We start from the raw sequence: 72,089 nt of genomic DNA on the forward strand, positions 1-72,089 counted from the left end.
GAAGTTGTAAACGTCATCCCGCTGGAAGTATAGGCTTAGACTGGATATTCGTCAACTCAGAGGATAGGTACAAACGAGCCAGGGAATATTTAATCCTGTAAAATGAAATCTTATTTTCGCATATGAGGGTAATACAAGGTGTATAAGTTTGCATAGACCACATTAAGCAATGAGCTCCATAATCAGCGCAACTTCTCCCATCAGAAGTTACTAAGTGGACCTCAAGGACTATCTCTCCATCCCTGTTTCTCCAGCTCATGCTCCTGGGCAAAGCACTACAGGTGCCACTTATTACTTAGTCTAACTGTCTTATTGCTAGCTGGATTCTATGCAATTCTATGTTTTCTGTTTATACTGTGTTAAGTTGTCGCTGACTCGTCATTGTATAATTTTGTATTGTGTAATTATCTAGTGTTCGCAGCTTTCTGTGTATTGTGTAATTCTGTTAAATATGGCACTGTGGCACCTTATAAATAAAATATAATAATAATAATAATAATAATAATAATAATAATAATATTGACCTTACCTACAGATGCCACCATCTTGGCACCAAGGCTTATTCTCTTCCTGTAAGATTACTGCGCAAAAATGAATGCATGACATCACAAAGGATCACTAGCGCTGCGGGCCTGCATGTTTCCATAAATAACCTTCAATGACCATTTAAAATACACGACTATCACACAGGCTATTTTACATTAATACATTTGAATTTTAGGCTTATGAATTATCAATATGAATTTATATTCACATCATCATCATCAGCAGCATTTATTTATATAGCGCCAACAAATTCCGTAGCACTTTACAATTGGGATTTACAATATTCACAGCAATATTGCAAATAACTAATGCTTCTGTTCCCTGTAATACATATTTTATATTATTCTAATCTTCATATTCTTGCAGCTTGCCCATAACTTATTATGTATTTTTCTGTTTTCATTCACCTTTGCCATTTTAAGCAACGGAGAATGAATGTTTCAGTTTGTGTTTTACAAACGTCGACGTATTAAATAAAAATGTGTACGACACACTGGGGAGACGGCCACAAATAATCTTTACTACACATGCTAAAGAGCAATCAAGAAAATGATACACATTGAATTAGTTTTATGAACATGTGCGTCACTACTGATTGTAATTAAATGATGTCCCATAGCACCAATATACCATTTAATGAGTTTCTCCTGAGCAGAATGTGTGGTATGAGGTCTGTATGAGAAGTGATCGCAGTGTTTAGGATATATAGTACTGGAGGTTGATAAAGACACAAGTCCATCAAAGTAAATTGTAGCTGTGTTGATCCAGAAGAAAGCAAAACAAAACCCCCACAGAGGCAGATGCCAAATTAACCTTACAGTAGGAGAAAAAAGACATCCTGATCTGATCTCATAAGAATTGTGCATGTAAACCTATGAATGCATATCTTACCAAGTAAGAGTAAAAATATATTTAACATTGGAAAACAAAGGCTGTGGTACACATATCATAAATATGCACATTTAAATGCACTATGGGGCTCATGTTAACTTGAACAAATTTCGCTCTTGGCGTATAATAAGTTTTTTTTTTACTTCTGGGCAAGCTCATAAAGCACTACTTCTGAAATTACTTGCTCAGATATAAAAAAACAAGGTATACGCCAAGAACACAATCAGCATTCAACTTATCATGAGCCCTGATATGAGTAGTGCATACTGAGTTCAGTCCACAGTGATACATTATTATTTGGATATCACGGTCTGACTCCATAAGTATACTACTATATAACTGATTTAAAAACATTTTTTGGACCATATCCTTTCATCTACCCAAATTATAGTGTAAATTGTAATTTTAATGATTCATGCTAGACCCTGGATCCATTTTGAAATGTGATTTTTTAAAAATATAATTATAATAATAATAATAATAATAATAATAATAATAATTAATATTATTATTATTAAAAATGTTTGCACTTAGGAACTTATTTTATAAAATAAGTTCCTAAGTGCAAACATTTTTAATAATAATAATAATAATAATAATAATTATTATTATTATTATTATTATTATTAAAAATGTTTGCACTTAGGAATTTATTTTATATATTTCTTTTGCATAATTCTAATAACAATGTAGCTATTATAAACAGTATTTTTTGTTAGTGTTAAACTATAACTTTATATTTGGTGTATTTATAAGGTAAGAGTGACTAGGAATGATGCCACCCCAGATGTACATCCGGTACCAGGTCTTTTCCAAACTTAGCAACGTACCTGGAATAAGCTCTTTTGCATACCATATCAAAACCAATTGAAGAATTACAATGAAGGCAGTAGGAGAAGTGGCGGTATGGAATACCAATGTATACTTCATCCACTGTATTTATAGTGGATGAAGTGGATCTTCATTGGAGTCTGTTACAGGAACTCAGCCCTGAGTCCCTGCAATGCCCAGTACGCAGCTATACTTTTTTTTACATTAAATGTGATTAACATTCTTATACACTAGTGCTGGTCTGTTCTATGTAGAGGCTTATCCATATTATGGACCCTGCACAGTGGAATTTTTGCTTTGGAATTGTGTTTGCATTGCGTGCTTTCTCCTCCAGGATTATATATATATATATATATATATATATATATATATACTCACCAATTTATTGGCACAATTTCATCACAACAGATGATTGAAGGGGTTAATATTTAGGTTGCTATTTTGTAACAATTGCAATGAAGTGTTATATTACAAACTTCCAAAAACATACAACGACTCATTTGATGGCACACAGAAAAATTGCCCGTAAGACTTTATCATTTTTTTTTAAGTATCTCATAAAATTGTTTCACTTCAAAAAAAATATATTATACTGCTCCTCTGTATTTCACTTTTGCCCTTAGAGGGCAATTAAGGAAACAAACGATTTGTAGAGATTAACTGACTATGGGCTTTGCATACTAATATAATGGCATTTGGCTACAACTGGCGCACTTTCTAATTAATGGAGCTTCGCTCTTTCAGTCTGAAATGTCTGCTTTTGGAGGATTAGACCCCTGTGGATTAAAGTTTGCATGAAGCAGCAGCAAGAGAAAAAAGGCGTGATCCACATATCCCATGTGCAGTGTAAGCTGAATGCAGCTCCTTATTTACATTGGTGCTCTAGAACTGGTTACAGAATTGACATTCACATTATGGAGAAGGAACAATAACTGGGATGGAGAGGACATTTGCAGTGGATTTCTTGCAGGCTGCAAACGGAGAGATGTAACTGAGCCTGCATAGCTCCATCAACATACTGTAGGTTCCGTCTTCTTGCTTTCTCTCTCTCTCTCTCTCTCTCTCTGAACCTCTGTCTCTTGCTTGCTTTTTGTCCCATTGTGCACAGCATGTGTAGTTCTTGTGATGTGATTGCATATGCAAAATGTGACTCAGGAGGCTGGGCTTATCATGCTCTGTGTGAGATGTTCTCCCTCTCTCTGCTGTTGATTCTAGTTTTTAATGATGTGTTCATTTACACCTGGAAAAAAAAAAGAAAAAAGCGTAATAAAGTGCCTATTAAGTCTACCATCTTTGGTTTACTGCAACAAGAACCCTGTTTATGCTTTTCAATATGAACACCGGGAGTAAAACGACATAGTTACAAACCTCTCTTTCCTTTACATGTGGGAACTAAGAAGTGGCAGATGGTTTTATAATAGCAGTAATCCATAAAGAGAAATGGCATTTTCAAGATAGCTGTGGTACTTTAACCCTTTGGCAGACATTTTAGGGAGTAACTGGTACACAATGGGTTAAAAAAAATAGAATAAAATGAATAAATGGATTAGTTAGCATGAGGTATTAAATGCCTTTGACAACAGTACATGTCATATGTTTTATTTGCAATATGCCTCATAGAAAACAATGCCATTGATCCGTCACATTTTAGGTAAACTGAACAGACATTTTTATTTTTGATCAAATTTAAATTTTTAATCTTTATCAAACTTACTTATATCACCCCAAAATACAAAACAGCTACATATGCAAAAAACTTGGGAGTCAATTTTTATTACCATCTCATTATTAATATATATATATATATATATATATATATATATATATATACATATATATATATATATATATATATATATATATATATATATATATATATATATATATATATATATTTATTTATTTATTTAATTAATACATATATCCATGTGTATATTTAGGGACCCCTTCAATTGCATATATCATTTGTCAGGTTTAATTTATTTAAATTAAATTGTGAACATATATATTTAATGAAACAATATTTAAAAATTCAGTCAGTTTTTTTTTATATTTATGTAAAATGTATATTTCTGTTGCATTTATAAATATTACAACATGGGCAAAAAGTTTACTATAATAATAATTCTTGAAACCTTGCTTAAAATATATTACATTTATTTAAGAAAGTTTTTTAAAAATATAAAAAGCAATTAATTATAGATTTTTTGCATAAATAAAAAAAATTATCAGAGAGTTGCTTTAAATTTTAAAAAGAGCTTACAACCTTGTTACCATTGTTAGATACATTTTTGGCACTAAGAACTGCATGCAAAGGTTGACTTTTGAATTTATTTTGAAAATTTTAAAAAAGCTGATTTTTAGAAATGTTTTATTGGTATTATAGTGTTAGCAAATTTACTGGTATTAATTTAAAACTTTTGGATGGCAAGTTGATGTTACAATACATTAAAAACATTTTGTTAGCATAGTCTGTGCAAGAGATAATAAAACACAGAAAATATCAATATATTTATTGATTGAAATAGATTTTTCTCTTTGACTATAATTGAGTTATTTCACTGAATTATAGGCAAAAATCCCTAAGAAAATGAAATATGCAGAATTTATGTACCCAAACCTTCAACCTCTATGTAGAGTGCTTTTAAAATATGTGTTTTATTTTTAGATCAATAAAAAGTTACTAGTTAGTTTGTGTTATTCTAATATCAATGGCCTATTATTAATCTCTACATAAGCATTGTATTATTCTATGCACAACCCCTCTGTATCTATGCACTCTAAGAATATAATTTTAACTTTATTTTGCCAAACTTTAATTTAAAAGCACCAACTTATTGCATATAATAGACATTAGGTTAAATATTACATGTAATAATGCCACACAGAAGTAAAGCCCAAGAGTTTTTATAAATATCTATGCAGCATTTTCTGCTAGGATTTGTATAAATACCAAGATGACAATTTTAATATTAAAATATTATATAAATGTTACAAATGATGTTACATAAAAAAAATCAAAGTAGCACAATATATGTAACTGCCACGGACTACTTAATCCCTTAAATTATTATGTTTTATGTTGGTTACTTAAAAAAGATATGAATCCTTTTTAATAAGCATTTTTGTTATCAAGGATATTGGAAGTTGGCAAAAACAGTTTTTAGTTATAAGCTAACCCATTTTAAAAAATAAAAGTTTAAATGTACTTTTAAATAATTGGTTAGGCACGTTTAACAGTGAGCAGTCCATTTGGCTTGGTCAATTTTTGTGATGACACATGAGTAGGCATGACATATATGAAACATAAAAATGGACAAACACAGCAGAAGGGCATAAAAGGCTTTAGTACTGTAGATACTTCATTCTTATAAAGTCTTTTACTAAACATGGAGTATTTAATGAATCTAAATGCTTCACTATCTATTCCTATCCCTATTGACAAATCTAGAGGGGTTCACCAATCACACTTCTCTGCTCTATTTGTTTAATATATAACATTATCCAGCTCATTTGCAATTATTGTATATGGGAACAGTAAAACTATAAAAAACAAATAAAAAACCATACCATAAAATATTTATGTAACGCTTACATGACAACATAACATTTTTTTAATCATTATTAGCATCATATAATAATAATAATAATAATAATAATAATAATAATAATAATCTTCATAATAATAATATTAATAATAATAATTAATTAAAGGGTATAGATATTTAAACCTCAAGACATACCCTGTAGCAGAATTAGTGGAGCAATTATGATTGTACCGTGTGATATTATGCAGTGTGGTCTCTGAATATTTAATTCACCAAGGAAAACAATTATGGACAGCTACCTGAGGAGAGAGCTACCCTAAGCAGATGGGAAATTGTAGGCACCAAAGAGACTCCTCCTGTTATAATACTGCTCTTAAATGTCTTCCTGGTTTTATCTATCCACCTGTAGGGAAGAGACAGTTGTTTTCCCTAGGTATTTGGGCGCATTGCCCTCCCACAATCTTCCTCTATTTGTTGTCGCTGTGAACACCTTTAATAGGACATTCAGTAGAGCTGATATACATGCACCTGCCAGGTTTCAGAAAATGGAGGCTGTTATCAGGTGATTGCCACCCCACTGCCATTACACTGGCAGCCAGATACATGTGTAGTATACCCTACAGTGGCATAAAGCCATAAGCACTATTATTACCCTAGTAACCAGTGATTGGCTTCTATAAATAACACTGGAAGCCAGAAGATTGACACTATACTACATTGGTCCCCAGGGAAATGGGTACTATATATTATAATGGCCACATAGGAAATAGGCATACATTATAGGTATAAGGTATAGGCCCTATACTTTACGTTGGTCCTCAGGGACTGGGAACTATATATTACACTGACCACCAGTGAATGGCGTCTGTGTATTACCCTGGTCACAAATGGCCGGGCTCTATATATTATCCTGGCCACCAGGGAATGAACATTATATATGACACTGATAACTAGGGAATGCACTTTTTACAAGACAATGACCACCATGTCTAAGCTCTTTAAATTACACTGGCTAATAAAGACTGATCTCTGTATAATACAATGGCCACTAGGACATAAATTCTCTATATTAAACATGTCACCAGGGTATAATGTCTATATATTACTGAGGCCACCAGGGAATGGTTTGTATATAATGTACTGAACAATACACTATACTGGCCTGCAGAAACTGGGCTCTATTTATTATATTGACCACCAGGGAACGGGCTATATATAATACACTGGCTACCATGGAAGAAGCATTTTATATTACAATGGCCACTAGGGAATGGACACAAATAATACACTCACCACCAGGAACTGGACTCAGTATACTAACATGACCAAGATGGGGTAGGCTCACGAATGTAGACATAGCATATGGTGATTATTTTATGTGGGGTCAGTACTCTGGTATCATGTATGATGATGACTTCTGATATCACTGCTAAGTCTTGTGTGTGGGGACAAGGTAAAAAGTAAAGAGGTTATCCAACAGCTGACAGACCCTTTATGGGAAACTGAAAGGTACTAGGGTGGTGTATACAGCTATATTTAATGTGGAGAGACCTTACCATCAAATGAAAAAACAAGCAAGGAAGCACATAGTGGATTATCTGCATGACAAAATAAATGATGACCATGTCATAATATTATTCATAGTAAACAGTGATGTATAATGTATCAAATTGCATCTTGGGCTCCTAATTGGTCAAACCGAACCATACAACACTGAAGCACAGGTCCCAAACACGTGGAACAGTTCATTGGATCACTCAGGAAGGAAGAGTAGTGGCAGGGATGACCATCACAGCCATGAATCACATATATGGAACAACTGTGTGACCATAACATATAAAAACAGTTTATTGTGTGAACAGCCTTACAGAGCAATGAGACAGAGCATCCCATGAAAAAACAAACAAAAAAGAAGTGTTTTAAAGCATATTATGATGGACACCCTACTACTTTATACAGTATACTCTGACGATCCTTAAATAAGGACTCTTTCATGACTCCTCAATGTAGTGTTGGAGTGCCTAGCATCTACTGCTGGGGTATACCATTCACATAAAATTAGCAAGTACATGAAAAAATAGAAAAGTCACTCTGCACTTATATGTCTACCTGCTATCTTCACAATCTCTTATAATAAAATCTTTAATGAACATAAATTAAAAACTGTCTGAAACCTCAGGAATAGACTACACTAATTGAGGTGTAAACCCTAGTAGTTTTGCACACCTTACATGCTATCTCAAGGGTTCTCCTCAGGATATGTAAGAAACGGTAGGGTTTATTCCTGACTTAGCATCTTCTGTTCCTGATGCTTCAGCACATTTTAATAAGCATTCATAAAAGACCGGATTTTAAGAGACTGTGCCTTTGTGCGAGTGTACAAAGGGATAATTTTATTAATTATTACTGCCATCTATGTACACACATATATGGATGCAGTTATAAAAAATGGTGGTAATATAGTGCAGAATGGCATAGAACATGTTTTAGTGGTATGCAATTGATGCAACACCTACAATAGCCATAACAAATTATAAGTAAATATTCACCCTGATGAAGTTCCATTGAATTAATGTAACCACCGTTAAAATGGCTTTTTTATGATATACTGGGTAGCACGATGGCTAAGTGGTTAGCACTTCTGCCTTACAGCGCTGGAGTCATGAGTTCAATTCCCGACCATGGCTTTATCTGTGTGGAGTTTGTATGTTCTCCCCGTGTTTGCGTGGGCTTCCTCTGGGTGCTCAGGTTTCCTCCCACACTCCAAAAAACATAGGTTAATTGGCTGCTATCAAAATTGACCCTAGTCTCTCTCTGTCTGTGTGTGTATGTTAGGGAATTTAGACTGTAAGCTCCAATGGGGGCAGGGACTGAAGTGAATGAGTTCTCCGTACAGCGCTGCAGAATCAATGGCGCTATATAAATAAATGGTGATGATGATATACTTTAACTATTCATATGTATGTGATTGATTTATACATATTGGATACAGTAGTATGACACACCGCCACTTCTCCTACTGCCTTCATTGTAAAACTATCAAATTCCATTCATTTACATTCCCATTACGTTTTTTTATACCGTAAGTTCTAAATTTCCTCTTCGACCCCAGGGTATGCACTATTATTTGTGAGCTATACAAAAAGGGCTGGTTCACATGAATTCACCATAATGTGTACTTCTAGCTTTACACTTAGAATTATAAGAAACATAGTTTTCAATCTACAAATCCTTCACTTTCTCATTGGCACATTGTTTTAAAACAGCCTTTTTTTATGACATTGGCATTGCACAATTTCTAAACATTAACAGAAAATTCATCAGCATTATGTGACAGGTATGTATCTAGTAAGGCTGTAATATGTTCATCACTGTACTATAATTTTCCTGTTTTCAGAGAAACTGTCTTTCAGATAGCGTTTTTAGCGGCCACAAGCAGATCAGCTCCTGTATGTAAGATATAAAAGTTGAAAACATGCTTTGATCGGAAATATCCATTGGCTGTATAAGAAGGGAAACGTTTAAGTCTACTGTTAACGTGTGTAGCAACCAGTGTGGGGTTGAATCATGATCCCTGAAGGGTTTTTAATGAAATAATGCAATTTTGTGAACAAATCTTAAACAGAAAGCAAGAATATTTTTATTGAGAGATTTTCGAGAAATAACTGAAACAGAAGAGGGTGCATTAGCCGTTATGAAGGAATTCAAAGAAACTATATTCTAGTTTTTAATAAATTTAATGTTGTTTTTGTCTTGGTACAGCGTTATACTTGATGAGATATGATGCTACTCTCCTAGTTTACTATGTTTATAAGCAATCACATATTATCATATTTAAAGCTTCCAGGCCATACAGAGGGCTCAGTCTTTTACTGTATGTTCTATGGAGATTCATTGGTTAAATTAAATTCATTCACAATGTAGATTAAGGAGGTGCTCAGACGGAGTCCACCTAGAAGACAATGAATGCTGCACTGCACAGAGATCTTCATTACACATAGACCCCCCTCCCAAATTGCACAGAGATTCTCCTATGGCACCGTGATCATCCCTTTCACAGAACATCTCCCATGCACAGAGAATCCACCATATCCTCCCTTTGTGACCACAGATTCTCCACATTGCACAGACTCTCCTTCCCAAACATTCTCCAGTAGCCAAAGTGCCAGCGGCAGCTGTGTATAATAGGTAGGGGCAATTGTGCCCAATATTTTTACTGTTAAAGTTGAGACGATTGCTGCATATGCACTGGGGGTTATGTTACTCTGCATTTGGTTGCAACCACTAAGATCAAGGCTGCTCTTCAGCAGGGTCCCAACAAGTTGGAAACTTGGATCCAAAGAAAGTCTCCTGGCACTGTTTACCAGATGGTCTCTGCACTGTGGCTGGTGAATTACCACCGCAATCCACCAATCAGTGCTGGTACCCAACTAGTGGGTATGACCAGGGCCGCCATAAGGGGGTACAGGGAGTACAGCAGTATGGGGCCCAACAGCAAAGTGGGAATTCAAGACTGATAAACATATTTATCAAATGGTGGAAAGCTAGCATTAGGGATTTTTTCCCCATTTTGCCCAATATACTGCCAGCGGTAACCCCTACTATCAGTAAGATTCACCGGCAATAATCTTTATATGGGAAAGCCTAATTAACAAGGTTTGTGGTGATAACATAAAAAAAAATCAATAAAAAAAAAAAATTGTTCAATTTTTATTATTTATATTTTTCTAATTTACTTATAATTATTTTTTAAATAATTTTTTAGTTATGTTCAGCTGCCTCAGCAAAACGTCCTTGACAAATTAAGGCGATAAGTGATTTATTATTGCTGGGATAAACAGCAATAAAAAAAAACAACTTTTTCGCCGTTATTCATAAATTGGCCCTTGGGATCCTTATTGCTATATTAGGGACATCAAATGTTGGCTTTAATTTATTGACTGTCAAAATTATGAATATGTGCACAGTGCCTGAAATGCTCTTGAATTGCCCAAAAGAAATGTTTCTTTTCCATTTAGAACAATGGCAGATCAATAAGTACAGATTTCTGCAAGCAGTGTTCTTTGTGCTTTGTACTATAACACAACTTGCAATGTGAGTGCACAGATGCAGCGATCATAGGGATTAATGATCCTGCAGTCACAACTCATGTGGTATGCATAACGTCAGTGTACCATGGTACATTGAATAAAAATAGTATGTGTAAGATCTTTAGGTCATGTTGTCAAGACCTGAACTATCATAAAAGTAGCCTCATATATATACTTTGCATCTGGGAGGAAGCGGAGTTGGAAAGAGAGCGGGGTCCACATGTGCGAGATTAAAGAGGTGGGGGAAGTGCAGAGAAGATAAAAGAGGGCAGAGTTCCTGATGGTGCTTGTTGAGACCCAGAGAGGAGAGATCGGTGTCTCTGGAGTAGTGAGACCCCTGTGCGTAAAAGCTGCTGCAAGCCTTATACCAGTAAGGGCTGCCGAGAGATATACACTTGTAAGAGCTGCTAAGAACTGTACACTTGTGAGAGCTGCTGAGAGCTATATACATGTGAGAGCTCTGAGAGCTATACACCTGTGAGAGATGCTGAGAGCTATACACCTGTGAGAGATCCTGAGAGCTATACACCTGTGAGAGCTGCTGAGAGCTATACACCTGTGAGAGCTGCTGAGAGCTATACACCTGTGGGAGCTGCTGAGAGCTATACACCTGTGAGAGCTGCTGAGAACTATACACATGTGAGAGCTGCTGAGAGCTATACACCTGTGAGAGCTGCTGAGAGCTATACACCTGTGAGAGCTGCTGAGAGCTATACACCTGTGAGAGCTCTGAAATCTATACACCTGTGAGAGATGCTGAGAGCTATACACCTGTGAGAGATCCTGAGAGCTATATACATGTGAGAGCTCTGAGATCTATACACCTGTGAGAGCTGCTGAGAACTATACACATGTGAGAGCTGCTGAGAGCTATACACCTGTGAGAGCTGCTGAGAGCTATACACCTGTGAGAGCTGCTGAGAGCTATACACCTGTGAGAGATGCTGAGAGCTATACACCTGTGAGAGCTCTGAGATCTATACACCTGTGAGAGCTCTGAGATCTATACACCTGTGAGAGATGCTGAGAGCTATACACCTGTGAGAGATCCTGAGAGCTATACACCTGTGAGAGCTGCTGAGAGCTATACACCTGTGAGAGATGCTGAGAGCTATACACCTGTGAGAGCTGCTGAGAGCTATACACCTGTGAGAGCTGCTGAGAGCTATACACCTGTGAGAGCTCTGAGATCTATACACCTGTGAGAGCTCTGAGATCTATATACCTGTGAGAGATGCTGAGAGCTATACACCTGTGAGAGATCCTGAGAGCTATATACCTGTGAGAGCTGCTGAGAGCTATACACCTGTGAGAGCTGCTGAGAGCTATACACCTGTGAAAGCTGCTAAGAGCTATATACCTGTGAGAGATCCTGAGAGCTATATACATGTGAGAGCTCTGAGATCTATACACCTGTGAGAGATGCTGAGAGCTATACACCTGTGAGAGATCCTGAGAGCTATACACCTGTGAGAGCTGCTGAGAGCTATACACCTGTGAGAGCTCTGAGATCTATACACCTGTGAGAGATGCTGAGAGCTATACACCTGTGAGAGATCCTGAGAGCTATACACCTGTGAGAGCTGCTGAGAGCTATACACCTGTGAGAGATGCTGAGAGCTATACACCTGTGAGAGCTGCTGAGAGCTATACACCTGTGAAAGCTGCTAAGAGCTATATACCTGTGAGAGATCCTGAGAGCTATATACATGTGAGAGCTCTGAGATCTATACACCTGTGAGAGATGCTGAGAGCTATACACCTGTGAGAGATCCTGAGAGCTATACACCTGTGAGAGCTGCTGAGAGCTATACACCTGTGAGAGCTGCTGAGAGCTATACACCTGTGAGAGCTGCTGAGAGCTATACACCTGTGAGAGCTCTGAGATCTATACACCTGTGAGAGCTCTGAGATCTATACACCTGTGAGAGATGCTGAGAGCTATACACCTGTGAGAGATCCTGAGAGCTATACACCTGTGAGAGCTGCTGAGAGCTATACACCTGTGAGAGATGCTGAGAGCTATACACCTGTGAGAGCTGCTGAGAGCTATACACCTGTGAAAGCTGCTAAGAGCTATATACCTGTGAGAGATCCTGAGAGCTATATACATGTGAGAGCTCTGAGATCTATACACCTGTGAGAGATGCTGAGAGCTATACACCTGTGAGAGATCCTGAGAGCTATACACCTGTGAGAGCTGCTGAGAGCTATACACCTGTGAGAGCTGCTGAGAGCTATACACCTGTGAGAGCTCTGAGATCTATACACCTGTGAGAGATGCTGAGAGCTATACACCTGTGAGAGATCCTGAGAGCTATACACCTGTGAGAGCTGCTTAGAGCTATACACCTGTGAGAGATGCTGAGAGCTATACACCTGTGAGAGCTGCTGAGAACTATATACCTGTGGGAGCTGCTGAGAGCTATACACCTGTGAGAGCTGCTGAGAGCTATACACCTGTGAGAGCTGCTGAGAGCTATACACCTGTGAGAGCTGCTGAGAGCTATACACCTGTGAGAGATCATGAGAGCTATATACATGTGAGAGCTGCTGAGAGCTATATACTTGTGAAAGATGCTGAGAACTATACACCTGTTAGAGCTGCTGAGAACTATACACCTGTGAGAGCTGTTGAGAGCTATATGAATGTGAGAGCTGCTGAGAGCTATATACTTGTGAGAACTGCTGAGAGCTATACACCTGTGAGAGCTGTTGAGAGCTATATGAATGTGAGAGCTGCTGAGAGCTATATACTTGTGAGAACTGCTGAGAGCTATACAGCTGTGGGAGATGCTGAGAGCTTTACAGCTATGAGAGCTGCTGAGAACTATATACTTGTTAAAGCTGCTGAGAACTATACAGCTGTGAGAGCTGCTGAGGTATATACTTGTGAGAGCTCCGAGAGCTATACACCTGTGGGAGCACCGAGAGCTTTATACCTTTGCGAGCTGCTGAGTTATATACCTATGACAGCTGCTGCTGAAAGCTATATACCTGTGGCTGCAGATGAGAGCTATATACCTTGGGAGCAGGGCCTTCTTACCTCTACGTATGTATTACCCAGTATTGTTTTATTACTGTTTGTTCCCAATTGTAAAGCGCTACGGAATCTGCTGGCGCTATATAAATAAATGTTGATGATGATGATGAAGATGATGAGAGCTGCTGAGAGCTATACACCTGTGAAAGATGCTGAGTTATACACCTGTGGCATCTGCTGAGAGCTATACACCTGTGGGAGCTGCTGAGAGCTATATACCTGTAGGAGCTGTTTAGAGCTATATACCTGTGAGAGCTTCTGAGAACTGAGATTCCTGGAGTCTGCTGAGAGCTGTGATAAAGTGAGAGAGCCTCTGAGGAGCCCTGTAAACAACAGATCTGCTGTGCTGTACAAGTTAGTCCATGTGGAGAGAGGGAGACTCCTGCCTTGGGTAAACTGCGGGTGACCAGAGAAGGACTTCAAGCAAGAAGAGGTGTAGTGAATATTGGCTGCCACTAGAGCATCTTGAATCTCCTCCTGCAAGGAACCAGATAAGAACAATATCATACAGATTGTCTAAGAGTATAATTAGTGGTAGCCATTCTGATGGACTATAATGTTGACTGCCCCTAACTTCAACCCTTGGATTTAAGTTGTTTAACCACGTTTGACATTTGCAACTTATCATGCTGCAGAGAGACTCATTATCCCAAACTATCCTTGAAGTGATCTGTGTCACCCACAGCACAAAGCTCACCACCTTGACCACATGTAACCCAGGTTACTACCCTACAGTGCGCCACCAGTACCAATTTTATCTGGCCAGGTTCTGTGCATTGTATTGTTATTGCTACATTATAGTGTGCACATGCCTGTATGACTTAGCTGTGATTACTATGTTGTCCCTCATCGGGCTGTGCTACAGTGAGGTAGGATTGCAGGAACTGATTGCCTCGAATTTAATGCTGTAACATTATACCCAGTCGTTCCTGGGTAATCATCATAGTCTCATTTCAGTCTCCTGGACAAAACCATGTTACAATGCAAGGGGTGCAAATTAGTATTCTGTTTTGCACATAAGTTAAATGCTGCCTGTTTTTTCATGTAACACCCATCTATTTGGATTACTAATTTGCAATTGACATTTGGACTAGTGCAGGAAACAAACTTACCATTGAATGGGGGTGTTTGCATTTCATTATGTTTGATATGGAAAATGCCCCTTTCACATATCTTAATAACACAGTCAAGACAATATTATCTCTTTTATATATGACACCTCATCACATTACATTGTGTGCGAATAGGGTAATGTGACTCTCACATCTGCTCCTAGGACTGTCAAACTGCATCTTTACGCTATCATGGGGCGTAAGTATATGCAAATGTATGTCTGACATATGCCTGGTGCAGAAATACTACTGTGTTTTAGTTGGACCTATCTTTAGATATGTACCACTCAACAAACATAAAAGTCCTTATTGTGTGTTTTTGCAGAGTGTTTGACACATTAACATACAGGATTGAATTGTTACATTTTGTTCTCTAAATGCTGGATGTCAAATAACTGTTATTTGCCATTGTCATTATAGACTCAGTTGTTTTGTACAGATATTTGTAATAACAGCTTAGACTTATACTAATTTTCAGTTTAGCACATTAGACCTGTATCAAGCGCAGTCCATTTGTTTGATTATTTTTCTTCCCCTACATTCTCTGCTCTCCAAGGGGCACATTTATCATTCTTCGGCAAAAATGAGAAATAGTTATCAATCCTTATCGCATGGATAAGGATTGAACTATTTCTCAAATTTATTAAAAACGGATCACAGAAACAGCAGTTCCGAAAAACTGCTGTTTCTGTGATAAAAAAAAATCACTCTTACCCCCCTCTTCGGGACGCGCTGTCTCAGGATCTCCTCCCAGGTGTTCCTCGTTCTCTTCATTCTTCAATTGCGCATGTGCAGTTCGAAGATCCCCGCTCTGTCTCTGCAACGGTAGTTGCAGAGAGAGAGCTGTGAGTGACAGGGAGGGATCATGTGATCCCTCCACACATGCGCTGTCCAGCTCTGCTCTTCGGAGCAGAGCTGACAGCATTGGATTTTTTAAATTTTGATAATGTACTCCAGCTTCAAGTTCCCCCAAAAATTTTTTGGGGGGACTTGTTAGATTGCGGCCAGAGCAGTCACCATACTGTTGAATGGTGACTGCTCGTAAAAACGATGAGGAGTGCAAAGCAGCAGATATCCATGATATCTGCTGCGATGCATCTTTAATAAATTTGCGGAGGGCACATCTGGACCTGATTTCCATGGTAAGTGCACGATAGTGCACTACCTTGATTTCTTAAATATGCCCCCAAATGTCTAGATGTTTGTCACACAGCTCCTCTTAAACCCCACCCTCCACGAGAGGAGGCTGCATGATTGGCCAACCGATATTGCGTCTAGCGGTATGCATATCTGGGTGGCGGGATAGCCCTCTAAGTGCGCGGCTGCCACAAGTTGCTGATGGTTTGACTGAAGTCTATGACAACTCGACCGAAATCAGCCACGGAAGAGAAGCTATCTTCCTAAATAACACCGCTTCCCACAAATTTAGCTTTAAAACCCAGCACCAAACACCCAACTCTAGATACTTGCAGTGAATGTAAAAATGCTAATATTATATTGTTATTCTCTATAGTGTTACTAGAAGGATCAGACACATATATCATATATGCCAAATATATTATTATGAGCGAAGCTGCCCAGGTTTCAGAAACATTTATTGGTCTTTCACGGGAACTAAATAAACCAAAAGGTTACAACAATCAAACCTGTCAATTCTGATCCAGAAATCATGAACAGAAGCAACACTTCTCATTAAATCTACTCTCTTCTCCTCGAGTGGGGATGTAATGTAGGAGTCAACCATGCAGCTTAACCTCCTGTGGTATAGGCTGTTCCCATACATAAGATACCATCCAATCTAAATCTAAACATTTTCAATCACCGGTCTCAGTGTGACTACTACCGCTGTGCTTCATCAGGGAGGAAGGGGGAAGGTTAGATGTCACCTTTATTAATATATTGCTTTTACATCCAGCCAAAACATAGATGCTATTCCTTCCTCATTTTGCTTTGCTCTCACTACAGTTTCTAAGTGAACGGCTCTTAACCTCTGGGTCCGAATCAAAATACAGGTTGCCCCATTTACTGTGGGTTCACACTAACCTTACTTTGCGCAATGATTGTGTACTACCAACCAATCGGGTAATTATCAATCGGGATTAAATACTCCTGTTTTGTACGAGGCCCTAATACTTTAGTTAATATATCTTAACATTCTAAACATTATTTATAGACAATAGTAAATTCATTAGACGAAAGATTGCTAATTAAAAGCTGAACCATAGGACACAAAAAAAACCTCACAGACGTAATTTGGGTCCTGGTCTTTTCTAATTGCTACACTTTAATCATAGCACCATGGCAATTAATGAACTGCACTATTATTAATCTCCTTGTGCTAAAGATGAGTCTGACTCATCTTCAGTAAATGTTTTATGAATGCCAAGGATAAGTTACACTGTACAGTGCCAGCGGGGACATTCCCCCCCTGTACGCTACCCAAGGTGCCACTTTTAACCTCACCCAGCCTTGATGTTTTGCTGTCACTCCTCAGTAACTTTGGTCACCACATTCTGCAATAAATTATTCCAGGAAAAAATAGAGTGTGATACACCAATCACCTGTGTTCCCTCGTGCAATCACTGTGGGCAGAAGAGAAATTATAATTCAGCTAGGACTGTGACACCTGATGCAAGGTTCTTATTCCTCCTGGGATATATTGCCCTGTATGCAGGGAATGAGAGAGATCGGGAATATTGATGAAACTGAGCCCTCCTCTTCCATCTGCAGCACTGTCTCCATCTCTAAATAAGTGCCAGCAAAAATTGACGTAGTTGTTGTACATTCCACGTTTGGGAACATAGACCTGTCTCAGGATAAAGCCAAGGCTTTCTGCAGCCTCCAGGAACAACTGATAGTATAACACATACTTCTAACTCAATTTGAAAATGAGGAAATGTTATGCTATGCCTATGATCCACCAAGACCACGCCCCGAATCATAAGACTAATTCCTACAAATTGAAAGCAGGACCACTTTTTACAAAGGAAAATACAGTGCAGGGTAAATTTCAGCCGATTTGGGCTACTCTGAAAACCTGCCACATTTTTTTATGTGAAACAAGCCCAATTACTTGTCATCATTATGTCAAAACAGAAGGCAGATTCCCCTGTGTTCTTATTCTAGTATTTACATGCCAGCCCAATAGAAGTACTATAATGTGGCTGAAACACAGACTGACTGAATACCTTTTGAGAAATGTGAATTAATATGGACTTGCTTGAATTTAGTTTTTTTTTGACAAACACTGTTGCAGTAAAAATAGTTTTGTTGCATTTCTTTTTGATCATGACAGTGAAATACCAGAGGCATGAGCAGTGTATAGCTGGGTATACACTACAAAGAATTACTGCAGATACGATTTCTGTAACAACTGTCCTGATGAATAAAAGTCCCGATGATCGTGCAGAGTCACATGTTCACACCTACATGATTTACTGTCAGATCTATGCTCTTCAACTGTGATTGCCATCTGCTGAAAAGATCGTGACTCTGCACACTCTGTAGAGATCTGCCTACATTGCTGGTTGTGAGTACATTCACACCGCCTCATTTGCCCTACATCCTTCCATCGTTGATCGTGATTTTTAGGAAGTCTATAAAACCAAATCACAAGATGCAATGAGCTTTGGTACAATAAAACATGATTGTGGGAGTGTACACACTATCGTCATCATTATCATCACCATTTATTTATATAGCGCCACTGATTCCGCAGCGCTGTACAGAGAATTCCTTCACATCAGTCCCTGCCCCATTAGAGCTTACAGTCTAAATTCCATAACATACACACAGACAGACAGACAGAAAGAGACAGACTAAGATCAATTTTGATAGCAATTAACCTACTAGTATGTTTTTGGAGTGTGGGAGGAAATCAGAGCACCTGGAGGAAACCCACACAAACACAGGGAGAACATAAAAACTCCACACAGATAAGGCCATGGTCAGGAATTGAACTCATGACCCCAGCGCTGTGAGGCAGAAGTGCTAAACACTTAGCCACCCTGCTGCACACTAATACAATGCCTGACCAAACTGTCGTTTATCGTGTGATGTGCACGATAATTGCATGAATTTTGTGTGCATCCTATTGTGTGTACCACTAGGCCCCAGAATTTGCTGCAATGCCGCTTTAGAGCACAGCGAGGGCCTACTCTGATCATGTGTGGGTTTCATGTCATTTACCAATCCTGTTACATGCGTTTGTAGAAAGTGAGCTTATATACATGTACACGTAAAGTAAAAAAATGGTGATACCTGGGTAAATAAGGGATATGAAGCATATTGAAAGCAAGGACCTCCAGACCAGCATGACTCATGCATTAATTAAGCATTCCAGCAAGGTCATGTTCATGTATAACAATGCTGGACTGCCTTGGTTGCCTATAATTATGGCTAGCATGGCTGCAATAGGAGATCTCATTTACTTTGAAAGAGGCGATTGTTGGAGTGCGTTTGGCTGGAGCTTCAGTTGCCAAGACAACTGAGCTTTCTAATGTTTCATGAGCAACGGTGCCTATGGTGATGTCAGCATGGAACTGTGAGGAAAAAACATTATCAGCATATGGCAAAAGTGGGCAGAAGCGCGTATTCCAGGATCGTGATATATGTGCATTAATTCCAAGTGCAAAGCAGGGGAGCAACTGCAGATCAACTGACTGCATATTTCAACCCATGGAACGAGCAGCCAGTTTTACCGAGAAATGGTTAAATAAGAACTTCACAGAGCAGATCACACAGTAATCAGGTTATAGTGCATAAACCTTGCCATGCGTTGCAATTTTATGCAAGTTCAGTGTTGCAAAGAGCTCAGGCAATGATCTACTGAACAATGGAGTAAGGTCATCTGGTCGGATTAATAGCCTTCACCATATTTTCCTAAAACAGATAAGTGCACGTGTGGCACCAATGTGTAGAGCTTCACAGCCCTGAGTGCTCTGGGGCTCTGTAATGTTGTGGGGTGCAATTTCCTGGCATGGTTTGGGTGTCATCCTTCCCTTAGAAGGCAAGCTCAATGGTAATCATTACAACATTGCCCCATGGTGCAGCATTTTCTTCTTGATGAGATGATTATCTACCTATCTTCCAGGATGTCCATCCGTAGACAATGCCTGTTCATCCAAAGGTTGATGAGCATGACACTGATGTTTTAAGTCCGGTGGAAGTCAGCATATCGATGCTGACTACCCCGACAATACTTACCCTGACGTGGCGACCCCCAACGGCTACTTCACGACCTGTGTCCAGGACCACTGCTGTGACCGCCGACTGCCAGGGATCGCGACCAATGAAGAATCCGTCACTCTGCATGATGTCACCGCGACGCTCTTCTCTTTTTTATTAAGGTGGAAATGTAGGTATGCGGCCATAGACAATGTACTTTGCTTAGCATTGTACATGGTCTATGGCCGCATACTTACAATTCCAGCTTAACAGCAAGGAGAAGAGCGTCGCGGTCGGCAGTGATGTCATGCAGAGTGGCCGGATTATTCATTGCTCGCGATACCTGGCCCTTCGGGGTCGCTGCGTCGTAAGTATTGTCGGAATAATGGCAGCCATTATTCCGTACCCCACCCTATAAGTCATGGTCTTCTCAGTCACCAGGTCTGAACCAAATTGACCATTTATGGGATATTATAGAACGACATCTGGAAAATGAAGAAAACTTGCTAAGGTCTTCTCACTCATGCAGAGTATATAATGGGGTCTAGAATTTTAATGTATATGAAGAAGACCAGATCACAGTATTATACAAGTTGGATTACAAACTGTGATCAAGTCATATAGAAGTCAGATTGATACTACAATCTAATTACAGTTTAGTTCCTTGTGGAGACTCACATTCTGCACTGTGCTGTTGGTTGTTCCTGCTCATTCCATTATCTAAATTTCAGTCTCTGGTTCCCCGCTTGTCTCCATTACCCCTTCTGTCACACTCAGCCCTATCCTCACTAACAATCAAATGAATGGACAGGTCACCGCACCCAACAAAATCAGCACACTTATCATATGAAATATTTTACATTGCTTTAATCATATTTGAGAATATGATTGGCCACAGTTAATGTATATTATAAGAAAGCAAACATTTCTTCACCATTATCTAATAATGACACCTCATGCAGACTAGATAAGCCAACATTCAATTCTTGCCTGTGTTCTCATACAATAAACACAGCAGAAACTCTTATGACTATTACACATGTATATGTGTTTTTTTCAGTGTTGATTATCCATACATTAATCACATGCTAACTCCATTTAATTCCTCTGATGGCACAGATTTGAACCTTTTTTTCATATGATAATTTACATAATACTTTACACTGATCTCAACTATGATTAAGTATAAGCAGAATTTTTTTCTCCTATACAGATGGAGTTGGCATTGTTGAAAGCAGAGTATATCCTTACTATATGAAAGAGATAGTGGATGTTCAGGGATTATTTTGGGTACTGGTTAATTGCTTTCAGGGGTCATCATCATCATCAATTTATATAGCGCCACTGATTCCGCAGCGCTGTACAGAGAAATCACTCACATCAGTCCCTGCCCCATTGGTGCTTACAGTCTAAATTCCCTAACATACACACATACAGACAGACAGACAGGGAGAGAGAGAGACTAGGGTCAATTTTGATAGCAGTCAATTAACCTACTAGTATGTTTTTGGAGTGCGGAAGGAAACCGGAGCACCCGAAGGAAACCCACGCAAACACGGGGAGAACATACAAAATCCACACAGATAAGGCCATGGTTGGGAATTGAACTCATGACCCCAGTGCTGGGAGACAGAAGTGCTAACCACTTCCTTAATGTCCACACAAAAAAAAAAACAAGCAATCTACAAGTCAAAGTTTTTCATAGCATTCTCTGGGGGTTGATGTTAATCATCCCCCTAATCATGTTTACACTCATCACCTTGGTCAATGAGTCTTCAACCTCAATATAACATATGGTCCTTATATTCTTCCCAGTGAGTGAGCTACTATATTGTTATGTGGGTTGAAGAGAAAAGAGGGATGGATCACAGAGAGCAAGAGTAAGCCATTAGCAAAATACAATATACTGTCTCCCTGAGATTAAACATTCTTTAAAGATTAAAATTAAACATCCTTTAGAAGAAGCAAGAAAACATTCCAATAGGACACAAAAGTCTTTAAAACTGCGGTTTGAAATGTATTTTCTTCCCCCTTCCATGCCATAAAAAAAAAGATTATCCCCACTAGGGAACTAATTAATCTTTGAATGCAATGTGAACGCAACTCGCGTTTAAAAATATCGGACGTAACTTGCACACACGTACGCCGATATTATAATACAAGAGGATCTCCAGAAATGTTTCCAATTAAATATTGGTATAAGTACATTCTGACTATAAGTTACTTACCGTATGCAGACAGGCAGAACAGACTGCAGTATGCGCACATGCATATGTGCAATATCAAGTCCCATCAGAACGCATAAAAAATTATAAAATTAATTTACAACTATTAATAGTGTAATCATTCATAAAAATATATGTGAAAAAAATATTTTATATTTTTAACATGAAATACATAAATCAGGATGTTCTTAATGCGTACTGTACATAAATTGCATTTTTATATTTTCGATTACTTGCAGGCACATGTTTTAACATGCACACGTGTCAGTCATCACTAACAGCTGGCACCTCCATCTGCCCTGTAGCTGGTGTAAGTGGCACGGCTAAAAAAACCTGTGAGATGCCCACAGCTTGAATCGGATGAATGTGCGTGCGCTCGACCTAGGCACACCCATACCGTACATAGCCTACTTCAGTGGTTCACAAACTGCGCCTAGGCTCTCTGGGGTGCCTCTACAATCTCACGGGGGTGCCTCAGCCAGGGCCAGTGGTAAGCAAGATGGAGGACTACTTGGTAATTATTTTGGCTTAGTGGTGCCTTGCAAAAATTATGGAGACCTTAAGGGTGCTTTGAACTGAAAAAGTTTGGGATCCACTGGCCTACGTGCATCCAGCCCTTCCCTCCCCGTTCCACTCCTCAAGTTGTAAGCAGTTGGAAGTGTCTAGACATAAATTGGATGCAATGGTGTTCACTGGCATAAAGTCCATTTCTCAGCATGTTCAGAGCAACTTCACACCAGATACGACATGCAACGGGACAAGAGCATTTGTCACTCTGAATCGGCACTGCAGATTATGTTATCACATAGTAATAATAATAATAATAATAATAATAATAATAATAATAATAATAATAATAATTATATAATATATAATCTTGCAATAATGTCCTTTATTAAATATAACTACAGATATCAATCTTGCAAGAAAGGCATCAAATTAATTATTTAAGTCTGTCTGTTAATTTGCCATCACTACCTCAAGAATTAAGGAACGCCAGAGCTTAACCACACTTAAAAACAGTACAGGACCCCTTCTTTCAATTTGCAATTGATGACCCTTTGTCCTTTGTCCACAGAGCACAAAGGTACAAACATTTTCTTAGGCAAATCTTTGTAATAGTATTCATAATTTAAAGTACCAAAGTATTTTTAATGTTTGTTAAAGGGAAAGTAGAACCAGAGATAACGGTCATAATTGTAAAAAATAACTATAGATGAGCAAATAAATTCTGCCATTTGGAATTGTTTGGATTTTTCATGGCTTGGGCTATACAGACTACTTTGGGAATGTTTCAGATAAAATGTTCTACCAATACATATCTTCTTCACCTAGCGCTATCTGCCACTTCAGCTTACATAGATTGTAAGCTTGCAAGTAGGAGCCACTTACCTTTCTGTGCGGTAGATTCAATTCCGGTAATTTTAACATGGATTTCTGCTCGCGGCTCAAGGAGATGCGCACAAAAATCAGCATTGAAATTACCGTACTAACGGTAATAATGCGCATCAAATGCAGTAGTAACGGTAATGATGTGTGCCCCCGCATTGGAATTCAATCTTCCCCTATCTGTCTATATTAACCATACCAAATATTGCTTTGTTCTTATTTTATTTCCACTACAGAATTTGCTGGTGCTATATAAATAAATTATGGTGATGATGATGATGACCACAGACACAATGATGCACGACTCTTCAGATTGTACTACCACTGACATTGCCAACTAACAGCCTGGATTCAGGCATGTTTCAGCTTTTCATAAGGCTGCAAGGGTAAGGTCAGGGGACAAATTAGAGAGGCATACTGGAGTTGGTACTTTGTTTATCTGCAATTATTGTAGTTATAACAATTAGAAGAACAGTCAACTGTCACGCATCCATTAGTATTTTGCAGTAACATTTTTTTGGAATGCACCAATTAATGGATAGTACAGTCATTAACATGACTCTTTTACAGTGCTGGGACCGCTACTTCAATTCCAAAAAAAGAATGTTGGCATGTTCTGTGTTGGCATGTTCTGTGTTGGCATGTTCTGTGTTGGCATGTTCTCCCATGTTCGCGTGGACTTCCTCTATTTATTCTGGTCTTCTCCAAGAGTCCAAATATATACTGGTAGGTTAGTTAGCTTCTGACGGAATTAAACCTAGTTTGTGTAGGTAGAGAATTTAGACTGTAAGCTCCAATGGGGCAGGGACTGATGCAAATGATTTAACATTCTGCGCAAAGTGCTGTATAATATGTGGGTGCTATACAATATAGGATGATAATAATAACTATAACAATAATAATAATAATAATAATAATAATAATAATAATAATAATAATAAATAATAATAATAATGCTTTCTGCGTTGCCCAGATGTGTATTTCATCTGGCTCATCAGACGGTATCCACATTTCACAACAGGAAGCATATTTTTACCCACTTATCTTTCCAGTAGGTGTCACTGTCTATTCAACAATTATTTGATAAGCAACATTTTCTAGCAATTGTGATGTGTAATTTAGGACATCTTGAAAGAACCATGTTTGTATCCTGTGACATAGGATAAACCAAGGCCGCACTATTACTTGACAATGAAGGAAGATTTGGGGGAAGGACTTCACATGTATGATATCTGAGGATGGAGAATACTCCCCACTCAAAATAATATCTAAATCATCATCATCACCATTTATTTATATCTAAATATAGAGTGTAAGCTTGTGAGCAGGGCCCTCTTACCTCTTTGTTAATAACCAATCTTGTTTTATTACAGTGTTTGTTCCCCATTCCCAGTATGCTGACACTATATAAATAATTGTAAATAAAATATGTAACTGTTAATATATTGCATTTCTATTTTTAATATCATTTTTGTCTTTTTAAAAATGATTTTGCAATTTCATTTTTAAAAAACATAACAAAATTTTTAAATTGTTTTCCCAGGAACGAGATAACAAGAAAAACAAAATACCACCCAATGATTCCAAAACATCCCCAATAGGTGAAAAAACCCTGATATTTGCCAGAAAATCAGATGGGTTTAATAACAAGGCCAGCTTAAAACTAAGGTTAATGGATCTCTCAAGATGTTGATAAGTGCAAATGTAACTTATAATGTACTTTAAAAACACAAACCATATACTACATAATGGGGCTTATTTTAAGCTGAATGCAAATTGCTCTTATTGCGTACAATATGCTTTTTTACATCTGATCGTGCGCATAAAACCACTAATTTTGGAATAAGCGTGCTTTCCCAAAAATAAAAAAGTGTATTATACGCCAAGAGAGCAATTTGCGTTCAATGTAACATGAGCCCCAATAGCCATTCAAATGAAGCAATCACTCTCCATACATGATATCTGGTCTGACATGATACACTGTAAATAACAAATACACTATCTCTTTAAATATTTAACTAATGGACTCACATGATACACAATATAATAATTGACTGAGAATTAGATAGTGGAAGGAGCAGGGTCCTCCAACAGCACAGAGTAGTGATGTGAGCCTCCTGTTAATCTGGTGAAGGTAAAGGGTAATGTCTAAAGCACCTCTATAGGAATTGAAGTTCATATATCCAGCTTTTTCTTTTTATATGGGAAATAAATAAACTTTTGTGCAGTGGGCCTGGTATCCAACTTTTGTTGCCACAATTGTTCCTTCAATAGTTATTAACTACAACAAGAATTTTTTTCTTGTTTTAACAACATTAAACAATTAATCAGAGGCATTGATCTAGGCCTACAGCAGCCACAGACATCGAAACATGATACTATGTACATGCTTGTGTATGTGTTATATGTATGATATACAGGTATTAAACATATGATATGGCACTTGACAAAAAAACAACAGACTGCATTTTTGGAAAAACAAACAAAGCATATACGATATATAAATGGCCATTTCTACATGTATTCTAACCAAGTGACCCACAGCCATGAAACACAGCAATATAATCTATTTACAATTTTATCCAATTGAGAACTTTGGAACTTTATGAATGACTATGTTATCTTATTGCAGTCCCAACTTTTCAAGAGCATGCATAACACACCTCACCAAGAACCTTATATTCTATGATGGCCCATAAGTTTTAGGCTGGTCGATATATTTACAATAAAAAGCTAATTGTTGATGTCTGTTTATATATGCTGCTATGACTGAAAGTAACTAGTCATCATGTGTACCATTCTCTCTATCTCTGGTCAATTCAATATTGCAGCGCCCCCCTCTCTTTCCTTCTGTATTCGCTGTATGAAACCAAATGGACTGTGTGCCACATTGGGATTTATTTTGCAGATAACAGTCACTGAACAGGTACATTTGGACATCTTTGTGGGCATTCAACAAGTTACACTAATAAATCAATATTGTGATTGACCACGTGATGCCCTCTTTTCTATGCTACAAAATACTACTCACAAAATGATGCACCCCTTGTTTTTGTATTATATTTTTTAGCTAAAACATGGACATGAAAATGGAAGAGTTATGTTTGGTCTAGTCACATCACTAGATCCTGAAGTAATCCTACAGAATGACAACAAAATATAGAGAAAGAATGCAAAATATACAGAAAGTGCGGGCAGTGTTGAAAAGGAAAAAAAAGTATATAATCTACGGCAATAATAATAATACACAACTCAGAGGTAACACACCTGTCACACACAAGTGATAATTAAAATACAGCCAATGTTTGCATTTGATTTTTATCACAGTCTAACAGTTTGAGTTTTTATCATTAATGGTGTTACTGCTGCATTAGTGTATTTTTGGTTTTGTGCATTAATCAATGAATACATTGCATATTTTACTGCTTTATAGTCAAATAGAACATTTACTATATAATTAATTTTTATTATTTTAATATGACTATGTATGGGAAAAACAGCCACATGGAACAGTTCCCTGAGCTCCATAAAGAACTAAGGGAAGGTTAATACAATGTATCTAGTAGATGGTAGTGCAGTTAATCCCGTTAGTGTCAGAGACCATCCTAATCAAGTTAACCACATTCTGAGCTGATTGGCGCTAGGTCCTACTGAAAAATAATCTAGAATACCTTGCACCCCTGGTTCAGAATGGAGAGTTAGACATATATATTTATACTAACATACAAACATTTTATTTATATTAATCATAGTGTTTTTCTTAAATATATAATGTATGGTGGTGTAATGTTGTTTGTTCTATCTATCTATTTATCTATCTATCTATCCAGTATGTGTGTGTGTATATACATATATATATATAAAAATATATATATATGAATATATATATATATATATATATATATATATATACACACACACATTTATATATGTACATATATATATATATATATATATATATATGCATATATATACAGTATGTGTGTATGTATACATATATATATATATATATATATATATATATATATATATATACATACACTCACACATATATATATATATATATATATACACAAGTTAACGCGTGCATGATACTCATGCATTCTAGTCAAATCAAGCTACTTAAGGTGGTAAAAAGGTTCTTGTCATGCATTTGGGCCATAGCCCAGGCCTCAACCACCAACCACTCCCCACTGTCACCCCCGGCAACCACCAACCACTCCCAACTGTCACTTCTCCTTCAAGAAATATATATATATATTTTTTAAATCTTTATAAACACTTTTAACAATTAACAAGTTAAATTAACAAATTAAAAACATCTTAGTATACCAAATTTCAGCCCTTTCTGAATTTTTTTTTCCACACACACTAAGAATTTAGTAGGTCAGTGTATAACTCCGCCCAACAGGTGGCGCTGCAGCTTGGTTTTATTTTTTCCACACACACACGCAGACAGACTAACACACGCCACTAGACATTTATATTATAGATATATTATTTTTTTATTTATTTTTTTAAAGGCTTATTTTTAAAAAAAGGCTTATTAAAAAAAAAAACACCACATGATTATATGTTGCATACATGTTTTATTTATCAAATACCACAGGAATCTGAATTTGCCATTTTCAGAAAAAAATGCTTTAAGTAGTCAAGCTCCCGACAATGGGCCTGAGTGATTAAGGAGACCAAGGCAAAAAAAGGAGTAAATGTTCTCCGGAAGAAATCATGTTACAATGCAAGGGGTGTAAATTAGTTTATTATTTTGCAAATAAAATAAATACTGTCTGTTTTTTCATGTAGCACACAAATGCTTGATAGTTTAATGTTTACACTCAAATTTAAAGTTGATCTAGAAAATTCCTTTCCCCAACTATAAATCTTTCCCCACATGTTATATGTAGCTCCCCCTCCAATGCGATATGGTTTTGCCCATGTGGAAAGTTACACCTTTTTTATGCTTTGCTCTCCTTAATGACTCAGGCCCTACATGTGCAAAATTACAGAAAAGTAAGTATGTTAAAATATACTAAAATAAATAAAACATTTCACTTATTTGTCTCTGGTTCTCTAACCTTTAAACTCGTAATTCACACTTGTGAAGGTATATCTGTTATGGTACAGCAGTAACATGTAAACATTACAAAAATTAAATTAAGTTCAAAAGGGTTTGAGGACCTGAGAGGCAGAGCACAGATTATTTATTAAAAACATTGTCATTTATGTTATTTTATCTGTAACACCGCAGAAACAAACAGACATAACTTGCTAAAGATGTAATTCTGTTGGACAGTTTTAGATCTCTGTAGATCCCGTTTCAACTCAGGAGCTGTCACTAATACAGACACAACATAGCAATATGTTATTTTTATTTTATGTCTGTATATTATTTAACAAATATGTTATTTTATTTAGAGCTTTTGGGATTGCAGAGAGCTTAATCTTAGGCGATTAATCGGCAAAATAATTTAAAGCTCAGTGTTTTCTAAGCGATTAATCTCATGAGATTTAATCACAGATACTTAGAATCGTCTGCGTGATTTAGGTGTAAAGCTTCTACCATTCTAGAGGAAATTAAGCGGTTAATACTGTACATAATGGACAGGTTGTCATAATGCTAGCATGGTGGCATAGTGGTTAGCACTTCTGCCTTGCAGCACTGGGGTCATGTGTTCAATTCCCGACCATGGCCTTATTTGTGTGGAGTTTGCATGTTCTCCCCGTGTTTGCGTGGGTTTCCTCCGGGTGTTCCGGTTTCCTCCCACACTCCAAAAACATACTAGTAGGTTAATTGGCTGCCATCAAAAATTGACCCTAGTCTCTCTCTCTCTCTCTCTCTCTCTCTCTCTCTGTCTGTGTTTGTATGTTAGGGAATGTAGACTGTAAGTTCCAATGGGGCAGGGACTGATGTAAATGAGTTCTCTGTACAGCACTACGGAATCAGTGGCGCTATATAAATAAATGGTGATGATGATGATGATGAATGCTAAAAATTAAAACATTTACATTCTTTTTCAGAAGATCTCAGGAAGGGAAGTGGGTTAGAGTTGGAGGAAAAGACTGGTAAACTTTCAACTACTGGGGACACAGGAGAAAGGTGCCTGGTCATGCTAAGTAGGGTTTTGTCACGTCAAGATAGGTCCTACCATTGGCATGCCTGTACTTCCCCTAAAAACACCTCTTCAATACTACATCTCCCTACAGTCCCAGATTTGGAAAAAAGTCCTGACCCACGGGAAAGAAGGAAAGCTCCCTCAAATTGAGTCTGTCTCACCTAAATTGGGACATTTGGGAGGTATATGTATTGAGGTAACTGTGAAAATAAAAAATAATTTATCACTACGTCTTAACATTATTTTATACCTGTGTCTCCTTTGTTAGACAAAAGCTTTCATATATAAAAATATATGTTCAATATAATAATATATATAATATTATATTAGGTCTACCATCCCCCCAACCTACAAAAAAATTATACTTATAGCCCCATTCATTTTAAAAAGATCAATACATCGTTTTTTTTATTTCAACAAAAAATATTTTTTTTTAAATTACTCTCTATTTTATCTTGCGGTGGCATTAACAGAAGAGGTATCGTAGTACATGAAACGCTGCAAGACTTTATAAATAAGTTCCCCCCAAATGAGAATCTCTTACATATATAGGGTGTAGCGAAAAATATCCCTATAGCAAGTGAAAACACAGGGTTCAATTAGCAATATGGCTTTTCACCCTTTGATAAATCTACCCCCTAGTTACATTTTTTCTGCATTTACAATAATCTGAAGGCAAACAGTGCCAAAGAACTGTTTGTTGCCAAACAATAGTTCATGAATGTAAATTGAATAAAATGTATGCAAAATTTCATCTGTCCGGCATAACATAACTACAAATAAAAAAAACAAGGATTAATCTAAATCTGTCATCCTTTTTATATAACAATAGTTGCAGACTGTATGTATAGTGAATACGACGTAATACGTTTTTTTTAACCATTTTCTCAGCTAATTACTTGTACTTTATCTTTTGAGCACTTTAGGCCTCATTTATAGTCGGACGCAAAGTCCATTTCAGGCACATCCTGCACATTTCCACTGACGGGCATGCGCAGTAAGCAACAGTTCCCTGCAGTTCTGTCTGCTTTTCAGACGTAGCGTACACTTGCGACAGCTTGCGTCTTAGTACGAGGGAATACTATGGGCGTCTACCGGCAAAAACTACCCTAGTCAGATCAAGACACAGGCGGAACACACGTCAACTAACTAACTACTGGCGCAAGTAGTTAGCTAGCTGCAGGAAATGGTCGCAGCTTGGTAAGGTATTACGAGTGGGATGCAACTGGGGTTGCATGCCTCTCGTAATACCCTACCAAGCTGCGGCACACTGCCATTCCTATTCTTTCATGTAAGTCTTAGACGCACATTGCGTCCGACTCTAAATGAAGTCCATTATGTATAACATAATAATGTGTAATTAATATTACAGATTGTAAATCACCTGGAGAGTGCAGACTCTGAAAATGCACTTAAAAATGTAATTGTTGACTGCTCACAAGAGGAATAAAAATGTAAATATTAGAAATAGTGTCTATTATTTTACATGACATGTATAATATGTATGCAAGAAAACAATTATGTCTTGCCTCTCTATATCACAATTTAAATATGTTATCTGTAGGGCTAGACTACCTTTAAAACAGGAAAATGGGACATCCATGTGTATGACATCTACTCAACTTATACAGTGACAAATTATAACTACCTTGGGCCTGGATGGCTCTCAGGTCATGAACGTTGTTTCCATATACATTTTCCATGTCTAATTACCCACTCATTGCTATTTAATATTTACTCTAAAATACTTATTAATAGACAATCTAAGCCTCATACTCCAATCACAATGAACAGTAAGAACATCTTCCCAGGATCACTGGAATACACAGCAAGCTCCTCAACCTGATTTCTCTTATTAAGGCCATACTTGGCATAATGATAAGCATTACGGAACACCTAGAGGAAAGCATGTAACATGGGGAGCACATACAAACTCCAGGTAGGACTCTGGTCAGGAAATTAATGACCCCCGAGCTGTTATTTACCTTTAAACCTAGTTCCTAGATAGCTAGCACATTTGTAACAGCTCCAAAATTACTACATGTGAATTTATGTCTGTGACTAACATCAGTCTCCCATGGCAAAGATTCCTATTGTATTTTTATATGAAGTGGCATACAACTGAATGTATTCATATATATACAGTAGAAAATGTGTGAGGATTAAAAAAATTATATATCGGAGCAGGTAAGATTTCAGGTTGGTATGATTATCATTACATACATATTTTTGATGATATGTAATTATGGTTAAATTATTATGTCCCTTTTATTTATATTAAATATCGAAATGCCCTTTACTAGGATTCTCTTCTTCTAGTTCACTGACCCCCGTGTTTTGGTTTTGATTTTGAATATGGATTAATTTCGTGTTTTGGTTTTGGCAAAACCGCCCTTTGGTGTTTTGGTTTTGGTTTTGGATGCTGATTTTTGTCTAAAATACGTTTGTTTGTTTTTGCTAAAATCACATAATTTGGCTCTTTTTTATCCCTACATTATTATTAACCTCAATAACATTAATTTCCAGTCATTTACAGTCAATTTTTGTCAAGTGACAAGAACACAGCTACCCCTCCTGTTTAAGTATGAGCAATGGCACTGAGCAATGTCACTGGAGAATGGAGAGTGACGAGAACACTGCTACCCCTGTTTCTGTGTGAGCAATGGCACTGAGCAATGTCACTGGAGAATGGAGAGTGACAAGAACACTGCTACCCTTGTTTCTGTGTGAGCAATGGTGCTGGATCTCCTGGGGAGTGAGGTACTTATGGAATCCAAATCCCGCGAGATCCGACAACGCAACAATGACGTTTTGCCTCGATTCAGATCCAAGGACGCGCAAAAGTAACAAGCCGACTCGCGAGCCTACTCGGATCCCCTAAGATCGGGTGGGCTCGGTTTTCAGAAAACCGAGCCTGAGCATCTCTAACTTCTAGTTATGCATCAGAATTGGTTTTGCTGAACATGATGTTAGCGTTACTTCACTGAGCCGTATGCTACTGCCCTGATCCATAGAAACCAATCAGCAATTATCTTGCATGCACCTAGTGCAGAGTTGGCTAAACTGTGACACTCCAGGTCTTGTGAAACTAAAGTCCCAGCATGCTTTGCCAATATATAACAGCTTATTGCTGGAAGGGTATGCTGGGACTTGTAGTTTTCTCCTATGGTTTACAGCAGCTTTTCTGCACAGCCAATTGTAAAACAGTTTCCATAAATGTTACTCAATAGCAGAAAATTTCTGATTGGTTGTATAGGTTATAATACATATTTATATTTTGTTAAGAAACAACCCCTTAATTCCCATTAAACCACACACAGAATATGAACATGTTGTTTATTGCCAATTTGCCACTCAATTAACAACTGATGCTGAGACCCAGGACAACTCAAAACAGGAAGATTGGTACTATTAGAATACAGTTCATGAGCAGGGCCCTCTGTATACTTTGTTGTCATGTTTGCATTTCTTGTCTACCTTGTATTTCCCTGTTTTATGTAGGTCCTGTTTTGAGGAGCACTGTGATACCTTACAAATCAACAACATCAATAAAAATAATCTTATATATAAAAATCATTGGTCTGTTTGTATCGGTTATGCATTAGGACACACCTGCACCGATTGGGATGAAACCAACCCAAGGTGGTCCAATTGGGGGGGTTAGGGTCCCAGTCGGAGCTCCCGTTGGTGTACGCTGGGCAGAACTTTGACCTGGGGATCCTGTTCTGAGCCTGCATTCAGACACCCCTGCACTGATTGGGATGAAGCCAATGCGATTTGGTGCAGTTGGATTTGGGCCAGGTTTTAGGGGGGATAGGATCCCTGTTGGGCCTCCCGTTGGTGTACGCTGGGCAGAACTTTGACCTAGGGAGACTATTCTGTGCCTTCCACTGGATGGATTTGGACAAAAACTTCACAGACTGGTAACATTGGATCCCAGAAGACATACTAGGGGGTTGAGGTCCAGGTCGAACCATCCGTTGGTGTATGCTGGGCAGAAATTTGACCCAGAAAGCCTGATGGGCCTTCCTATGGATGGATTAGTATGACATTTAATCTAAAAACAACAATGGGCAGCCACCTCAGGGGTGTGTTGGAAGAGCTGCTAAGCTGCTAATTATTTTTAAAAGGTTGACAGTTACATCCAACTCATTGATAACTTAATAACTTGAAGATTTAAACTTGGGTAACGCTGGATACTTCAGGTAGTAATAAATAAAATAATAATAATAAAAATATGTTGTTGGCCAAAATATAATAAAATAAAACATTGATTTTCAAAATATTTGACATCCCAATAAAATTAGGTTTAGCTGACCTATCCGCATTATATGTAATACTGTCATAACTATTTTTATTTTCTTGGACTAACTTTATTTTTTAGACCGTTTAGTTGTTTTGTTTTTTTTAGAAACTCTTTTGTGCTGAATTTGAATGGTTGCTACAAAGTATTATTATACACATATTTTAGCTATAAATAATAAAACTACAACTATTTTAGCTCTAAGTAGAAACAATATAGCTGTATCACGAAATAAACTAAAATACAAGACTATCGATGTGTTTCACTATTAAAAGAATCTCTCCATTCTTTGAAAGCGCCTATTATAGTAAGTACACTAGTTCATTACAAATAATTAAGAAAATAATTTCTTATAATGATAAGACAGTCTACCCCGGCACCTGCAACTTAACGCGGTGTTGGCTACTCTTTATCAGTGCCCTTTGCAGTATTTATTTCCGAGATTTAATATGTTCGAAGAGTTGTGTTTCACGAATGCAGAGTGTTCCCTTCTGTGTCTACATCTGTTCTATTATATTAGCAAAAAATAAGACCTTTTGATACTAATTGCAAATAAATTGTGATGTGTTCACCAAGTAATTGATGTAATGAAGTTCTTATTAAACTCCTTAAATTGCTCAAGTAAAAGGCTCCCTGTTGACTCTTTTGTGGCAAATAAGAAGGCTAGGTCTTCTAAGATGTAACACTGAAAACGGTCAGTCACAGATGCTACCTAAGACATCAGTATTCCTAGTAAGGTATAAAAGAATTGCATGTACAGCCTGTAAAATATCAATACGCAGACATTTCATCCCATCTTAATTAAGCATATATGCTTTGTATGTTCACTCAAAGTTCAAGGAGATTGAAAGCCCCCTGCTTGTACATATAATTTGCATTGGGTATAAGATACTGTCGATCCAGGCTCTTCTATCAAAAAAAAAAAGTGAAAAAAAAAAAAAGGATGGGGTCTTTCTTTACTATGCCATACATTAAAAAAAGAAGTTATTAAGGGAAAAGAAACATCTAATGCTGTCTAGACTTTAAAATATAAAAGGATATAAGACATCACAGGGTTTCTACATTAATTTGCAACTCTTGAAAAAGATTATCTTTGCACATGTATAAGCACAACTCTGACATGACAGCGTAATTAAACATATATGGTTTTATGTAAAGGGGTCAATGAATTGATTTAATATTGGTAACCCAAGTAAGACTAGAAATCTATGTACTAATCATCTTTTCACGCACACTTTATCTAAGGTAAGTAAGCTAGATAGGATTAGCCTGTTTCTATGAACTACTGTTTTGTGAAGTTTGTGGATTTTAGGGGGGCTTAGTGAATATATCATTTATAACTTTGAAAGTAATAAGCACAGACACATTGGGCTTGGGCCATTTTGTGCTGACGATACGTACGCATTTGTGGATTGTGCTCCTTAGTGACTCAGGCCCCTAGTGTTGTGCTCATAACGATATATGACAGAATGTGAGATTGTAGTTACTGGGGCTCAGAATGATCCAGGTATATAGTGTACAATATCATCGCAAGGAATCGCTTGACACAGGACGAATCCAGACCGTAAGGGGGTTGAGGATCAAATGTTTTTTAGCTTTTATTAATTTAACATGATTATTTCCATTTTATTACCAATAGATATGTAGTATAATTCTAAGAATATTAGAAACATTAGACCCCAGTCTTAATGTTTTATGCAATGCACAGAATTATGGAACAATTTCCAATATTTGTAATCTTTTAAGGTAGGAGAAATATTTACAATGGGAAAATATTTAAAAATTGTAATTGTCCTAGGAAATTATGGACAGTTGGCAGTGCTGATACTAGAGGGCGAGCTAAAGCTGGGTACACACTACAGAATTTTCCACCAACTTTTTATGCAGATAGATTTTACATGCGATCGATGGTCCGATCGCTCGGTCCATGGACTGCATACACACTAGCCTTGTTTTAGAAGATAAAGGGAAGAGCGGACGTTCCTTTAGTGACTTTTTAGAGCCATGTTGTCGTGAGCAATGCTTGCATTTTCGTCCACATCGGTCGGAAGTTTATACACACTACACAGCGGAAACGAGATTGGAACAAAAATATTAAACGGTACGACCAACCAAATGAGGCGACAATCGTCCATTTGGGCAGACCTTCGACCATCGTGTCACTGCACACACTGACCCGACTTTTGAAGAGCAGTCGTATGTCGGCTGATTGAGCCCATTATTGGATGAAAACCGTGTAGTGTGTACCTAGCTTAAGTCTCCCTGCTCTAAGCCTTGAACACCTGGATATCTACAAGCATAACAGGATGTGTATAGACCCTTAAGTGTGAGACAGTACAGGGAGGAGGGGGTGAAATACAGTATATTTAAAGTGAATTACAGAATAAGAGACTAATTACAGACAGGTTTAGCTATAGGGATCACCCTTACAACCCTTTAAAACACATGGTCTGTCACCCCACTGAGCTTCCTGATGCACCCCTGTTTTTCTGTTATTTATTGTGTCAGTGATGAGACAACTTTCCATGTAGAGGCCTCATCTTGGCGCTGTTTTTATGTCTATCTTTTTCTTCCAATCAGAGTTTTTATGTTTACCATGTGCTCTGCCAATCAGAGTTTTTATGTCTATCATGTGTTCTGGCAAAGATGTCATAGTAGCCACTTTTTCTAGACCCTGATTGGTGTATATGGATCTGAACCCAGATGTTAACTCTTTGGTGCCAGAAGCATAGCGAAGCAATAAGGATTGGCAGCTGTTTTGAATATTATTAAAAGCAACCCAGCAGCATGAGATTTTGAGTTCAAGAATACTTGTAAACATAAACCTAACTTGTGGTGGGTATGGTTGTAGTGATAGCTATGGTGAAAGGGCCAGGGTTTAGATTGTACCTTAGGGCCCAGGGGCCTTTAATTACATCAGGGGTATCTTGGAAACCCTTAAATGAAAACATGTGACGCTCATTAACAATGCGCACGGGGGGCCTAATGCTGAGTTAGGAGCAAAACTAAAAAAGGAGTAACTTTGCACCTTGGCAAAACCATGTTGCATTGGAGGGGGAGGTAAATTTAAAATGTGGGGACAGATTTATAGTTGGGGTAGGGCATGTCCTAGATCAACTTTACATTTCAGTGTAAAAATAGAGCTGTCCAGTATTTGTGTGATACAGGACAAAGCAGCCAATATTTTCCTTGCATACAAAAAATATAAAATAGATTTCACCCATTGCATTGTAACATGGTTTGTCCAGGAGCAAATTTACTCCTGTTTTCTGCTTTGCTCCTAACTAAGCATCAGACCGCTTTACAATGGTACACCTAGAGGATTTGCCCTGTGCACATCTACTCTCCACTCCTGGGGAATGCCTCTGCAATCTAGGCGTGCACCTAGGTTTAAAGGCAAAAATCCAACCTCCTACCACCTTTCCTTTGAATTTAGCTTTTCTGTTTTATTCCTAAATTATGTGGGTAAAGTGCAGCAAGAAATGCAACTGGAATGTGCACAAGACATGCCTATAAATTCATAGGATGAGACCCAATCTCTGCTTCTTCAAAGTCGCTGCAAACATCAAGTCCTTTTACATGGTTGAAATGGCCGTGTACCCCTCTGCACAGAAAGGAACATCATTAAAAATGTATATTTCTCCACCCTTTTAACTAATTTCCATTATCTTGCATTGCAAAAGGAAAACTGATTTTTGCTCTGCTCTGAAAAACTAGGGCCTATCAGGGCACCTACTTTGTACTTAGCACTAACCGCTCATTCCACCAAATTTCTCCTATCAGCTGATCCAAAGTTCTGTTCCTCTGTAAACGCCTCCATCTTTCTCCATTAGCCTATCCATTTTGGTGGAAATAAAGGTGCAGTTGTGAAAATAAATGTGTATGGACCTACTAGAGATGATTTTGTACTACAAGTCAGCTGTTTCTCACTTGTAACATAAAAAAGAGAAAGAGAAAAGAATGATCTCATGGGGCACTCATAATGGATATAGCAACATGTATGTAAATAATATTTGTCTGATCAGGACTTAACCTGAATAAATCTTTATTAATTTTCAAAACATAGGTCTAGTAGCGAAATATTAAAATTGATAAATGGATGACACACAAAATATAGATAACAGTTAAAAAGACAAATACTCTTTGTCTAGCCACGCTGCTGCTCTTTATTTAGAACCAAACTTTATATATCTTGTCACATGACATTTGGATTGATAGTCTATCTATACCATATCCCTAATTAAAACTCATTGTGTCTTGACTTGCCACTTTGTTAATACATCTCCTTATTGGGAGCAGAATGATATACCTTATGGAAAGCCGCTTAATGGTATAAGTGTTAATAATCACACATAGGTCATGGGACCTATATAATTCCTCTTATGTCCACTATGTGCTTGTAATTCCCACACTAGATAATACAGTGTTAATCTCATGTAAACAGACTGTCCCCTTATGATAACTAGGAGAACTAGACTATTAATTGCCCTTCCTTATTAATATGGTCGATAAGGAATAAATAGTCAATTATGTCTCATTCAGTGGGACCATCCCGCTAAGGAACTATTCTGAATCTAATGAGCTGCTGTATCTGGCTAATATTTCCAGCGTTATAGCGCCTGCATTAAATTCTGACAAGGCAAGCACACAACTAAAATTTCTCAATATATATAGGCTTTCATAGACTTAATAACAGGGATAGGTAAGATCTGAGCAGCAAGCGCGGCGTCCGCCTACGCGCGTTTCGCTATTAGCTTTCACTTAGGCAAACTTGTGTTTCTCACTTGTACATGTGGGTCTTTGAGGGTTTGTTTTTGTTATGTGATTTTTGTATCAATAAACAGTATTACCTTTTTATTATAATTAATCCTGTTTACTTTAACTTTTTAAAACATGTGGGGCTAGATTTACTAAACTGCGGGTTTGAAAAAGTGGGGATGTTGCCTATAGCAACCAATCAGATTCTAGCTGTCATATTGTAGAAAGTACTAAATAAATGAAAGCTAGAATCCGATTGGTTGCTATAGGCAACATCCCCACTTTTTCAAACCTGCAGTTTAGTAAATATACCCCGTGATCTTTAAGGGTGCACATATAAAAATGTGTTCAAAATTAAATTAAATTAAGCAAAACCATACACAAATGAAACAAAAAACTGTGTATACAAAATATTTGCAGACTGTGTATAAATATGGTCATATTACACAATTTACACATTTTGATCATATTGGCTGTTTAGTACAAGTGCACAGTTGCTTGGAACTCCATAACCTAAAGATGAGGATTTGATCACACCATCTGTCATGATCTGCACACACGAGCCACAGCGCAATTTACAGAGTGGTTTTCTCATGTGTTGTTCTGTCTGGAGAGAGTCTTGAATAATTCTGATCAAACGCTAAGGCTTTTACTCATGTTATTACCATGTAACATATTAGTTTGCAAATAATAAACGGGTTTATACATCTTGGGAAAAACAATAAAAGGAGGTCCCAGGCCCATCAGATTGAGATCCCCATATATAAATGGCCAAATAAATTACCACATTGGCCCCAGTTTATGTGTATGAAAATGTACACACTGACATATTGATGAATACCACTGACATATTGAGATTACCGGTCATTATATCCGTTATGGCAGTGAGACCAATTTGGTCTGAAATTGCTAGTTTTGGGCAGTTTTAGGGTACATGCACAAAGGGTTCTCGATATGTTGCCTCTTTAAATTCTGCCACAACTACACTCAGCTTGAATTAATGATAAAATAAGAATTATAGACCACTATAGCAAGGGAAATACCAGTATAAACTGACACTTTTCCAAATTCTTGATGGAGCAGAGAGAAAAATGTCACTGTGTACTGATTATAGCTTTTTTTTTTTTTTTTAAAACAACTTAATTTTAACAGCCATTTGTGATTTGGCAAATACAGCTCTTGGAGTATAATAGAATAACTAGTGAAGGAAGGCAGATTTGTGTACTCAACTCTGCTGCTAGGCTTATCTTCCTCTCTCGCCGTTCCACTTCTGTCTCCCCACTCTACCAAGCCCTTCATTGGTTCCCCTTCCCCTACAGAATCCTTTTCAAGCTCCTCACTCTGACTTACAAGACCCTCGCCAACTCCACTGCTCCCAACATCGCAACCTTATCTCTATTCACACTCGATCCCGCCCACTGCGATTGTCCAATGATCGTCCTCTCTCTTCCCCTCTGATTACCTCTTCCCACGCACGTATCCAAGACTTCTCCTGCGCCGCTCCCCTCCATTGGAACAAGCTCCTCCGCTCCATCAAGACTTCTCCTAATCCTCTCCTGTCCTCTTTCAAATGAACATTAAAACCCCAGCTTTTCTTAAAAAAAGCCTTTCAGTCACATGCCTAACCTCCCACCTGTCGGCTACCTCGCCCTCTCATCCTTTCTTCCCCCCCTCCTCGACTCAATCTCCGTTTTACCCATCTTTCTGTCTCATCCTTGTGTCTGTCTGTCTTCCCCTCCCTTTAGATTGTACGCTCCTTTGAGCAGGGCTCTCCTACCTTCTGTTTCCATCACTTTTAACTGCGCTCTCCAGCTACTCAGTCCAGACATACTTCTCTGCTCTCCAGATAGATTTTAAATTATATGCATGCTTAATAGGTACTTCAGCTTCTTTAAAGATGCTGCTTTATTATTTTCTTTAGACATATACAAAAGTAAACAACAATGGTTAGTGTGCCTTTAAGGGTTCACTGACACATTCGCCAACAGTGCATGTAGCATTGGTGTTCAGAAGTGGTAAGGGGGGAGAGGCTGCCACAGGGGTCAATCATCCCTATGACTGATGTGTTTTTCTTACAGTTTACCAGCGAGATTCACCATGTGCAAATGTGTATATGTTAACAATACCTTATTCAACGCACTGCAGTCAAAAAGTAAATAACAATGTAAGCAGATCATTCGCTACTCAGCAATGTACCGTTAAATTCGACACACTAAAGGAAAGGGTCCTGCTTGCTGATTTACTATCAAATAGTGGAGAGCAATGGATGCACAAAATAGGGTTTAACACCATCAGTATTTGATTCTCTCAGGTTATCAGGGTGATGAAAAGAGTGGGTGGAAAGAATAAGGCTGTGACTTGGATTCTTTGCTTAAAATGTCCCTTCAGAAGTGTTAGTTTGTGTGCTGGGTAATCTGTGTGTTTTTCAGTGAATGAGTCTATTCTGATCAATAGATGTGTGTGTGTTATGCTAATCAGCGGGTATTGAGTTGATCTGAGTGAGTTGGACTGGATTGAGATGGATAGAGTTTGACTACAAGTAATATCCTGATTAGTGCGAGACAGAGCGTTGATCTGGTAATTAGGTGAATGCCTGCTCAGGATTCAAGAGAGTGTGCTGGTGTAGGCTTGATACATTGATTACTTAGTATTGTTTGCCTGTAATCTAGCCTAGTAAAGTGGTAAAACATCATCAAACCTTCATTGTAAAATAATTGTTCATTTATATGGTGTGCCCTATGCAATGTGTGAACCTAGTGCCTGTCAAAGGAAATTATGTACAGCTGAACATTAACATACAGCACAGTTCAGCTAATTAAATTGCACATTAAAACTCCAAGTTCAATACGATCCATTAGAACACTTTCATGCCCCACAACCCAATTTGTAACATAGATACATAGGGTTATATTTACTAAACTGCGGGTTTGAAAGAGTGGAGATGTTGCCTATAGCAACCAATCAGATTCTAGGTGTCATTTATTTAGTACATTCTACAATATGACAGCTAGAATCTGATTGGTTGCTATAGGCAACATCTCTGCTTTTTTAAACCCGCAGTTTAGTAAATACCCCATAGACTCCTCCCAGTATAATGAATGCACATATAGCAAATCCGCAATCATAATAATGTATAACTAAATTTCTAATATGAAATATATATTTTTAGAAGAGAAAGTGTGAAATCATTAGCCCAATATAAAAAAATTGACCATTGCCCATGACATTTGCAAGGTGGGATGGTCATGCTAAAACTTCAGAGAAAGGCTTGTATGGTGGCACCGTGGTTAGCATTGCCATCTTGTAGCACAGAGGCCTAGGGTTAGAGTTTAACCAGGGCAGTTTGCATTTTCTCTTCCTAAGTGTGTGGGTTTTCTGCAGGTGTTCCTGTTTCACAGCTTTACTCATACTTGCTATCTTGCTGGAGACTTGCTCCGGGAGCCTACCGGGGGAGGTGGGCGTGATGGGGCGGGGTTTCAAAAGTCGCGTCATTTTGGCCCCGTCCCGTGATGTAATGACACAATTTGCCAGTAGGGGGCGGGGCCAAATGCTGCGATTCCTGGTGAATCGCGGCGTTTTGGACCTAATTCTGCCCACTTCACTAGGAAGTGGGCAGAATTCTGCCAGATGCGGGAGATTTCCACACTCTCCCGGGAGTCCGTGAGACTCTCGCAAAATGCGGGAGTCTTCTGGGCATTCCTGGAGAGTTGGCAAGTATGGCCTTACTATATAATGGTTAGTTGTCTTCCTATGTAATTGGCCCTAGTGTATGTGTGCCTGTGATAGAGAAATCAGAATGCAATATTCTCTAGGGAATAATGTACAATACTAATATTTCATGGACATGTAAATAAAGGATAATGATAATAAATCATGTCTATTTAAAACATTATTTTGCTTCCATTATTTTCAAACAGGAATTTTTATTCAATTACTCTAATTATAGCAGGTTCTATACGGCTCACTTTACAGTTCAGACAGATTGGTATTTTAAATTGTAATGCACTTTCTGTCATTACTGTAATACTATGCAAGTCTAAATTAATAGGGAAGAAGTCGCTTAAAGAGCAGAGGTTGAGGCAGTAAAATTTAAATGCTGGAGGTTTTAAACTGACAACACAAACCTAATGAATGTGCAAATCAGCATTAATTACTTGTGTATTAGATATGTATTGTAAGTATGCAGTTGGCAGGTTGCATAGCCACAAGTCAATACAAGTGATTCATATATAAAAGAGTGGGGGGGGGGGGGGGGGTTACATGTAAAGAGATTTGCTGATCATGTTTAAACCGGAAATTTTATTAAAGGCAAAACTCGACGGGTTTTTGCCTATTTACCGGTATGAAACTGTAGAAATACTTGAAAATGAGGTAAAGAAAATTGGAATTCACAGTGGTAATAAATGAGAATTCTGTAATCACAGTTATATAATTCCAAAGATATTCCTACTCTCCTGGAATGTCCGGGAGACTCCAGAAATCTGTGCTCCCATCAGAGTAGGTCCCCCTTAGGGTAGGGACAGGGGGGAATTCAAAAAGTATCAGGTTTGCATAATTCCCCCATAACTACCCCTATAAATACGTCAATCATCTGTATTCCACTTTCATACATGCAGGGCCGGATTTAGGGAATGGAGGCCCCTGGGCTAAGGGGGCCTCCATTCCCCCATGAGGGCCCCCCCCCGTGATCCGAAGTGCCCGCGCCCCCCCCGGCACTTATCTCCTTCTCCGGCGCGCTGTACGCTCTTAACTGAGGAGATCTCGTGAGAGTGAGACTCACGAGATCTCCTCAGTAAGGAAACTACAGCGCGCCGGGGAAGTACTGCAGGGAAAGTGCTCAGCAGCACTGATCGCGCCGGGGGCGCCCCCGCCCCCGACCGATCAATACTGCTGCTGAGCACTTTCAAGGGCCCCCTGGATGCCATAGGCCCCTGGGCAGTAGCCCAGTTAGCCCTATGGTTAATCCGGCCCTGCATACATGGAAGCTACATGTTATAAGCTACATGTTCTGTTTCCAATTAAGATTTAATGTGTCAAGCTTTTTAAAATTAACATATAAACCGCACATGCCAACTGTCCCATAATTAATTCTCAGAAACATCCCCATGTTTTGGAGATTTGTCCCTGGAAAGTTTTGTCTCTGGTAATGTCCCTAGTTTTCAATATTGACTAACTATACAGTATAAATTCTCTTTGAGTAAATAAAATGCAATTTCCAATCACCATAATTAGTCTCTGGGTTTTGTAAGTTAATATTGATTAAATTTGAGCATTTAAAAGGTAAACGTGCGTTTATAGCTCTGTTCCTGATGGGGGGTATGAGTCCACCAAGTGCACTACACGTCACATGCTTCCATATGCCTGTACAACAGAGAAGATGTTGGTAATTTTGGCAAACATAGAGCATGTGTGTAAATTAACTGTAGGATAACTATGCAGCTGTGTTTTTCATATATGTCAGGATTGACATGACTCATATAATAAACAGACATAATGCATTCATAATTTGTTTGTGTCAGATTTAAAAATAAAAGTAATATTGTTAATTGACTTTTGTTGCTCTTTTACAACCTGACATATATGAAATGTGTATAATACATGGCTACATTACAGTTAGTTCATATGCATGCTGTTTTACTGTTTGCACACATAGTAAAAACTGCTGTCATGCAGTGTCCACTTCAAATAACTGGTGTCAGGTTTTCAAATTGAAATAAGTAGCAAAGGCAAAAAGAAACAGTCTCACACAAATCAGTAAAACTCCGTGGGCCTGATCTACCTTAGGACGCAACCTGCACGCAACTTGCGTGCAAAAACCAAACACGGAACTGGAATGTAGTTCCGATCGTGTCCAAATCTCAACAGAGATTTCCATTTGAATCTGGTACAAGAACGTTTCGGCTAAATGCTACTTGCCGTATGTAGACAGAACAGAGTGCAGAATACACATAGGCATATGTCCAATATAAGGTCACATCAGAACGCATGTACACACAAAAGAAATGTATTACATAAATTGACAACTCTTAATACTATAATCACTATTAAAAATAGTTGTAAAAATATTCATGTTTTTTTTTTAAAAAAAACAAAACATTTTTTAATCAGTAAATACATAAACCAGGATGATGCGTATTGTACAAACAATGACTTTTTATTGCCAATCTTCCTTGCACACACATGTTTTGTGCTAGCTAGTGGCACGCATATGTGTTGTGTTTAAAACAAACACTATACCGTGCCAGTCATCACTGTCAGTCGGCACTTACACCTGCCCTGTAGCTGGTGCAAACGATATGGTTAAAAAACACATACTTATGTGAATCCCAGAGAAATGTCCACATCTGCGTTGGCAAGCCCTTACTGTACATTGCTTACATAAATCCGCCCCTTCCCCCTCCCGTTCTGTCCTTCAAGTCGTAGGTAGTCGTGTCGTTTGTGTTCAGACCGGTGGTAATCGTCCATTCCGACACCAAGGACACCTCTAAGTAAAATCCGAATGTCTAAAAAATTGATTGAATATAACCAGACTTACCTGCAAAACGACGCTCTACATCTCCGATCACAGCAGCATGCTCTCCGTAAGTGGCAATGGCGGATTAAGTGTTTCAACACTAAACCTGAGGGGTCACGCCATTACTGCCTTAAATTAAAATTTATTCAGGTTGCGATGACTTTAAAGTCTTGTGCCAGACATCTATGTAATCAGAATAACTTACGGGGAGCATGCTGCTGCGATCGGAGATGTAGAGCGTCGCTTTGCAGGTAAGTCTGGTTATATTCAAATTGGTTTTTTAGACATTCGAATTTTACTTGGAGGTGTCCTCGGTGTCGGAATTTTCCGCACCGTTAAACCGTACCCCACCCGTTCAGACATGAATTGCATGAAACTGTGTTCTATGGCGTAAGGTCCTCTTCCGAGCATTCGCAGGCCTATTTCACGCCAAGGGACTTATGTCCCTTGGCGTGAAATAGGCCCTTTGTGTGTTACCATCCACCATATGTCATCTGTTTAAGATATTAGAAGCACTGTGATTAGCATTGCTGCCTCACAGCTCTGGAGTCATGTGTTTGATACCGGTCAGGGCATTATATGTATGCAGTTTGTATGTTCTCCCCATGATTGCGTGTGTGTGTGTGTTTGCGTGTGTGTGGGTGGTAGGCAACTTAGACTGTAAGCTCTAAAGGGGCAGAGACTGATAGTATGGGACTTAGCCTATGGGGTCTTCCCAGAAATTCGGGTCTGCTTACTGTAAAATATTTTAGCTTCTCTGTATTTATTACAGTTATATTTAGCAGTACATAAAATAATCATATATAATCCTTGTGGTAACGCATAGTTGTGGGTAGTGCCAGTCCTAGGGCCTGATTTTGAGTTTGGAGCAAAGCAAAGAAAAGGAGCAACTCTGCACCTGGACAAACCATGTTACAATGCAAGGGGTATAAATTGACTTATTTTTTTGCACGCAAGGAAAATACTGGCTGTTTTTTCATGTAGCATACAAATACTTGATAGCTTTATTTGTACACTGAAATTAAAGTTGATCTATGACATGCCCTATCCCAACTATAAATCTGTCCTTAGATTTTATATTTACCTCCCCCTTTAATGTAACATGGTTTTGCCAAGGTGCAAAGTTACTCCTTTTCTTTGCTTTGCTCCTAACTCAAATTGAGGCCCCTAGTCATTAATTTGGGTTTCAAATTTCTACTTTCAGCAGCACAAGATCAATTTGTAACACACATGAATTCTCTAGTACAAAACGATTTGGAACACATTTCTTCTGTGGCACAAAATAACAGTGAAAATCACAGCATTGATTTTATGATGCAAAATCTATTAAGTTGTTTTCTTTTACACGAAATCTTGTTTAAAATAGCAAACACTGGATGTTGTGCCTGTGGTGAATTTTTTGTGCTACAAAATTTATTTTTAACACAGACAGATTTATTTTGTGGCACAAAAAAAAAATTACCGTATATACTCGAGTATAAGCCGAGTTTTTCAGCACATTTTTTGTGCTGAAAAAGTCCCCCCTCGGCTTATACTCGAGTGATGCTCCAGGACAATGAAAAGTCCCTGCTTGAGGTGGCCGGCGGCAGCAGTGTGAGTTGTCCGTCCCCGTGGTACGAAACGCATTGGATTAACCTGTCAAAACATCAACCATCAGTCCGTCCCCCCTGAGTGGCATCAAATACCGCCTCTGATCTACGCCTCCGTAGAAGCAATCAGACTTTTTCGGCGCATGCGCAGTCTTCACCTGAGACTGATCGCGACTTCTGCATCAATGTACATTATGGCACAAGCGCTGTCACGGCACTGGACACAAGCAGCGCGGAACAGGAGCCCTAGAGGACATCACCAGCTCGTTTATGCGAGAGTAAGTTCTCAATCATCAGCCCACCCCGAGTCTCCTCCACAGAAACAGTTTGCCAACTGAGACAACACTAAGGAGGATTTCCATTTCCACCACACCTAGATAGGAATTGATTCTTTTCTCGTTGCTTTATCAATATAGAGGACTATAATAGCCCCAACAGAGCATCATTCCAACTGTGGATAATATGTACTATTCACAATCCAATCCTGCTCGCCATTTGTGCCAATGCCTCTTGTGTACCTTTGTGCCACTTATATTGTATATTGGTTCTTACATGTATATTAATAGTTAGGGTTGCAACCCATCTATACTGTAATACTGAATATTAATAAAACTGCATTTTATTTACTTTACATCACTGTGCACTCTGTCCTATGTGCCCAGGAAATTTACCAGTATTTACCAGTAGCTGCTGCATTTCCCACCCTAGGCTTATACTCGAGTCAATAAGTTTTCCCAGTTTTTTGTGGTAAAATTAGGTGCCTCGGCTTATATTCGGGTCGACTTATACTCGAGTATATACGATACGTAAAGGTTTATATTTAATCATTTTGATAAAAATGACAACTGACACATCATTAGAAAATAATATATTATTGTGTCATGAGACCCAAAGTGGGGTCCCAGAATCCGTTCTTGGGCTCCCATGTGAATCACACACGCAATTCATCTTTAACCGGTCTCTGCTGGGGTCTACTTAAATAGCAAAGACAGAGCACCAAAATCTAAAAGCCAATAGTTCCCCCATTATGCTGATCTGGTGACCTCGAACTCATTTAATTAATAAACATACACATAATAAGAACAATCCCATCCATTTAATCTCTAACTCTTTATTTATTAAGAGCACAAACTGATAATGTGGTAATACGTGGCTTAACTGGACACCTGTGATATGAATTCAGGCTATTGTATATAGTAAGTAAAGTCCTAGATGATGTGCAGTGTGAGTGAATGAAACAAGTGCATGACTGTGCATGACTAATGTCAACATTAGAGGTCATAACTCCAGCCCTTAGTACATGCATAGAGGGTAAATGTTAAAATGTATCTGTTGATTGCACACAGTTTAGGCAGCCATGTTGTAGGCAGAATCTCTATTCAGTCTATGGACTCAGTATGATGTGTCTTATGGATCAGGAGTAAAGTATCTCTCTGTAAACTGATTGGCTGCATTCTCACAGAATGGCTACCTTCACTCTAAGGGGCCAATTAAATTCTCTGCAAAGTGCAGCCGAACATCCCCGTGATGCTCGGTCACACATATTTCAGGGTACTATCTTGCCTAACGTTGCGTATTTTCTTATGCACATCAATGGGGTGTGAGGCAAAATCCACAATAGTACATCTCCACTAAGTGCTTTGCCACTGTTCCGGAGGCAATCCGCGACTGTTCCGGCCTTGAAATGACAGCTACAGAGAAAATAAGAAATATAACCAATAATTGTCCTCATTTTGACCCTCTTGTACTCTATCAAGTGTATCTCAGTTGTGGTAACTGAAACTTGAAGCTTGGAAACTTTTGGTCTATATCTGTCCTTATTCAGTCTTTTTTCAAGTACCCATAAAGCTCATTTTTAGGATTTCCTTAATCATGGCCAACAAATTAGTCTAGTTAGCAGACACATTCTCTGAAACTCAGGTCTACAGTATTAGTTTATAAAGCAACAATTATTACAAATTTGATTTGGAGTCACTCAACACTATTTAGGATGGGTAGGAACGTAAGTGGCTTAGAACCTTACAGAAAACCCAACACCTGAACGGCCATCTGCTTAGGTTGGAGTGTAGAACTGAAATTAATCAAGACAGATTTCTGCCTTATGGAAATACTGTTTCTACTGTTCCCTAGTTTTTTATTTTATAAAAGTGTATTCCCTTAAGTGTTCTATGAAATAATAATTCAATGCCACTTCAATTTGACTGAAATTGCTTTCTATATATGGCAATTGGCTATCTGCAAAAGTCACAATGTATATAAAGCTGCTTACTCTGTGGTATCCAAGAGCTTTTTTTTATATAAATGTCGCATGATTGCAGTGCAAGCGAAAAGAATTGAAGCTTCACACCTATGACAACAGGATAATCTTGTACTAACGATGTCAGTTTACTGCCTGATTATATCATCCCCAGAAAGCAGATATGCCAACCCGCAACACTATTTAATATCAAGACAGAAGAATGTGTTATAAAATGTAGAAAGTAATTTTAATATATATTATTTTGCCCTTTATCATTCATGGGATTTTTTTGATAACAATTGGGGCCGTATTTACAGATGATGCTCTCCTAGGCGTTGTGAATGAATGCTAAACAAATTGGTGCTAATTTAAGGAAATAGTAATAGATTAGTAAATGTACATAAATTAAATCAAAATAAATTAATTCACCTTCACCTAGCAGGGGTCAACCCTAGAGAAGCCCTGCATGACTCTCCGAATATAATGGATATACACAGATATGAACGGGAAGGGGGGATCTAATGATTAGAGATGGTCACTGACCCCCGTGTTTTGGTTTTGGATTCGGTTTTGGATCTGGATTACCGTCGTGTTTTGGTTTTGGTTTTGGTTTTGCAAAACCGCCATTGCGTGTTTTGGTTTTGGTTTTGGTTTTGTTTGGTTTTGTTTTGCTATTTTTTGGGAAAATCCATGTTTTTGGGCCTAAATTAACCCAATTTAGTGCTCCAACTGTTTTAGAGACAAGTAATCTAATTGTTGAGGTAATAAATCATCCAAAAAAACAGTTTAATTCTTCGTTGGTAGGCCTATTCTACACACAAAACAGATTGTCTTCCTCTCCATCTATGCATATTGGCAATGCAGCCATCGTCTTTGAATGTATATTACACCCTACACTTATAGTTAAATATGTAAAGAAATGGAAAAAGCCAGTTTGGTTTCTGTCTCTCAAGGCCCCCCTCCACTTGTATAAAATACCAAAAAATTCAGCCATTATAGACTGTACAATATTAATTGACATGGAGAAAGCCAGTTTGGTTTCTGTCTCTCTAGGCCCCCCTCCACTTGTATAAAATACTAAAAAATTCAGCCATTATAGACTGTACAATATTAATTGACATGGAGAAAGACAGTTTGGGGTCACTCTGTCTCTCTAGGCCCCCCTCCACTTGTATAAAATACCAAAAAATTCAGCCATTATAGACTGTACAATATTAATTGACATGGAGAAAGCCAGTTTGGTTTCTGTCTCTCTAGGCCCCCCTCCACTTGTATAAAATACTAAAAAATTCAGCCATTATAGACTGTACAATATTAATTGACATGGAGAAAGACAGTTTGGGGTCACTCTGTCTCTCTAGGCCCCCCTCCACTTGTATAAAATACCAAAAAATTCAGCCATTATAGACTGTACAATATTAATTGACATGGAGAAAGCCAGTTTGGTTTCTGTCTCTCTAGGCCCCCCTCCACTTGTATAAAATACTAAAAAATTCAGCCATTATAGACTGTACAATATTAATTGACATGGAGAAAGACAGTTTGGGGTCACTCTGTCTCTCTAGGCCCCCCTCCACTTGTATAAAATACCAAAAAATTCAGCCATTATAGACTGTACAATATTAATTGACATGGAGAAAGCCAGTTTGGTTTCTGTCTCTCTAGGCCCCCCTCCACTTGTATAAAATACTAAAAAATTCAGCCATTATAGACTGTACAATATTAATTGACATGGAGAAAGACAGTTTGGGGTCACTCTGTCTCTCTAGGCCCCCCTCCACTTGTATAAAATACCAAAAAATTCAGCCATTATAGACTGTACAATATTAATTGACATGGAGAAAGCCAGTTTGGTTTCTGTCTCTCTAGGCCCCCCTCCACTTGTATAAAATACTAAAAAATTCAGCCATTATAGACTGTACAATATTATGAAAAATGGACAAAGCCAGTTTAGGGTCACTCTGTCTATGACACCCTACCCTTAAGGATAAATTGCCCTAACAGCAGCCTTTCAAGATGGTATGTGATATGGAAATGCCACAAGTCCCTTTCCTCTTTGGGGGTAGATTGCACCCTACACTTACATAGAAAGTTTTAAAAAGATGTTATCGGCATCATCTTCAGCTTCATCCTCACCCTCATCAGTGTGTACGTCATCATCACAGACTATCAATTCATCGCCGCTTGAATCCGCCATTAGAGAACAGTCAGTGCTTGGATGTCTTGGATGGTGAAGGCCTTCCTCGTGGAAGATGTAGTTCATTTTGATAAACATCATTTTCTCCACATTTTTGGGAAGTAACCTTCTACGGCGATCACTGACTAAGTTCCCTGCTGTGCTGAACACTCGTTCAGAGTACACACTGGAGGGTGGGCAGCTTAGGTATTGCAAAGCAAGTTTGTACATGGGTTTCCAAATGGCCTGCTTTTCTTCCCAGTAAGGAAAGGGACTGTCTGACATTTCCATATCAACTACCTCTTGAAAGTAATCCTCCACCATCCTTTGCATGTTTATACTCATATTGGATGGACTTATGGGCAAAGTGACACTTTTTTTTGAAAAATCCTTCAAACCAGCCCAGATGTTAAATTGTTCTCGTCTGCCCCCTGTGTCTTCCCTGCTTCTTTTTTGGAAATTTAATTTTTTACGAGCAACAGCTTGAGAAAGTGAAGGAGGACACGTCGTCAAGCCGAGGCCCAGTTCAGCGGCCAACTTGCTGAGCAATAGCTCCTTGCAAAAGTTCACATCTCGCTCATTTACAAGTAAAGACTCAATGTAGGTTTTAAACCTTGGATCAAGCACAGTGGCCAAAACGTACTGATCCGAGTTCAAGATCTTAATAACTCGAGGATCATTGTGAAGCGAATTAAGTACTTGATCGACAAGGCCAACATACTTTGCTGAATTGCTTGCTTTCAGCTCCTCCTTCATTTTCTCAAGCTGCTTTTCCAATAGTCTAATTAAAGGAATGACTTGGCTCAAACTAGCAGAGTCTGCACTGACCTCACATGTCACAACTTCAAATGGTTTCAGCACCTTGCACAGCACTGAAAGGATTCCCCACTGTGCAAGAGTGAAATACATCCCCCCTCCTTTCCCAATGTCATGACTTGTGCAATATGCTTGGATGGCTTTGCGCTGTTCCTCCATCCTCTGAAGCATGTACAGGGTGGAATTCCACCGAGTTACCACCTCTTGCTTAAGTTGGTGGCAGGGCAAGTTAAACTGCTCTTGGAGCTGCTGTAATCTCCTACATGCTGTGGCTGAATGCCTGAAATGGCCTGAAATTTTACGGGCCACCGAAAGCATCTCCTGCACCTCACGGTTATTTCGTAGGAAGCTCTGCACCACCAAGTTGATGGTGTGAGCAAAACAGGGAATATGTTGGAAATCACCCAGCTGTAATGCTCGCACTATATTGTTGGCGTTATCTGAAATGACATACCCTGGGGAGAGTCCGAGTGGTATAAGCCATGCATCAATCACATCTCTCAGTTTGCGTAACAAATTGTCAGCCGTATGCCTGTTAGTGAAGCCGGTGATACAAAGAGTGGCCTGCCTGTGACAAATGTTACGTAGTGGTGTACATGCTGCTGCTGTTCCTGCTGGTGAAGGTGAATGACCAACCCAGTGGGCTGTCACAGTCATATAGTCTTTGGTTTGGCCACTTCCACTTGTCCACATATCTGTGGTTAAGTGAACAGTGGGCAGAATGGCATTTTTCAGCGCAATCTCTACATTTTTACACACTTTTTGGTATAGTTGTGGAATAGCTTTACGGGAGAAATGGTGTCGCGATGGAATTCTGTAACGCGGACACAAAACCTCAATTAACTGTGAAAAACCAGCTGCGTTTATTGTGGAGATTGGACGCAGATCTAACACTAACATTGCAGCCATGGCGTCTGTGATTCGCTTGGCGACTGGGTGACTGCTGTCATATTTGCTTCCCCTCGCAAATGATTGTTTCACAGTTAATTGCTGAAATGTAGGACTGCTCATTTTATTCACCTGCCTCTGGGATGACGATTCACCCCCAGCAGCAGCAACAGCAGCAGCAGGACTAACGCTTTCTTCAGAGGAATCAATAATAGTGCCGGAGTCATCCAGCCTTAAGTGGGATGCCGGGCTAACTCCGAGCGCTACTGAGGATATTGATGAGGATGGTGTGGTGGGTGTATTTTGTAGCCGTCGGTATGTCGGTGAGCGGAGGGTCTTAGCTGATGAGGGAGTGCTTGTATTCTTTTGGGAAGAACTTTCAGCTTTTCCCAACACTTTGCCATGAACTCTCGTTAAATGGCGTAACATAGACGAGGTTCCAAGATGGTTAAGGTCCCTCCCTCGACTGACTGTGGCTTCACATACACTACAAATGGCTATACAATTGTTGTCTGGATTTGGGTAGAAATAATTCCACACATAAGAAGTGGATTTTTTTGTTTTATGCCCAGGCATGACAATGGCCTTTTTCTTGTCACGTGCCAGAACTGCTGCCACTGGTGCAGGACTTACACAAACAACCTCATCCTCATCAACATCCTCATTAGCGCCCTCGTCGCCTACACAAATCTCCCCCTCATCCTCTTCTAATTCCAAAGTGGCATCCTCAATTTGGGTATCACCGGCTACACTCGGGCTATTAAGGCACACATCAGCAGAATGCTCACGATTAGACATCCCACTGTTGGATGGACTCTCCACAGGGATTGTTGTCATTTGTGAATCAGAGCAAATATTCTCCTGTAATGCCTCACTGGTATCTTGCAGCTCAGCTTTGACGCGTAACAGTAGTTGTGCACCAATTGTAGCCTGGGTAACTTTTTGGGATCTGCCACTAATAGCCAAAGGTGAAGGCCTCATTCTCTCTTTGCCACTGCGTGTGTAGAATGGCATGCTTGCAATTTTTTTTTTATCGTCACTTAACTTTTGCTCAGTTACACTTCTTTTTCGCTTCAATACAGTAAATTTTTTTTTGGTTTTTGTTTTTTGCACTAATTTGAAAACACTCTGTTGTTTGACATCGCCTTGGCCAGATGACGTACTGGGAACACTAACATCAGGACTGGTGACAGAACCTGGTTGCTCATTTAGATCATATGTGGACTGCTTTGAATCCATTCTGAGCGCAAACCACTGAGGAGTGCTAAAAATTATTGAGTAGATACTGCTGACAGATATGACTTTTGACAGCCAGAAATATTAATGCACAATTAGGGAGGACACCCCAAAAACACTGAGGAGTGCTAAAAATTATTGAGTAGATACTGCTGACAGATATGACTTTTGACAGCCAGAAATATTAATGCACAATTAGGGAGGACACCCCAAAAACACTGAGGAGTGCTAAAAATTATTGAGTAGATACTGCTGACAGATATGACTTTTGACAGCCAGAAATATTAATGCACAATTAGGGAGGACACCCCAAAAACACTGAGGAGTGCTAAAAATTATTGAGTAGATACTGCTGACAGATATGACTTTTGACAGCCAGAAATATTAATGCACAATTAGGGAGGACACCCCAAAAACACTGAGGAGTGCTAAAAATTATTGAGTAGATACTGCTGACAGATATGACTTTTGACAGCCAGAAATATTAATGCACAATTAGGGAGGACACCCCAAAAACACTGAGGAGTGCTAAAAATTATTGAGTAGATACTGCTGACAGATATGACTTTTGACAGCCAGAAATATTAATGCACAATTAGGGAGGACACCCCAAAAACACTGAGGAGTGCTAAAAATTATTGAGTAGATACTGCTGACAGATATGACTTTTGACAGCCAGAAATATTAATGCACAATTATGGGGGACACTCCAAAAACACTGAGGTGTGCTACAAATTATTGAGTAGATACTGCTGACAGATATGACTTTTGACAGCCAGAAATATTAATGCACAATTATGGGGGACACCCCAAAAGCGCTGGGGAGTGCCAAATATGAAGAAAAAATAATAAACCTCTATCCTCCTCTCTGCACTAGCGATTTTGGTTAGAGCAATTGCAAGAACAATATGGTATTCTCTGTCCCTGCTCTAATTAGCCTATGACTACACCCTGCTCTCTCCCTCTGTCAAATGGCGATGGATTGCTGTGGAGGCGTGTATTTATAAAGTTGAAGTATCGCGAGAACCGAGTCCCGAGATCCGACGACGTCACAATGACGTTCGGCCTCGATTTGGATTCGGAATGGGCGGGAGAGTACCGAGCTGCTCAGCTCGGTACTCGGATACCCAAAGTTCGGGTGGGTTCGGTTCTCGGAGAACCGGACCCGCCCATCTCTACTAATGATACACATTATTAAAACGGAACATGTATGGAGAGTGGCCAGGTGAAGGGATAAGAGGGGTATTTGTGGCAAGAAACAAGGATCAATGAACACAGTGTTATGGCAGGATAAAAAACACAATATGACCAATTGGTATACAATACAGAATTAATCTATCAATAGACTTTATACTTAACCTAATAGTAATAGCTCCTAGCTGAAAAAACTAATTGTGAAGGTGCTACTCATACACCTCTAGTGCTATATTTATCCTTAATTAACAGTTTATGTGGATTGTGACAGTGAGACACGAATCTGCTACCATGATTTTCAAACAACAGGCTAATAGCATTTATTAATAAGTAAAATAGTAAAATAAAATAAATAAATAAATAAAATAAATATACTGATCATAAAATCATAAAAATATGCCACAAATGCTGCACTAGCCACCTAGAAGACTTTACTGGAGGAAGTATAGACTAAGCAATATTCATATTAAAGGGCTTTGAGTTAGTTAGTTACTAGTTTTCAATTTTTAACAAATGGGAACTGTATATATGAAGCATATTTCTAACTTAAAGGTGAAATCTGCATGAACCCCATACACTAAATAAAGAAAAACACATTCATGTAATTAGGTATTCATCAACCCTAGCTGGGCATAACATTTGCTGATTCTGTAAATTATCCCAGCATGAAACATCTTCAAGAAGAATGATGTGTTCGATGAGGTGGGGCCCTGCTTATTGACTACATACAGTCAGATTACTGAATACTATTGGGGAGATTCAATTGCCGGCGATGTGGCACGCAGACATCACGCCATGAACAGTGACGGCAAATACGGCTGCAATCTCCACTCATTTTTCTTCGCACCTCTATGGTATGCGAGGACAAATGAGCAGAGATTTCTGTCCAATATCCACCGGGAAATGTCCCGCAGACGTTCCGGAGACACCTCTTGGCTGATTGAATTCACCCCTATGTGTCACTATGTGTTGCCCTTTAAAAGATATCTACACCCACTTAGAACATACTCCTAGACATGCCTTCCTGCAATTGTTAGAAAGGATGGGGGTCCCTTACCTAGAAATCCTACCTTTAATATCATTGATGGACAGCTACTGCAGTAGTGTACTCGGTCTGTGTTTGCACTGCCCATCTCTCCCCCATCCTGTGCTAGGCTGGCCACAGCTAGGTTTGGCTAAAGTAAGATCTGATTTAAGGAGTGAATGGAGGAGAGAGGGTGGGCCTCCATTCCTTAGGGGTACTTCGGGTCTTCTGCCCTCCCAGCCAGACAGCATACTAGCAGCTGCAAGGTTTAGATAAAAGGGTATATAGCTTGCTGTCTGTGTCTCACTACCTGGTGATATAAGCAGGAAAGCTTATGCTATGGGAGACACCTAGTTTTTGCAAGTAGGGCAAACTTGACTGTACATTGTTTTTGTGCTTGGGCTGTATGATAGGTCTCCCACAAGTAAAGAGGGGCAGTACGTTAGTTAGATGCGGGCAGTATAGCATTTATTTTGCTGTTTTTCTTCATTTATTGGCCAGTAAAACTAGCTACTAGGCTTTCATGTCACTTACTTGCTGCTGTGTTATAAAGTGCCACCATCTAATCCACGCTTACTACCGATTCTTGTCACAATATATAGCCCATTGACAACATTTTATTCACGTAGAATAATGTTCTCTAGCTTCAGCACCACTTTTACCAAACATTCCTATCTCCCTTTAGCACTGCTTATAATTTGTTTTCACAAGCTGCAGCGTGACCAGTCCTAATAACCAACAGCAGGGCAATAAAAATGGTATTCTGTTTCCCTGCACAGCTCATAACTTTCTATGCTACACAAAAGCAAAACTTTGCTGAGTGACATCAATTTCTGCAGCTAAGAAACTGCAGAGGGTTACAGGTAATGTAACTTCTTTATAATCTTTTGTCCTATATCCATGGAAAAACACATGATTCAAAACATAAGCAATAACAATATTGGTGGCCATTTTGTTGAAGCCAAAATGAATTAAAACATAGGCCAATTCCTATATGAAAATCATTACACTATAGACAAAGTGTTATGTTTGATTTAATACATGTACCAACAGGAAGGTTCCTAGGAGCTACTACCACCTTGCTGCTCTAACCCACAGAGCTGTTGGTAGTTCACTAATTCCACATATATAGAACCAGCAGAGTAGTGTACTTGTGGATCACGAGGGTGGGTGTAGGAAGAACCAGGGAAACACGAAACCCCCCATAAGTGCATGTCTGTATGTCAGATTGTGGAATATTTCTAAAAATACCCCTATGTGTGACAAAATAAGTTAGTATATAAAAGTTTTATTTCCATCATTTTTAATTTAAGGGGACTGACATGAATAGTGGCCTTACTGCATTTGAAGTAAAAACTATGCAGAATCAGAAAATGTGCTACTTGTCGGGTTTCTGCTAGTGCTTAGCCTAACCATGCACATACTTTTACTCTTTTGAAATCAGGTACATTGTTGTCACTAATAATGACGCTTATCCTTCATGCAAATTCCGGAGTCGGTTTTTATTTTGCATTGATGTTTGTTGTTGCTGATAAACGCATATCCCACATTGCTTTCCTTAAACTTTCATTTTCTTTAATCAATGAAATATAAGTGGTGAGCAATATATACAAGAGATGATCAGGTTGAATTACCCTTCACAAAGTTCATTTGAAATATGTCATGCAAGGTTTAATATAGTTTGCTTGTAAGTTCTCCACAGGAAAGAGGCTTGTGATGAACAGGCTTATAGTACCTCTGCCAAAATTCAAACTTCAGGGTTTTCTTTTCTTATATTAAGCTTTTCATTACTTAATCCTCATCACCATGGCTCCAATAGTCAACACTTTTTTTTAACCCTAGGACTGAACTGTAAGTAGGTAGCAGTTTCTAGGAACTATGCAGCAGTTACCAAAATTAAGAATACTGACAAGGTAAACAAGCAAAATTAATGCAATAGTATATGGCAAAGTTATTAAATGGCTGTTATTTTATATAGCATTATATACACTTCACAGTACATTATAAGGATATTAGAAATCACTTAGAAGTGACTATGATATAACGAAACAATTTGTGTTAAAGGGTTTTCTCCTTATTCTTTTTATGTCTTAAAAAAATTAAGTAGCGATACCCTGTAATCATTTATAATGGGACTATGAATATAAATAAGATTAAATATGTTTTATTTGACTCTTTTGCTGTTTTTGACTCGTTCCTCACTCAACTACAGACTGATATTTGTAAGGAGAGACTTACTTATCTGAATGCGGCTTAAGCCCTTACTGAGCTGATTTCAGTTATCAGATTTTTTGGTAATCCTTTTTCAAAACTTAACTACCTGCTCCCCTGTAATTATTTTCTTGACAGTTTTACATTGGCTACCGAGGACTGCTTGCAAAGCTGGTAGTCAACAAGGGGCTATTTTCTCAGCTTCTCTAAACTTCAGACATTAATACAAGATCATTTTTTAAGGTAGTTTTGATGGTAGGCAATGAAGTGAGTGAACTTTGCTGAAAAAGAGGACGGCACTGTTTGGCTATATGAGGCAATTTGTCGATCATGTTTCAGTTATGTATCAAAATATATATTGGCTTGTGAACTTAGACATTTTAATCAAACTATGACTCAATACTTGTTTTAGGCTAGATATATACAGAGTCGCACTGGTAAGCATAAACACTGTGAACAACTTTCTACTTTTTGTCCCTTTATAGTGCATTCATATTTGCCATGCATCTGATCTCCTAAAAAATACAGCGTGGCTGAGTGCTTGGCTCATCTCTTCTAGTTAATTCACCAGTAACGTCATACATTGTCTGAAGCTTTGATGTGAGTGTAGACACAAATAAAAAATAAAGACGCTTGAAGTTGGGTTGCAAGCTTAAATGTTTTGATTGAAATACAAATCAATACATCATATTTGTACCACATATATGCAGATTTATATATAACTATTAAAGTGCAACAACATTTGAGAGCCTCTAGGTGGGGTTATATAATGTATTATGAAGAGCATTTGCTGAAAAAAAGGGAAAACTCTCGATAGAAAGCAGTAAGAAATAGCTCCAGAAGCAGTATTGTGCAAGATGAAACATTTCTACTAAAATAAGAGTCAAAAGCTCAATTCATCTTAGCACAATAAGCTCATATGTTGATGACACTTCCCATTTATTTAGGATTGTTTCTTTTTTTTATTGAGATGGACAAAAAAAAAAATGCTTTGAAAAACAATGCGGTTCAGTTGGCCTGTAGGGGTTAATGGCCAGGAGCACAGCCAAAGGGTCTTTAACAGTCCACCAGCTTGATCACTGACAAATAAAGAGAGACATCCCAAAGCATCACAAAAACACAACTGCTGTCAGTTAAAAACATTACGTGATTAGATCAAAGCAAATATCACATGTTCAATGCATTGTTCACTTCCACAGGTCTATTTTCCAAAATAGTAAAACCAGGTTATTCATTTTTATTGTAATTAATTGACTGGTGATACAATATATGTAGGTCTCTTTATTAGTGTTTAAAATATTTGTATTAGTCAACTAAAATCACATAAATATCTTCCGATATTTTTTGTACGTGATTGCTCAAACCTTTTTCTTTCTTCTTGTAGGGTGGAATCCATGATGAGTCCACAGGAGGCCAAGACATTTAGATAGAGAATATTTACAATTGAGGAACCAGCTTTAATTCTTAAAGGGGCCAGCGAACACATTGAATTATATAATAATTATACCAAAAAGTTAGTTGTCTGAAATATTGGTGATATATCAACAGCGATCTTTTTTGGAACTCACATCTATGTAAGAAACCAACAATTGCTTTGCTGATTTTATTTTTGATCAATACAATGAACAATTTTAGGTACATTGAACAAGAGTCAAATCAGATATTGCATTCAAACCTCAAAAACAGGTGTTACACAGACCAAAGCAGGAGAAGAAGTGGGCAGGGCTAGAACATCCAATAACCTGTGGCCAATCAGAAGAAAACTGTAGCCAATCAGACCATTACAAAACTATTAGCAGCAAAGAGTATTGAATCTCAAAATCAACTGCTGTTTGTCCATGTGTAAAGCAGTTTGACCTAAGGAGGATTATGCAAGCATATAGTCAATCCAAACATCTAAACATTAACAACTGCAAAGAGTAGTGACTTGGGGATCTATTCATTATATAGTGAAAAGCTCTATTTCTGTGAAAATAGGTGTGTTTCTTACAGATGTATGACTTTGCCCTATATATCAATGGGCAAAACCTACTGGCAAGAATTAATGGGTCTCATTGGTGAAGGCTTCCCCACTCAAAACATGGGGAAGCCTACTTAACAAGGATTGTGGAAATGCAAGTACTACTGCATTCCTTCTTCCGCTATCATAGTATGTCGATAACAGAAGAGAATGAATGAAAAATGTATAATTCATGGAAATAGTTAATTCCCAGATAATCTCAGAAATGAAACTTGAGACAAGTTTAAGAAACTGATTATGTCAGCAGAAATATAAAGGTATCTCAAGTCCAGGATGGGAAAAGACAGATTGAACATCCTGAAACTTAAAAATGTCTCTTTCCTTAACTGAGTACAGGGTAATATATACTAGACATAGTTTTATGATAACCCTCTGTGCAGGGTATGAACAACTCATGGGGTTGTGTCTGATACTTCGTTAGCTGCTACGCTATGCCATATTTTCAGTTTTTTCTGGACCTGGCGACATTCTAATATGATATCCTTTGACACTAGGCCATGACAACCAAACTTTTGGATTCCAAAAGGTTTATCACATCTCAATAAGATTGACAAGATAATCCAATTCAGCAGGAAAAGTGGAAATTAAGAAGTTGGAATTTAACAGTGGCAAGATGGAAAATGTAAGTGAATGGAGCATGAGAGTTTTATGATGAAGGCAGTAGGAGAAGTGACGGTATGGCATACCACCATACACCAGCCAACTTTCACCACTGGTCTCACAGCATCATGATAGCCAATACCATGTTTCACTGCCACCCGTGACTTCAGCATATATACTATATGTGTCAGTAATTATGCAAACCAAGAAATTTGTTTACCACCAAAACTTGTCATTTATGAATGACTTGCATCCAAACTACATCCTTTAAACCCAGCTCATTCGGCTTAATTAAAGCGTATTGGGTTTACATCAGTTATTGACATTTGTCTCTAGGTCTGAAAATATGTGTAGAATTTGAGGAATTCAAAATACGCAATCCATAATTTTTTCCTAATTTCTGTTCTATAGCTACTTACAAAGCAGCCAACTATGCAGGTCACTCTTTGAATTTACTTTAGCACAAATCGAGTGAGATGCTTTGCTGATTCTTACCTACTGTACAGTATGTCGGGTATGTTATGATTCATTTAATCTCCTTGTATCATGTTTACCCTAAACCAGTGGTTCCCAAACTTTTGCAGTTCGCGGCACCCTTAGAGTCTCCAAAAAATTTTCAAGGCACCCCTCCAAAATAATTGGCAAGCAGTCCCATTTTATAAGTAGTCAAAAAGACGTAATAAATATTTAGGTCAGAACAGAAATACTTATTTAGTTGTATACAAAAATAATACACATAAATCCAAGGGAAAATAATTTATTTATGTATATTTTTTTCAATTATATTTCTGTCAAAGAATAATTTACAGCTAACACACTCTGTGCCCCCTGCATCCACACACTCAGTGCCCCCTGCATCCACACACTCAGTGCCCCCTGCATCCACACACACCGTGCCCCCTGCATCCACACACACCATGCCCCCTTCATCCACACACACCGTGCCCCCCTACATCCACACACACCATGCCCCCTGCATCCACACACACCGTGCCCCCTGCATCCACACACACAGTGCCACCTGCATCCACACACTCAGTGCCCTCTACATCCACACACTCAGTGCCCCCTGCATCCACACACACCGTGCCCCCTGCATCCACACACACCGTGCCCCCTGCATCCACACACTCAGTGCCCCCTGCATCCACACACTCAGTGCCCCCTGCATCCACACACACCGTGCCCCCTGCATCCACACACACCATGCCCCCTTCATCCACACACACCGTGCCCCCCTACATCCACACACACCATGCCCCCTGCATCCACACACACCGTGCCCCCTGCATCCACACACACAGTGCCACCTGCATCCACACACTCAGTGCCCTCTACATCCACACACTCAGTGTCCCCTGCATCCACACACTCATCCACAGACTCAGTGCCCCCTACATCCACACACACACTGTGCCCCCATGCTCTGCCCCCTCAGCCTCTGCCCCCTCAGCCTCTGTCCCCTCAGCCTCTGCCCCCTCAGCCTCTGCCCACTCTGTCCCCTCAGCATCTGCCCGCTCTGTTCCCCCAGCCTCTGCTCCTCGCTGTGCCCTCAGCCTCTGCCCGCTCTGTTCCCTCAGCCTCTGCCCGCTCTGTCCCCTCAGCATCTGCCCGCTCTGTCCCCTCAGCCTCTGCCTGCTCTGTCCCCTCAGCCTCTGCCCCTCGCTGTGCTCTCAGCCTCTGCCCGCTCTGTCCCCTCAGCCTCTGCCCCTCGCTGTGCCCTCAGCCTCTGCCCCTTGCTGTGCCCTCAGCCTCTGCCCGCTCTGTCCCCTCAGCCTCTGCCCGCTCTGTCCCCTCTGCCTCTGCCTGCTCTGCCTCTGCCCGCTCTGTCCCCTCAGCATCTGCCCCTCGCTGTGCCCCCGCCGTGGACAGGAAGAAAAAAACAACTACTTACTAATCCGGCGGCGCCCGGGACCCAGCATCCTCCTCCTTCCTCGTTTCTAACTGAATGCCGGGCTTGACGTCACGCCCAGCAATCAGTGAGAAACGAGGAAGGAGGAGGATGCTGGGTCCCGGGCGCTGCCGGATTGGTAAGTAGTTGTTTTTCTTTTTCCTTCCTCTTCTTTCTGTCCACGGCTCCCCTGTGACAGCGCCGCGGCACCCCTGGGAGCCACGGCGCACAGTTTGGGAACCTAGGCCCTAAACAATTCATTATTTCCCTTTAAATCACCCTCAGATACTCTCTACATACAATGAATTATTCAACCCCACCATCTTAATAGTGAGACATACGCTATAACTTATATGTAGGTTTCTTTATACTTATCTAGCACCACAAGAAGTAAACTGCACCTTCCAAAAAATAAAAATAAAATGTTACAATGGACAATGAAAGAATAGTCTCATAAATACACATTCAAAAAGGTCGTATTATAATAATAATATGCAAATGTAAAATAATATGTAAATATAAGTGGTAGGGCACAAAGACTACTTAGGACGAGGAAGAATCTGGTGGTTCAACACCTGTCCCTTCTGATTTTAACTTGGTCTGATTTTAATTTTTGTTGGCTCATCCCTGGTTCTTCTGTCAGTCTCCTCTTGTTAAACAGTAACACGTTGTGGCAACTCGAATTCAGACCTTTGGCCCCAATAGGGCAGGTAATGATGTGAGTGAGTTCTCTGTACAGTGCTACGGAATTAGTGGCGCTATATAAATGAATGGTGATCATGATCTCAAACCAAAGAGCTCAGTCCTTGTTGGAGGCAGGTTACTAATGAAAACCTACAATCATCATCATCACCATTTATTTATATAGCGCCACTAATTCCGCAGCGCTGTACAGAGAACACACTCACACCAGTCCCTGCCCTATTGTAACTTACAGTCTAAATACCTTAACATACACAGACAGACTAGGGTCAATCTGATAGCAGCCAATTAACCTACTAGTACAATAGCAGCTAACTCAGGCCACTTGTAGACAACGAGAACATGGCAAACGTCTCATCAGATGATCCTGTACCCCGCTGCAGTGGTAAATTAACCTGCAGTAGGTGGTAAAAAAGCCTTCATCGCGACTTACGTTATTCTGTGCCTGATTACCCATGAAATCCAGATGATTCCCTCATATCCACTGTGAATCCTCTATTAATATACACATGAAATCTTATTCTCCTCCATAATTACAAAATACAGCAGCAGCATTTCCCTAAATTCATTGAAATATACTCCAAGGCTTTGGTCCAAGCTTTTATCTATTGTCAAGATTATACTTCTATCACTAGGTTTGCATGGGAAAAGTTTAGCCCCCCTCATATTTTCCTGTGCCTCTGGATACTGCCCAAATGCCTTTATTATAATCCCTGACTGCACTATTGCAACAGACTAAGGGGAAAATGGTAATATATCCCATCAGACAAACTCAAGAGAGCAGCAGAAGACTTTCTCACATGTAAACTGGTATAAATGATGCTATTTGATGAGTATATATTCTGGGTGTTTAGGGAGGCGGTATATAGGCCCAGTTATAACTCGGGATAGTTTAAGAGCTTGAGCTAGGCTTTCAATTACAACATTTGCTTGGATAAGGGCTCTAACGGAATTTAGCTCTCGGGTTAAAGCATTGGTAGTTTCAGATTTAGGAGGTTTATGGTAACTCACTTAAAAGAGGAGACTTGACTTTATGACACAAGAGTTCACTTGTCTTTTTATGACAGGAGGGGAGGGGAATATACTTTTTTCAAGATCCCATCCAGACTCTATTAGTCTAATGATGAGCCCTCTGACTTGCTAGACCTGGGGACAAATGTCCTTTATTAAAATATCCCTTTTGTAACTTGTTTGTAATCTCCATAATCTCTAAAGTGTTCCTATAGACATAAGTTAAAAACTGTTTATACATCCCTCCTCTGCATTTTACCTTTGTTTCCTCTTATCCACTTAAACTTATTGTGGTTTCACAGACGTTGTGGAAAGAGGATACTACCGTAAAAAATTAGAAGAGAAAGGTTACAGAATGTTGTCTGTCCCCTTGGATACTAAGGGAGAGATTCAATTTAGCACAATGAGTCTCCGGAATAGTCCACAGAGACACATCAACGCCATGTTCAGGCAGAAATCTCCGCTCATTTTTCCTTGACCTCCGTAAAGGTGCGGGAAAAAAAGAGTGGAGACTCCTTACTGTCATAGCCGTCAATGTGCGCAGCATATTGCTCCTGACTGTATATCCCCCTAAGGGGCTTCTTTAATAACATGGTTCTATTGTGCACAATTGTGTTGTATCACATAAAAAGCAATCAGTTTCTAGCTGTCATTTCACTAGTCCAGTTTAGAACACTGATGAACAGTTTAGAACACTGATGAACAGTTTAGAACAGTGATGAACAGTTTAGAACACTGATGAACAGTTTAGAACACTGATGAACAGTTTAGAACACTGATGAACAGTTTAGAACAGTGACGAACAGTATAGAACAGTGACGAACAGTTTAGGACAGTGACGAACAGTTTAGCACAGTGATGAACAGTTTAGCACTGTGATGAACAGTTTAGCACAATGATGAACAGTTTAGAACAGTTATGAACAGTTTAGAACAGTGATGGGCAACAAGTGGTACTCTGGGCCTTCACCTAAAGCACCCAGCTACTTCCTTATTTAATGTCAGATTTGTTTGTTATAGCTTGTAACATTTATTTAAAATGCCAGATAATATGTTATTACAGAGAGGTGTCTCTTTCTTTGATTAAATGTACTGTTTTAAGTTATTACTGAGATTCAGTAATGTGTGGCCCTTTTGAACGTTAGAGGGCCACACCATATGGCCCCTGAAGTGTATCTGGTTGCCTATCACTGGTTCAGTTCATGAAAGCAAATATTAGATTGGTTTGCTCTGCTTTCAGCACACTTGTACGCATAGCACGGTAGTATTAAATACGCCCCTAGATGTTTGTGTTTCTTTTATGATAATTACGTTTGTTATATTTGTACTGAAAATGTCTTGTACCTCGGCACCTGTCTTATTTTCTCTTACCACTTTATTTCTTCTACTCTGTCTATCGCCTGCACTCAGCTCTTACTCTCCCACTCTAACTCTCCCTGCTATTTTCCATCCCCTGCACTCTCCCACTGGACGGTTCTCACCCGCTGGGTCTTGGCATCTTAAAGTGAGATTTTGGTAGCAGTGAGTTAAGATTTATGATACGGGAGGACAGAGTGTGAAAGGGGTATCATCATCAGTTTTGACTGAAAGAAAGAAAACATATCTTTAACAAAAAGGGAGCCCTTTCAATTCTCCTGCGTTGTTAGGACAACCCAAACTATCCTTTAAATGATTAGTTCCACTTCAGAGGAATTTACATTCAACAGTGAAAAAGCAGCCTCCCTCTATTTATCCAAAAGGATTTCTCACTAAAGAGAGTCATATGTTTTGGGCTTTTATTTATCTTTCTCTATTCACAGTACACTTGTATTAAATAAAAAGGAGAGTCCACACAAAACAGCAATTATGAACAATATACCTGTTACAGAGAAGTGCAAGTTGAAGCAGGTAGAACAAAGAGCACAAACAAGTCTTAAAGAGTTAGACAGATTAGAAAACTATATTGTAGGGGGAAATAAACAGTGATACTCTTTAGAAGTCAACAGACCTGAGTCATTAAGGAGAGCAAAGCAAGAAAAAAGGAGTAAGTTTGCTCCTGGACAAACCATGTTACAATGCAAGGGGTGCAAATTAGTTTATTATTTTGCACATAAGTTAAATACTGGCGGTTTTTTCATATAGCGCACAAATACTTGATAGCTTTATGTTTACACTGAAATTTAAAGTTGATCTTGGACATGTCCTACCCCAACTATAAATCTGCCATCACATTTTAAAGTTACCTCCCCCTCCAATTCAACATGGTTTTGCCCAGGTGCAAAGTTACTCCTTTTTTATACTTTGTTCTCCTTAATGACTCAGACCCAACGTCTCTAGGACATTGTCTGCTATCTGCAACAGCCATGAAACATTCCGGGTAAAATATGCTGTTTAAAAACGGCTGAAGATTCATTGCAACCCTTTGAGTATTATGGCTCTGCCATAATTTAGCTTATAATGATCAGGACATGATGATAATTTCAGGGTTATCTGCATAGTTTTGTTTACAGTGGGAGTGTAAATGTTGGATGGGTGTAAAGCACAAGAACAAGCTATGTTACTTTCTTATCCTGTGCCCCAACTCTATTTAATGAAACTAAGTAACCCTAATACATGGTATTATGTATATTGTAGCCACTACTAGATTTGTGACACTTAAAGAGACCTTTTGTACAAAAGGTATATTTACACCAGTGCAAAATTTGCACCATCAAAACTTCTGAACCACACACTTGTACCTTGCACATGTCTTATCTTATTGTAACATTTATGTAATGTAGGAAATATCCATTTACTGTAATCATAGGTGCCAAATAGGCAATTGAACAGTGTGGGTGTCATTTCCGAAGCCCGAATGCAGAAACAGCTTTGGAACCGCTGAGCGCCTAAATTTGTGCAGGGGCACCGAGAGTTCTACCTCAACTAATGGTTTAAGTGAGCAAGACGACAACATCCGCAGAGGAGAAGAAGTTTGCACTGGAAGGGGGGGGGCTGTGCAGAGTTAAGGTGTTCCTAGCACAGTACAGCGTAAGTGTACCTCCGAACCTTGTTGTGGAGCAGTGCAGAGACGAGATTTGTGGTGCACATAAATGACCTCTTATGTGTCTTTGTGTTACAGGTAAAATCCTTGCTATTTTCTGCAGAGAATATACACAGTGTGCAGATATAAAATATACTGATCAGTATATTTTATATCAGAAACATATTGCACACTGTGTGTATCCTCTGCAGAAAATGACAAGGATTTTACTAGAAATGTATGGCCTGTGAGAGATGGTGCTACACATAGGAAGCTCTATCCTCCACCTCTCCTAAAATGCCAACAAGACAAAGGGTCTGATGTTCAGCTGGTCACATAATGGGAGTAAATTAATTTAGAAAAAAAAAAGAGCGCAGAAAAATAGCATATTTCGGCCCAATTGCAGAGCTGTACACATCTTGAGATACATCCGCCTCTGCATCAGCAGCATATGTGCCTGGTTCAAGTCATCATCATCAGTGAGTATTTGCACCTGCCCTTTAGCAAGTGCAAAAGATATGCCTCTTAACAAGCGTGTGCTTCTGCAGGTCTGCGTTGGTGTAAATACGCCTTTACTATACTTGGTCAATGTTAGAATGCCCCTTCCCTCCCCCACCCCGTCTCTTCAGGGGGTTGGGTACTAATTATCAACTCCCCAAAATCTGACAGCACTTTCCCCTGTAGAATAAACATTGTACACGCGGTGCTATATTAAATGACCGCCTTAATACCAAGAATATCTTAAGAAGACGTCATTTTGACACAGCGGAATGTTCATTGGCCGCAATTGTTTGCAGGAGGTATACCAAGCTGTTGATGTGACTTCCAAGGTAGGAAACCTGAAAATCAGAGTTCTCCTAACGGGGAAAGTGCTGTCGGAATTTGGGGAGTCGTTGAAGTAACTACCACCATCTTCAGGCACACGCAGACGTAAGTTCCAGAATCCAGAATCGTACCAGTCTGCATAGACATATATGCGTCTGGAGGGAATTCTCCCAACATACACTACTCATATTGGTGTACATCCCACTCTCCACCAGCTCTCAAGTGTTTCCTCATAGTTACATATTAAAATGAAAAAAAGATTTATTTTTGAAAGTATTCAACCACATTTTATTTTACATATGTAACATCATTTTACTATTAATATTGAGCAGTTAGTGCCTCAACCTGCATTTATACTACACTTAGGATAAATGCATTAGATATAAGTACCAGCGGTGATTCAGGAAACCCCTCCCGATAGTTCCTTGGTAATACTTAACCTGACAGATACACACAGATAATTCAAATATGTGTTATATTATATATTTGATTTTAGCAATGGAAAATGTTGATCACACAATAAGAACAGTGGTGAATATCATACAGAACATCCCAGAAATTAATACATTCAATTTATACAGAAATCAACATGTAATCTATTTAATTTAACTAATCTTCTTGAACATATCATATTGCTCCCTAAATAACTCAGTTGTAACTGGTCAGCTGTAAATTTAAGCAGACATATTTAATTGTTAAGCTACTAATAATTCTTGTTTCAATACTTAGGCCTTGAAAAAGATTCATTAAGTGAAACGCGTTTGCGGGGATCACATAGGAGTGTACTAGTTACCCTATGATCCTTGAGTGGTTGGTGGTTTCCCGTATATACATCTGAAGGATTTGTGATTGTTATTGTTACATCTTCTTATGTGTTAATAATTTATACCATTTGAATATGTTATTATATATCCTTTTTATGTAAGTGGTAATTCTGTTTTTACTTTATGTTTATATTTTGATGCTCTTTAACACACATTTAGGGCCTGATTCTTTAAGGAAAGTAAAATAACTGAACCTTGGCAAAACCATGTTGCATTGGAGGGGGGTGGGGATTTAAAATGTGATGGCAGATTTATAGTTGGGTTAGGGCATGTTCTAGATCAACTTTAAATTTCAGTGTAAACATAAAGCTATCAAGTATTTATGTGCTACATGAAAAAACAACCAGTATTTATCTTATGTGCAAAATAATAATCTAGTTCGCACCCCTTGTAAATTATGGTTTGTCCAGGAGAAAACATACTCATTTGTTTGCCTTACTTTCCTTAATGAATCAGACCCTTAATGTTTAGCGTGTGTTCATGTTTTGGTTGCGGATTTTGTTTAACTTACAGGTATTATTCACTCATTTACATTAGCACACAATTATTATTTGTGACTTATTTTGAGTCACTTTGCCCTCTCACGTCGTTTTACATGTCATACGAGATCTAATTCTGAAGAGAACAGAGCCAGGCAAAGAAATTGTTTAGATCGGGGATTGAATGAAAATCATCACTTCTCCACTCACTGAATGGTGAGATTTGTTTTGCTTTTTATGAACTATAAACTATCTAAGTGAGCATTGTGGACACTCATATAAATGGAAAAACTTTTCTCTTGACCAGCCGGACTACGAGATTTTATAACCGCTTTTCATGAACTATTGAACTGAACAGTTTGTACATCATAATTGCCAACTACCTCTCTTTTGTATGACTTTATATTATGTATGAAATCACTGGTCTTATGCTATAAAATATATAAGATATCCTGGTTACTCTTCATATTCTAGTCTGTCACTGGTTAAACTGGTTTGTAATAATTGCAGTGGTTTCATAGCTAATAGCGAAATCACTTCTATTAAGACTGCATGAATTAGCCGTCTTCTCCTTGCCTTCAAGCCTCATTTGACTATGAATTATATAACTCTGTTTAAATAATCACAGAATTCCAGTAGTACACATCTAAACAATTCATGGTAGGAGAAACATCTCTGTAAAGGTCATTAAGCCTAATTATTTGCTGGTGTATCAACCATTTAAAAAGAATAGGATGATCCACAGTTATGTATCTTTACACTCAACAGTGTCCCAAGTCCCTTTTGGTAAATTAACGCAGACATCATCAAAGCGTTACTTCCGCTGATCAGTAGAACCGCAGAGCAGTCAAAGCACAACTGGTAAATTTCATATTGGGTGATCGCTATATCTCTGGGTTAAGGATACTACAAAGTAGTAGGAGTTTGACCTACATATTAACGGTAACGAAAGGAAATAAAATATTAGCTCTTGGATGATAATGATTATGATGTATATATTAATAAGCATGCACTATGTCATGGGATATATTTATTTCTAATATACATCCTGTAGAATACATTTATATATAATACACATCATTGGGTATTGTACATTGACTTTTCTGTGAATGGTATTTTTATGAATGGATGCCAGAATGTTGTAGCTGTTGTTACAGATCATGTGACCCGGCTGGGACTGAATGCATATCAGGTGAGGCAGACGCAATGCCAGAATTAGTGAGGAGTCCAGAGGAAATGACGGAACCCAATCAAATTCGGTCACAACAGGGTCACATGTTCAGTAGCATCAGCTGTCACTGTATGGAATATTTCTGGCTAGCATATAGGTCTGAAGGACAGTTTGATGTTATGGAGGTTTGAGACAGTGTGGGTGGGTATAAAAAATAACTAAAACTTAATAGACAAGCAAAAAAATTTAATATAAAGAGAAAAACAAACAAATTAACAAATACAGAAATCAGTGTATGGGCCTGGGATGATATGTTGGTAGTATATGTTATTTTGTGTTTCTGTATCTGGTTTAGTGTAGCTATACGTGTGTGTGTGTGTGTGTGTGTGTGTGTGTGTGTGTGTGTGTGTGTGTGTGTGTGTGTGTGTGTACAATTGTGCCACTTTACATTTTAAAAATTAAAATCATAAATAATAAGAAGTGTAATTATAAGCAATAACATGCCCCTACTGTAAAATAATGTAAATTAAGTTAAAATTAAGAGTTGCATAGGAACGCCTGGCAGCCTGAATAATAGACTAGGACAATACTATCCTAAGTAATAACTGCACCTTCTGCCCAAAGCCTTACCATCTAGCATCAGCAGGAAATGGGGCAACTCTACTGG

The 72,089-nt window shown here is 38.7% G+C and overlaps 1 long non-coding RNA gene across 2 annotated transcripts; it reads left to right on the top strand.

Annotated features, from left to right (window-relative positions):
• The first annotated feature begins 3,200 nt into the window (after window positions 1–3,200).
• LOC142101561 (uncharacterized) lies at window positions 3,201–30,168 on the top strand. Of its 2 annotated transcripts, none has more exons than XR_012679038.1 (3): window positions 3,201–3,288; window positions 26,912–27,099; window positions 29,860–30,168. It is a non-coding gene; the product is annotated as an uncharacterized LOC142101561 (long non-coding RNA). The 2 variants fall into 2 exon arrangements; XR_012679039.1 differs by lacking the exon at window positions 3,201–3,288 and adding an exon at window positions 25,388–25,509.
• Window positions 30,169–72,089: the final 41,921 nt, after the last annotated feature.

This window comes from Mixophyes fleayi, chromosome 9 (assembly GCF_038048845.1).
Source record: "Mixophyes fleayi isolate aMixFle1 chromosome 9, aMixFle1.hap1, whole genome shotgun sequence".
In the NCBI taxonomy this organism is placed as follows: domain Eukaryota; kingdom Metazoa; phylum Chordata; class Amphibia; order Anura; family Limnodynastidae; genus Mixophyes; species Mixophyes fleayi.